Below are 71,367 nucleotides of genomic sequence, written 5' to 3' on the forward strand. Positions count from 1 at the left end.
GGAAGAAACTTGCAGAGAATCCCGCACTCTCAATACTGATCACCTTTGATATCTGATCCAATTTGTTATCTCCCACCACTCTCCAGATGATTTCTGATCAGCTTGGCCTGTCTTCAGTAAGAATCCTGTTAGGTCTATTTAACCTAAATCTCCTTTACCTCTAAAGTTTCCTCTTAGTATCCCTGATTGAACAAATTTTCAAACATTAAAAAAACTTGGACAAAATTAAGTTCAGATAGGTTCCAGAGTATTTAGGTTCAGCTCTTGGCTTTCTGAACATCTGACATATCCTCTTAAAATGGCCTCAAAACAAGAAAATACAAAATGAATAGAAGTAGACATTAGAAATGGGAAAAATGGAGAAATACAGGAATGAACAGAAGTTTCTATTTCAGGTAATTAGATAAATTTTAAGATGTTTATAGTTAATGTTTGTTAATTAGGTTTAGCCCCTTGAACCTTTGAGAACATGTTATTACTATAGTTATTGAACATTATATTTTGTATTTTAACATAGAATGGTATTTTCACTCAAATCTCTTGAAATGGATATTTATAGTTAATAGTTAAAATATATTTAATACTGATTGTTTCATTTTATTAGTATTTTCTTTTAAAAATAATTTTGGCCGGGTGTGGTGGTTCACTCCTGTAATCCCAGCATTTTGGGAGGCCAAGGTGGGTGGATCACCTGAGGTCGGGAGTTTGAGACCAGCCTGACCAACATGGAGAAGCCCCATCTCTCCTAAAAATGCAAAAATTAGCTGGGCATGGTGGTGCATGCCTGTAATCCCAGCTACATAAAACTAAAAATAAAATTATTATTTTAATTTTATTGCAATATATTTGTTCCATACCTTCATAATGGGTTACCTCAAATGAATTTATTATATAGCTAGAGCTCAAATCTAACTTTATTTATAAAATATGATTATAATTCAGCCTTATTGATTTGCAAAGATTATAAAAGAAAATCAGAGGAAAAAAATCCTATCCCTTCTATAAATACAATACTTTTCCGAGGTCATGTGCATACATCATGCCTAATGTCAATCATTGATATCCCCAGTCCAAGAACTATATGCCATATGGAATATGTGGACTGTATTATGTGGCTCCAGAGCAACATGAGACTTCTGTTTTATTTCATTTTTTCTGAATGCCTTTAAAATCATAAAGAAATATTTAATAAATTATAAAGAAATAACATTTTATACATTTCATACCTCATGAAATGAGTTAGATTGTGTTAGTTTACACACTGAATTTTTTATAATTTTATGTTAGACAAATATTGTTCATACTTATTCTCTTCCTTGGTTTGGAGTTAATTTTATGTTTTACCTGAAAGGACAAAGACTTGACCATATGGATTGTTTAAGCTAATGAAATATGAAGGAAAATTATGTGTGCCACTTTGGGGCATACAAACTTTAAGAGCTGAAATTTCTAATCCTTTCAGCTTGTGTCCCAGATAAAAGAATATATGGAGCAAATTAACATCTATATTAATACAGAGATATATAACATATCACTTACACGACAATAGAAGGTTATTTTTACTTACAAGTAGCTTTATAAGGGATCAAACAAAGGAATTGAAGCTCTCCAATCTGCTATTGGAGTGTATCGTCATAAACCTATCTAAGAATATACATATTTGATTTAGAAGTATAACAATGCTGACATGTTATTGGAATACAAACTCCATTGGGTTGGAATTTTTTTTTTTGATTGGAATTTGATTACTGTGCACTCTGTAGTGTCTCAACTCTTCCTAAATATGTAGTCCAATTGAATGCTTATTAAGTCACTGAGATTTTGGATTATTTTTGCTAGCAAAACCTAAACTACTGTCAATTACACTCCTGTTTATGTGCTCTGTCTTCTCAAATTTTCTCATGAGTTCAGCTTTTTTCTATTTCTTACTTAACTAATTTATCAACGAATATTAACTCTGAGATGTGCCCAGTCTCAATGAACCTAAGAAAAAACCTCTGCTGTTAAGGCTAAAGGAACTAATGGCGAGGGCACCCTGAGTCTCCATTGAAGAGCAGAAATATGCACCTCTGAGTCATAATAGTCACTGACTGATGATTTTATGTCCGCTCTCTAAATCTGATTCTCACATTTTAATGATTTATGTTTTACATTTAGAAAGGATTTTAAGTAGCTACCAAGTAAAAGATGTTAAAATATTCTACATTATATACAGTAGTTTTAAACATCCTAATACAGCCATATGAATTAGGTATACTGCATCTATTAAATGACCTCAGAAAAAAAAAAAAGGAAAAAATTTAACTGAAACAAGTTCATGATGGACAAAATAGTAACTCCTTAGTGAAAGCTAGTGCCTGCCCAGGCCCCTCTAGGGGTTGATGTTCCTCCTCACCCCTCTGGCTTCTCTCCTCCACAGGCCTCCACATTCCATAAAATCTCTCAACTCTTACCTGCCCCACCCACAGGCTCTCCATAAAATCTCTCAACCCTTACCTGCCCCACAGGCTCTCCAGGCTGGACCAACCCCTTCCCTCCCAGGCTTCCATCTCCAGCTAGGAGGAGCCAGGTGGGGCCTGTTTATGGGGGAGCCTTGCCTCATTGTACTTCTGCCAGTACCTGCACCCCAGCTGTGCCATGTGGAGACCCCCTACCCACAGACCAAGACATCCCTTCAAGACCCCTTGGTCAGAGCCTATGGCTTCCCATCACTTTAGGTGGGGGCACAGCTCTTGTCGGTGTGTGAGACACTGACATACACTCTAGGTCTTCTGTCTCAGAGTTGAACTCAGGCTCTTCTCAGGGGTTGGTATGACCAGGCGTGAGTCTCCAACTCGTTTGAAATATTTTGGGTGGGAAGGGGGATCTTTGTTGGCTCCCCTATTCTAGGCCAGTGGTAAGGAAGAGCTGAGGGTCTCCTGGTGGGTGTAGGCCCTGCAGCAGTGAGGTGCCGGATCTCCCGGGGATGGGTGCTGCCTCTCAGGACACTGTGCACTACTATGGCAGATACCCCCTGAGATGCCAGTGACAAAAGGCTGGCCCTTCCTGGGTCCTCTGTTCCTGCCCTCTCACTCAGCCCCTGACATGGCTGTCATCCACAGCCTCCTGCTGGCTTCTCGGGCCCCTGGCCAGGCAGCTTTGGGGGGTGATGGGTAATTTGCTGGTTCTCTTTTCAAACCAAGTTGCTCTGCAAAATCCTTCCTGAGCCCTGAGGCCAACCAGCATGGGAGGGGGTGTGGCCAGTCCACCCTCAGTGCCCTTTCCTGTCATGCAGGGGCTCACAGTGTCATCAGCAGGGGTCTGATGTGCTCATTGCTGTGGAAGCTGCAGAGGGACGAGCAGCTCCAGGAGCTCATCCAGGACCTGCTGTCCCCTGCCTGCAGGAAGATGCAGGAGAGGGTCTGGTGACTCCACCCCATGAGGAAGACGAGTAAAGGAAAAGCACTGGTGATGATCCTGACACCCAGCGGTCACTGAGTGCCTCCTGTGTGCCAGACATTGTCTCCAAACCTCACATTTAGAAAACTCTCCAGGGAGGTGATGTCTGCCTTCACAGGTGAGGAAACGGAGGCACAGTGTCTTTTCTCTCACCCCAGGTCACACAGGATCACAGTCAACATCCTGACCTCAAACCTGTGGGAGCACAAAGACTCAGAGCTTGTGGTGAAGGGGGGGTGTTCCCACACTGGGCCCCTCATTGTGAGGATGGGTCAGTCACCGACCCCCAGAGTCCCTGCCTTGGCTGTGGTCACATCCCCTTGCTGGGGGGGGGGCGCCCTCTTGCCTTCCCTAAGTCCTGGCTTCTCTTTCTTCTGAGAGTCTCTTTAGAGGCCTGGGTGAGTATTTCTCCAAGTGTGGCCCCTGAACCAGACCCCGGGTGGTCTGTAGAAAGGCATGTTCCCAGGCCCCATCCCAGCCCCATCATTCTTAGGTTTGGACCGAGGTCCCTTTCTGTGGGACCAGGAGAGTGGTTTTCCAGGTGAGAGCTTTCTCTCTGAAACTGCAGCCTCCCCAGCCTCCCCAGATCCTCCTGTGTCCACTGTGACCACCATCCTTGCCATCACTTTCTGTGTCATCCCCAAGGGGGGCTCCTGAGGACAAGGCTTTGCTCTGTTTGCTGCTCCAGACCCAAAGGTCACAGCAGGGGTTTTGGTCCCAAGTTGAGAATTACTTGGCCCAAAAGAGTGCTGAGGTGGGAAACCCAGCTCTTGCCTCAGCATCTCAGTGCGTGAATGAATCAGGGAATCCCTGCAGCAGGGGGACAGGGTGGCACCTCCCCTGAGACTGCAGGAATGAGGGTCAAAAGAGGGCTGGGGCGAGAGGGGGTGAGAAACGACCCCCACAGGGTGGTAGAAATTCCCTGTGTTGGTGGCCTGCCGAGAAGTATGTGGCCCTGGTCGCACAAGTCACCAGTCTGCTCCTGAAGCTGCTACACTCACCTATGGGCAGGGTGTACCTGAAGGCCACCAACGCCCTCGCCAGCTGCCAGAGGCCCCTGAGGGCTGCAAGGTTGTGCAGGCCCATGTGCATACCCTCCATGTCCCGGAGGAGGACAATGACAACAAGACTTATGAGTGTGAGACCTTACAGAAGGCGACCCAGATCACCATCAATGTCATTGAGTGGAAACCTTGAGCCCCTCATTGGGTCAGACCTGATCAGCCACCTCTGCACCTGAATCAATGCACTCAGTCTCTTCATTTCAAGTTGGAATAGCACTTTCTGTTTCTGGAGCACAGTCATGTCTCTTCTCACTCTCTGCCAAAGGCTAAATGCCAGGCCCAGAGGCACCAGGTCCCGGATGGAACAGGCCAAACCCAGTGCTGGGGGTGGGTGGGAGATGGCCTTGGAGTTTCACTCTCTCCTGGGGCCAAGAGTTTTCCTCGGAATGTAGAGAGGACTGGGACTTCCATGGGCAAAGCTGGGAGCAGGAACTTGGGCTGGGGGAAGGAAGGAACACAACTGCACCAGGCACCACCCAGGTTTCAGAAGCTCCAGTGATTGACCCATGGGGTGTGGCTGGGTGTGGTTCTGCTCAACCAGGTCTGCCCCCTCCCCACCCTGGCTGGCAGGAGGGAAGGCAAAAGGTGAAACCGGATACAGGTTCTTATGACTGAGGATGACTCTGTCCCAAGAGGCTCCCCCAAGGATGAGAGCTCAGGACAGGGAGAGGTTCTGGTTTCCTCCTTAAGATCTTCCCAGCAAAGAGCTGCATTCTCTAAAGTCACCCAAGCACACCCCCAGGGTGGTCTGAAGCCTAGCCACCTCCAAGGCACATTCCTGGTGCTGTCCAGGAGGGGAGCCTAGGAATCGCTTCTCTATGCCAAGCCATGGAAAATGCCTGACTGCGGAGCTTGAGCCTCCCTCAGATGTCCCTGTAGCACGTGCTGGCCTGCCCTTTAATTCAGCTCCCTGGTCAGCTCCTGGGAGGGCTTCACCCTGGGTGAAGAAGACAATCCCTTTTCAGTGAGAGCAGGCTCCCAGTTTTGTGCACCATGACATCATCCCACTAGGCAGCCTCCATGCCAGCATCTCCTGGGCTCCCGTCTCTGCAGTCCAGGCTAAGGAGATATTAGAGATGTGGGAACTTATCAGCCAGGGATGGAGGTGCCTCTGTTACAAGGGGAGGGCCAGGAACACAGCCTATATTGGGACCTAGAAGTCCTGAGCAACACACCCTTGCCTCCATTCTCCAAGGCCGGTTCACCACACCGTTATCAGCTTCTGGGATTTAAGAAGCGGCTGCCAGGAGAGGTATGGAAGCCAGCCTGGAAGAGGCAACTGGTCATTCAACTGTAGCCCAAAGGCACAAACTGCCACCCCAGAGAGCTGAGGCTGGACAAGGGTAGTGGGACAGCCAGTGGCTATAAGCCCACACTGTGAAGGGAGCCTGCTGTGTTGAGAGCCCAGGTCTATCTATGGAAGAACTGTTTATCTACGGAACCTGGGGCAAGTTCATTAACTGCTCAGTGCCTCAGTTTTTCCAGCTCTAAAGTGGGGATTGTAATTGCGCCTATCATAAATGGGTATCATTTTGGCAATGCCAGGTGCATCATGCTGACAATAAGTGCCTTGTACATTGTGGGTGCCCAAGAACACTGTTTACAGCCCTCAGAGGAGACAGATCAGCAGGCATCTGAGGGAGCCTGGAACCCTGCATCCTGCAGGTGCCTGGGGTCCTATACCCAGGAGAAGCTCTCCCTCACTCCACAGCAGTCTACACAGCACCCCCTGACCAGGGGTACACTGGTTTGGGCAAGCGTTAGGAGGGAGCCCTGGGCCTCTCTGGGCTCTGACCTTCCCTGGAAGGACTGTAGAGGGTCCCAGAACACTGCCTTCTCCCAGCCAGGCCCTTCCCTCCCTTTCCAAACCCACGGCCTCCTCATCACTCTCTGCCTCAGACTCAGGACTCATCTCATTATGCCCTTCATCCCTGTTTGCACCAACGGCTGCAAGAAGCTCAGCTCACCTCACCTTCATGGCCCTGAATACTCCTCTTCTGACCCCATCTGCTGAAATCTTTTTTCCAAGCCCTCTGAAGGTCCCAGGGCCTCAGCATCTCCCTGGAACATTCTTCCCTTTCTTGCCTGGACTGAAACCTAGCTCTTCTGAGACCTGCTTCCCCACCCTAGGCATCCTCCTATGTGGGGCTGCTTTCCTCCCTCCCTGCCCCTCATACCCTCACTGGAGAGGGACAGGTCCTTACAGACCATCTCCTGTGCCTGTTCTGAGGAGCCCTCTGGTTCTGAATCTCTGCACAGGCTCTGTGGCCCTGGCCTTCTCCCCTCCCCAGCACCACACCACCAGATTGCTCTTGTAGGGCACTATGTGGTCTCCATGTGGCTGACCCCAACTGCCAGTCCTCAGGCCTCATCTTTCTCTGGCCATGAGCATTTTCCCAGTGGAGGCTCACCACTTCCCCTCCCTGAAAAACTTCCAGGAAATGAGGCCACTTCTGTCATTTCGGTTGTTCAAAATAGCACATTTGCTATTGTGCTCTTTAAGAAACTGATACACATCGTGGTGTGTTTAAGCCTTTAGGGAAGTGGGAGGATACTGGAGGCTGCTCTGTGAGCACCTCTATGCTATACCAAGTCAGATCAGTGAGGGAAACTGGACCACTAAGCTGCAGGGCTACCTCCCCCTCCAGGAGGCCTTTCACATCTTCCACGATTCCCTCACTGGAGACTTTTCATGGCCCGGACTCATCTTAGGCCTCCCTGTTCTCTCCATGTGCTACTGGGGTGCCTATCGATCAGACAATGAGTGGTGCTGTCACTGAACTGACTGCCCGTGGGGACTCGTGGTCTTTGGTGCATTCCAGGCTCCACCACAGACTCTGCATCCACAGGTAACTGTGGTCCTGGCTGCTCTCTGCCATCAGGTTTCCCTTCCATTTTTACTTATTGCCTAAAGAACTTCATACAAATTTCTATTTAAAACCAGTTTATTCCACAGTCTCACATAGAACACATCAACTATTTTAATTTTTTTCTTCTTTCCTATCACTGTCTAAAAGCACATTTTTTTTTTTTACACAGTAAGACCCAGTGTGGTTCACTGTATCTAATCTTTCACTATTAGATGGGCATTTTTTTCTTTTTTTTTTTTTTGAGATGGAGTCTTGCTCTGGGTGATTCTCTTTGATTCTCTTTGTTCTCATTCCTTGAGAACAACCACATGCTCTATGGAAGCACAGTCCTTCAATTGCACTGGTACAACATGTCAGTAACTTTTCACTCCCTGAGCCAAGAGCTTCTGCATCCAAGTTTCAGCAAGACCAATTTCTGACCCCTGGAGCAATGAGTAACACCAGCCTCACTAAGCTCACATGCCCTGCTGTGGAAGCACATTTCATTTTATGGCAAGTCTACTTTGCCACCACAGGCTACTAGCATGTTAGTTTATAGACTAACCTTTGGTGTTAAAGAGATCCAGCTCTTCGTGTATCTCATGAGTAATTTATGTAGCTGAGACTCACATTCCTCATCTGTATAATGACTATAGCAAAACTAATTCTGTCTCAAAGTGATTGTGAAACTTCAAGGAGGCAACATAGAGAAGTGCCCATAGAGTATCTGATACTCAATTTATATCTGTTATTATTTTCATTCTTATACCTTAAGCACCTGCTTATTAACTACAGTCATATGGGGCAGAATGACATTTTGCTTAGTGACAGACCACATGTATGACAGTGCTCCCATAAGATTATAACAAAGCAGAAAATTTCCTTTTCCCTAGCGAAGTCGTAACTGTTGGAATGTCAGCACAATGCGTTACTTAGGTGTCTGTGGTGAGGCGGGTGTAAACAAACCTACTGCACTTCAGCATTAGAGTAAAACAACATTTCTTTTTGGTAACAATGTTAAGTAATATGCAAATGAAAGACTAACCACAGTGATGGAATTTTTAGAAAGAGATACAACGAAGAGTCCACGAGGATTTGGAGAAATGGCTACACACATATGCTGTTAGAGGAGCATGAATTGGTGTCATCATTTTGGAAAAAGTTTGGCAATATTTATGACAATGAAAGATATGCCCCTTCTAACAGTCTACTCCACAGAAGTGAGTGCTGGTATTATTCTAAAACCATTGACAAAAATACTCAAAGCATCATTGCTTGAGATAGACACAATTATATTAAAAATAACCCTGGCCAGGCATGGTTGCTCACGCCTATAATCTGATCACTTTGGGAGGCTGAGGCGGTCAGATCACCTGAGGTCAGGAGTTTGTGACCAGCCTGGCCAACGTGGTGAAACCCTGTCTCTGTCAAAAATATAAAAACTTAGCCAAGTATGTTGGCAGGTGCCTGTAGTCCCAGCAACTCGGGAGGCCAAGGCAGGAGAATGGCATGAACCTGGGATGCAGAACTTGCAGTGAGCCAATATCCTGCCACTGCACTGAAGCCTGGGTGACAGAGCAAGACTTCAGCCCCCAAGAAAAGAAAACAAAGAAAGAAAAAGAAAAAGTCTAGAACTCAAGTGATGAATATCAACTTGGAGAATAAAACCAAAGCCAAATTTCTGAAAACAGGAAATATTGTGATACTATCTTTTGTGGGAAGAAATTCTTGGCTTCCCCAAAAATTAGAGAACTGGGGAGAAAGAAGCCTCATCTCAGAATCTATGCTGGATTGGGAAGTGGAGGCTGGAAATGTGCTCAAGGTCAAACTTTCCTCCTCCCTTCAAAGGAGACTGGAGTTTTACCAGTGAGCCCAGAGTGAATATTCACTCCTCCATCCACTCCAGGAGATCCCTTTAAACCAGGAGTGCACAGTGAGGACAGAAACATGACTGTGCACTAACAAGTCCTGAAAGTTCACAGGGTGATTCTCAATTTCTCCTTGGCACACAGCAGAAGAACTGTGTCTCTAGGTTCCAGGAAATGCCTGTGAGAAAGCTGTGTCCCCCAGATTCCCTTCAACACGGATGACACCCAGTGTTTAAGCCTACACCCCTTGTGACTGATCCCAAGGAGTGTTGATTAATTGAAACCAAAGGCTCTGATGTTCCACAGGCAGAAAAGAGCAGGTGAACTGCATAGAGAATCTCTCATGAATGCAGCACCCTCATAGCCCATACAGACAGTTCTTATCATGATGCCAAGAAACTCTGAAAACAACAAGCCAGACCTCACACATATTTCCATTTTCCTTCTGATTTCAAACCCCCTCCTTCAGCCCCTCCTCAAAATCAGCAGGGATAACCTGGAGGCTACTGGGACTGGATGAGTCTTCCCATCACTTATACTCTCCAGCGTCAAGTCTTTAGAAATAAAACCAGCAGGATAAGTCATCAGAGTGACTCAGCCACTCCTCCTACTTTAGCTGAAGCTGAATGATGGGTTAGTCTCCCAACCCACGCTGCTTCATACATGAGCCCCAAACCTTTCTTCTGGGTTGACAAACCTTCCTATAGCTTCTTGGGCCAGAGTTCTATACTGGCAAAATCACTTTCACGAAAACCCCAAGCCTCTTTCCCAGCAGGAAGCCAGAATCAGGTTTCTCTACAATGAACCTAGCAAGTTTTCTCCTCGGGAAGTGAGTTATTTCATGGTACATACAGCTTTCTTTCCAAGCCCTTATCTGCAATTATATAAAAGAAAACATGAGAATCAGATTCTGCTGTGTGCTTCACACAGATCTGTTATTCTCTGGACGATGATAAAAAACCAGAAGGCAGTACAGTGATTGAGCCATAGATCAAAATACCCAAAGACTAGCACAGAGGATAGCTATAGAAAAACAAGACCTCTATTCACAGAATTAACCTTTAAATTTAATTTTATATGCAAATGCACAATGCTTCATCCAAGGAGGAAAACTGGTATTTTGGAAAATGCCTCAGTATTCCAGTTGATAATGGATGCTGTCATTTAGAAGCGGCATAATGTACCAAGTATCAGTTGGGAAGACACTCCTACTGAATTCCAGCCCCACAAAGACAATAGTGTACAGTGTACCTAATGTGCATTGCCAGGTTTTCAAATCAAAATTAATTGAGAAGAATCAGGAAAGCTACATTGCTGTGGAAGACAAAAAAAGTGGGTCTTACCTGGACATCACCATCATCATCATCATCATCACCATGTTCATCATCATCTTCATCTTTGCATTGTGGTGAACATCTTAAAAACAGGCCATCCTCAGGACGAGCTGGAAGGACACAGAGGAAAGATCAGTGCACCGGTGGTGGGTGACTGTGAGTCACTCAGGGAGCTTTGCTGGATGTGGTGTATGGAGGTGGTTGATTAACAAGCATGGACTGAGTTGATGCTGGGCTATTCCCCTGAGGGGAAGAGGGATGGCACAGGAGGGGAGCAGGAAACACATGAGACATGGAGGTCTTGGCCTTGTACTAGAGGCATCAGGCAGCAACACAAAACAGTCAACCCAAAATGGAAATAAATGCACGCTGAGGGATAATGGAAGAGTGCCTTCCTCCCTCTCAAATGTTTTGAAGGTCTACAAAACAAATAACATTTTCTTAATGTATTCAAGACCATGTCAGTACACTAGGATCTAATTATGCTAGTGCCACATTTAACATCTGTTTTAAAGGATTTATTACTTGATTAAAAGCCTATTTTATTGGTGAAATGGACTCAATTTTACCCAAATTACTCTACTGTATTAATCACAAATTCTTTTTCATAGAGATCATTTAAAAATTCAATATTAAAATGCTATAATTAAAAATAGTGAGGATTTTCCATTTGTAAGTCATCTTCTGAAATGACTTCTACACACTCTTTTGGGGCCCTGTGATCAGGGGATTCAGCAGCTTCTGTGTGACTCTTCCTGGGGAGATTCCCTAAAAATCAAGCTTCATTCAAACAGGCCAAGCTCACACAGCCTGCTCTAGCTACACCAGTGAAGCTGAGAGACATGACTTTGAACACTTTCTACCACGAATAAATGTTCAAGAGTATGGGGGTGATTTTTGGTTAACTAGTTTACATAAAAATTATTTTTTTTGGCCGAGCACTCTGGCTCACACCTGTAATCCCAGCACTTTGGGAGGCTGTGGCCCTCTGTGGCTCCCACATCCAACTTGCCAGGCTCTATGGTAGCGGATTCTGATGTTGCAGCAGCCACAGCCTCATAAATATCAGATTCATAACAGGGTGCCACATACCCCCTGCACCAGCTACAGGTGGAGTCGATACAACAGGTCAGTATACACCCCATGGGGCACCCGCATTCCTCTCCACTCCTGCCTGAGCCTTCGATGAACCTGAAATGGTGCTGTCCTAGCAGCCACACTACTGAGGCTGGCACAGTACTTGTAGAAGCAGCCTGTCCCCAGGCAGATCTGGGGCCTCAGCACTTACTCTGCAGCCACCTCCCAAACTGGCTGGCCTATCAGGTCAGGGACCTGCTATCTTCTCTGAAAAATAAACAAACATGACAAGCACCAAGAGGCACAAAAACCGCTGTGAGACAGCACAGTCGGAACTCCTCCTCCTTCCACTACCAGCTACCGACTGAGGGTTGCTGGCCCTGACTGACGCCTATAACCCACAAAGCTTCCTATGTCACCTGGTTACCAGGAAACAGCCAGGTCAGGCTAGTGACTCACCAATGTCCAGCCCCACAGCCCCACGCAATGCCTCACAATGCCCATCCCTGCTGCTGCCCACCTTGCGGCCACCCTGCCCCTCTGTGGTGACTGCACTATGCAGGCTTTTATTCACCCTGGGCTGCCTGAGCTTTCCAGTCCTGAGGAAAGTGCGGGAAAGTTATTACTGGAAGTCACTCTCGGCAAAAAACTCAATAGAAAACCCTGGTACAACCGGGAGTGGTGGCTCACGCCTGTAACCCTAGCACTTTGGGAGTCTGAGGGGGTGGATCACCTGAGGTCAGGAATTCGAGACCAGCCTGGCCAACATGGTGAAACCCTGTCTCTACTAAAAATACAAAACATTAGCTCAGTGTGGTGGTGGGCACCTGTAATCCCAGCTACTCGGGAGGCTGAGGCAGGAGAATTGCTTGAATCCAAGAGGCAGAGGTTGTGCAGTGAGCCAAGATCACACCATTGCACTCCAGCCTGGCTGACAAAGGTGAAAGAAAAAAAAAAAAAAAAAACAAGAAAACCCAGTTACTAAAGTCAGTTCCAGGAGCATTTCTGTTTTTCAGAGTCTGACGGCTTTCATTTGTTCACGAAATATAATTATACACAAGTTTTTGACTGCTTTTGTAACTAAATGCTTCTCTCCTGTCTTACAAGTGTTAGTTCTTATCTGCAACTCCACCATAGCTACCCCCAGTGCCCAGGTCCCACTCTCAATAGAGAGTCACGGCTGTGTATCCTGAATGAAAGCCTGGGACACATCACACTTTCCCCTCCTGGTCTACAAAATAGGGACTGAACACATCCTTCCCAGCTCTGTAAAGCTATTACTTACCAACTCCCTTTTCTCCCTCTGTTTCTTCTTTCCATGGCAGGGGTACTCAGATATTTCTTTTATTTACCTATTTATTTATTTTTGAGATGGAGTGTTGCTCTGTTGACCAGGCTGAAGTGCAGTGACACAATCTTGGCTCACTGCAACCTCCACCTCCCAGGTTCAAGCGATTCTCCAGCCTCAGTCTCCTGAGTAGCTGGGACTACAGGCACGTGCCACTGCATCTGGCTAATTTTTGTATTTTTAGTAGAGATGAGGGTTGTGCCACATTGGTCAGGTTTGTCTTGATCTCCTGACCTCAGGTGATCCACCCACCTCGGCCTCCCAAAGTGCTGGGATTACAGGCATGAGCCATCATGCCCAGCCTCAGATACTTCTTTTACTGACAAATCATAAAGCATTATCTTCTTATACAAAATTGAGAACCCCACAGTGGGGTACCTTTGGCCTCATAGGATAAAGATGAATAGTCAAAATCTGGCAAGCATTATGTGCCTGACAGTGTTGCAACTGTGGCATACTCATTTAACCCTCAGAAACAGTCCCATTGTACACATTTTACAGCATAAATCTAGACGGAAAAATCAAGTAACTTCCCCAAGGTCCCATGACTGCTCAGTGAGTTCAGGCAGGTGAGCAAACAAAGGCTTAGAGTTCAGTTGTCTGAGGCTACGCTGCTGGACAGTGGATGAACCTGGAATACAAAGGCTCATTCACTGTCCAGCACTAGAGTTTAAGTAGAGTTTAAATTTTATTCTGGAAACATGCGAGTCACTGAACCACACAGAGGTGAGGAGTCCCTATCAGACGTGCTTGCAGTGAGGTCTCTCTGCACAATAGAAGACTGATGGAAGCAATGGGACCAATTAAGAGACATTATGTTGGGAGGCCGAGGTATGTGGATCATTTGAGGTCAGGAGTTCGAGACCAGCCTGGCTAACATGGTGAAACCCCATCTCTACTAAAAATATAAAAATTAGCCTGGCATGGTAGCAGGCGCTTGTAGTCCCATCTACTCAAGAGCCTGAGGCAGGAGAATTGTTTGAACCTGGGAGTTAGAGGTTGCAGTGAGCCAAGATCATGCCATTGAACTCCAGCCTGGGTGAAAGAGAGATTCTGTCTCAAAAAACAAACAAACAAACAAACAAACAAACAAAAAACAGAGAGAGAGAGAGACATTATGTTCATCTGGAAGAACAGGTAAGTCTAAAGGCAGTGGAAATGACTGAAGTGGATGGAAAAGTTTTGTGATCATTTGGGAGAGAGAACAGGAAGTGCTACATGATTAGATGTGGAAGAACAGGGCAAGTAAAAGGAAAAACAGGCTGCTAAGGCTCTAGTTTGAAGGACTGGGTAAATAGCAGTGACTTTCTCCTACACAGAGAATGTAGGAAGAGGAGTAGGTATGGGGAATAAGATAGTTTTCAGTGGGTGCAATGACTCACGCCTGTAATCCCAGCACTTTGGGAGGCCGAGCTGGGCAGATTATGAGGTCAGCGGTTTGAGACCAGCCTGGCCAACATGGTGAAACCCAATCTCTACTAAAATTACAAAAATTAGCCAGGTGCAATGGTGGGTGCCTGTAGTCCCAGCTAATCAGGAGACTGAGGCAGAAGAATCACTTGGACTCAGGTGGCAGTGTTTGCAGTGAGCTGAGATTGTGCCACTGCATTCTAGCCTGAGTGACAGAGCTCAGGCTCTGTCAAAGTCTCAAAAAAAAAAAAAAAAAAAAGAGATAGTTTTAGACTATTAAGTATTGCATTGAAATGGAGCTCTCTGGTAAAAAATTAGATGGAAACCTCTGTAAGATAACTCCATTCTGTGACATCACAACTCATATTTTAAAAAGTACACACACAAAGTCAAACCATTATGGAAATTTCCTAAAATATACATACTAAAATATGACAACTTTTTAGTTATTACTTTCATAGAGCAAATTTGAATTTATGATCGCAGCAAATGAGGTGTCATGTAAAATAAAGCTGTTATATAAAAATGACATTTAAATTTTATTGCCATCAAAGTATATAAAAAGCAATTGAAGCCATGGGTATGGCAGGGATTGCTTTAAAAACGTGTGTCTAATGAAGGGAGTTGGAAAGAAGGGAGACTTGGGAGCAGGGTGCGGTGGCTCACACCTGCAATCCCAACACTTTGGGAGGCCTACACAGGTGGATCACCTGAGGTCAGGAGGAGTTCGAGACCAGCTTGGCCAACATGGTGAAGCCTGTCACTACTAAAAATACAAAAATTAGCCGGGCGTGGCAGTGGGCACCTATAATCCCACCTATTCAGGAGGCTCAGGCAGGACAATTGCTTGAACCCAGGAGACGGATGTTACAGTGAGCTGAGACGGTGCCACTGCACTCCAGCCTGGGTGACAGAGCAACACTCTATAAAAAAAACAAAATAGAAAAGAAAGAAGACTTGGGGAAAAGGGATGTTTAAGTGACATTAACTAAAGCCTACAAATGTAAGCAGTGAGAGTCAGGGTACCTGAGTGTTCATCAGAAATGGCCAAATGGGTGAGTATCATCACAATGGAGATGGAGTCTGCTTCTCATTTCTATAATTGCTGTACCTAGCACAGTACCTTGTCAACAGGGACTCAATACATAATACCCCAATGAACACAGTAAAATTCTGCCAGTTCAAAACTATGTCCATACCCACCAACTTCCCTCATGGGAGTTTTACTTCTTTCACTTACTGTAATGTTTTGAAGTCCTTGCCTCCTGTGGCCTGTATGCATAGTTTCTTTTCTAACTGAGCAGCTCTCCTCTGTATGCACAGACCACATGGGTCTATCCATACTCTAGCTAACGGGACCCTTGGGTTGTTTCCAGTTGTTGCCTGTAGTGAATAAGGCTGCTGAGAACATTTATGTATACGTCTTTTTGACACATGATTTCATTTCTTCTAGATAAATTCCTAGGGCTGAAATTGCTAGGTCAAATGGCTAGTTTATGCTTAACTTCTTTTTTTCACCTTTCTTATTCATAGAAAATATTATACTGATACATAATATTGAACATTTCTATGAGGTGCATGTGCTGTTTGGTTCCATGCATCCAACATGTCATCATCCAGACAGTGAATTTGGAGTATGGCCTTGAGTATTTACCATTTCTATGTGTTGAGTATATTTGAAGTTCTCTCTTGTAGCTATTTTGAAATATACAATACATTATTACTAACCATAGCCACCCTACTCTGCTATCCAACATTGGGACACAGTCCTTGCATCTAACTGTAGGTGTGTATTCATTGACCAACCTCTCTGCATTCCCTTTTTATACCCAGAGGAGAGGGGAAGGAGGGAAAGGAGCTGTGGGTGGCTGAATTAGGGCCCAGGGATGGCTGTGTCCCAGTCCCGGGACCTGTCCATGTGCTGTGTTGTGTGGCCACAGGGACTTTACAGATGTGAGGATGTGAAGGAGCCTGAGGTGGAAGATGATCCTGGGTTATCTGGGTGGGTCCAAGGTGGGGTCTTTATAAGGGAAAGAAGGAGGCAGGAGGGTCAGATTGAGAGCAAGTGTGGGGGTGGAGAGAAAGAAAGGGAGAGAAAGAGGAAAGGTGAGAGAAGACAGTGGGGAGAGAGAGAGAGAAGAGTGGGAGAGAGACTTGAAGATGCTGAGCTCTGGCTTTCAAGTTGGAGGAAGGGGCCAGGAGCCCAGGGCATCCTCTAGAAGCTGGAAAAATCCTGGAAATGGATTCTCCACAGAGCCCTCAGAAGGAGCCTGGCCCAGCTGGCACCCTGATTTTAGCACTCTAGGATTCATTTTGGACGTCTGACTCCAGAGCAGGAGAGAATCAATGTGTGATGTTTGAAGCCTCTGAATTAGGGGTCGTTTGTGACAGCAGCAGCCACAGCAAAGTAAAACAGGAGTCATGGGACAGACTCCCTAGGATGCCCCGAGTGCGCCTCCCTGGCCCCACCCACAGAAACACAGGCCTGACCACTGCTGGTGCCCCCACCCCTCTAACACCCTGCTCAGCAGGAACCATGCAGGAAGGGCTGGATGTGGCTGGGCCATGCTCTCTCCCCCGACACCTTCTCAGAGAGCAGCTGGAGCCCCAGACCCAGGGAGCCTCCCAGAGAAATTCCCAACACAGGACCTGGTTTTCCACCTGAGGCTCAGGATCCAGTGGAGAAGTGTTTCCCAAAAATGATGCTTCCTCCAAAGATGACCAGTGACTTTCTGTGCCAAAAATCTGAGAAAATCTCCATGTCCTAGGGCTGCCCGGCAGTCACCTGTGCACATGTCGGAGCCCAAATACCATCAATAGTGAGTCCGTGGGTAAAACACATCCCCACTTTTAATTGTGATGACATGCCTGGCCTCAGCATTGAAAACACCAATTTCTCTTGAGCAGACTTGTTCAATCTCTTAGAAATGATGGAGCACACCAGCCTGAACAACATGGTGAAACCCTGTCTCTAATAAAAATACAAAATTTAGCCAGGCATTGTGGCAAGTACCTGTAATCCCAGCTACTCAGGAGGCTGAGGCAGGAGAATTGGTTGAATCTGGGAGGCAGAGGTTACGGTGAGCTAAGATTGTGCCATTGCACTCCAGCCTGGGTGACACAGTGAGACTCCATCTAAAAAAAAAAAAAAAAAAAAAATGATGGAGAACCTACTAACCTTCTTGGACTGGTTCCTGGGAAGCTCAGAGCCTATCTTTTGCAAGTGTCCTGAGCCTCTTCAGGACTTTCATGTGTGTTTCCTTCCTAGCTTCCTCCTATTTTTCTCACACCTCTGAACCTGCTGTCAGGTGTAAAGTTAAGGTGGGCCCAAAATTTAAGAGCTCATGAATTTGATGGTGTGGGAGTGTCCTAGACAGTCCAGCCCTTGGGGGTGGGGAGTTGGGCAGAGAGGAAGAAGGGCATTCCAGGGACCAGAGTCAGAAGCAGAGGGACTCCAGGCTCAGAGTAGGATTTCCAGGCTGAGGAAAGAGAGGCCGTGGGTGGGGAGAAGGTCCAGATCAGGACAGGGACAGAGGGTGTATCTGGAGGCTCAGCCAGAAATAGCTCCCTCCAAAACGCAGGCAGCGAGTTGGAGGGGTAAGCTGCAAGGAGGAAGGGGAGGTGGGAGAGAATGGATGGACTGGTGTTCAGTGAGCTGACTCTTCCTAGCTTGGCCTATTTCCCCAGGCTGTGATCCTCTCCTCCAGGCTACTTTCCCACTGGTGCCAGGATTCCCCCAACGCCACTTTGAGAACCCAGGAGAAGCATCAAATTATATGAGAGATAAGAAATGAAGAGAGGGAGCAGGATTTCTGGTTGACAAAGGATGTTTATTGAGGGTTTTCTGGGTACAGGGAGAAGGGCTGGCTGGCTTGGGATGCAGAGAGACCCCTCCCCTGGGATCCTGCAGCTCCCGGCCCCTGTGGGTTGGGTGAGGGTTGGGAACCTACGAACACTCTGCAGGGACCACTGTGTTCTCCACGGTGCTCCCTTCATGCGCGACCTGGCAGCTGAAGATGTTGCGGGACTTCCACTGCTCGGGCATCAGGCTCAGATAGCTGCTGGCCACGTACTTGTTGCTCTGTTTGGAGGGCATGGCCATCTCCATGCCCTGGGTGATGGGGGTACCATCTGACTTCCAGGTCACCATCAAGATTCGTGGATAGAAGTCACTCATGAGACACACCAGTGTGGCCTTGTTGCCTTGGAGCTCCTCAGAGGATGGCGGGAACAGAGTGACCGAGGGGGTGGCCATGGGCTGACCTGTGTGCACAGAGGAGGGGGTGAGACATGGCAGAGGTAGCATGGGGTGTGTGGAGTGCCTCTCTCTGTCTAGAGTCTCTGGGAGGGTTTATGGTGTATCCGTCTGCTCCACCCAGGGCCTCTCCCTCCCTCTTAATTCCCTCCTTTCGATTGGAGCCCTCTGAAGAGCAAACAGTCCTGCATCTTCCTAGGGGCCTTCTCAAGTCCCCTTTCCCAAGTGTCCTGGCCCAGTCATTTCCTCTGCAACCTCGATTTCCCTGTGTGTACCCAGGGCAGGCTGTGCTCCCTCCTTCCTGGTTTCTGGAGTCTGAGTTTGGAATCCAGGAGTCTCTCCCACAGCACAAAAAGCTGTTCTGGCAGTGTGTGGGGAGGCCCAAGCCTGGCATGGCCTAGAGCCTCCCACCCCCTGGGGCACCAGGCTGTGCCCCAGCCTGGCCCACTCACCTCTCCTGGTAAAGCATGGGCTCCACGCAGACAAACCCTGGGGCTCTGCCATCGACCCCGTCCCACCAGTCGGACCACAGGACCCTTCACATCGGCTGGGTTCTTGGGGCTGCTTGCTGAGACTTCGGGTCACCACAGCCCCCATGCCCACCCCAGCAGCCTCTGATGCCCCTGGACTTCACCTGGTGGCCCTGGAGTTCTCTGCACCCCCATTTATTTCCTGCTAGTCACCTCCTGAGTCTAAGGTGCCCTTCCTCAAATGAAGGCAGGAGGTCGACCCGTGAACAGAGAGATACCGGACCCCAGAGGTGACGGGACTCCAGGGACAGACACATCTCTGCCCCAAGAGACCCTCTCCTTCCTTGTGACTGTCCTGGGAGAGCTAGGCTCTCAGACCTCACCCAGACTCATCTGTCCCTTGGTGTCCCCAGGTCCTCCCGACCCAGCACAAGCCACAGAGCTGGAGCCTAGACCCAGAGTCCTCTCTGTGCCTTCCATTGGTCTCCTCTTGGGGTGACCCCTATGTCCTCAGACCCCGTGTGGCCCACCCAGGCTGGATGAGCATCCAGCGCTCAGCCTAGACCCTGGGGTCCCAGGGACTGTCTCTAAGGCCACCGCAGGGCCCCTCATCAGAACTGGCCTCTATCCTTCACTAAGACATCTGCCCTGGGAGAGGGGAGGAGCCCTGACCCTGCCCAGTCACAACACAGGCCCCGGGCAAAGACTGTGTCCTGCTCTTGGAACCTGAAGGTGGCTGCTACCCCTGTGGGGGTCTTTCCTGCAGGATACCCTGAGACTAGCCTGCTTCCCCCAGACTCCATGGAGAAAGGAAGGGTTCCATGCTTAAGACTTGGAGGGCAGAGGGGAAGAAGCCCCAGAGAAAGAAAACAGACTTTTCCAGAGACAGGAGAGGGTGGGACAGGATGGGGAAAGTTGTGAGAGCCACCTACCTAAAATGGTGAGCTGGGTTCCGCTGCTAAACACATGCTTCCATGAATTATGCTTGGATTGAAACCCCCGGGGACAGCACCGGGGGCCAGTCCAGGAGCCATGCTGGAACAGGAACCTGCTGGGTGTGAGGGGCACAGGGCTGCAGTGTGTAGACTGTGACCCAAGCACAGGGCATGGGGGTGGCCAGTATCCCAGTATTATCTCTGTGCCTGTCCCTTCTCTGCAGCAGGTGCCACCCACAGCCTTGGAGTCACCCCAGCCTCTGTCCCTGTCTCTGAAGCTGTTGGTGCTGATGGCAATGCTAGCCCAGTGGGTCCCAGCAACTCCCTGAATGACACATCCTCTCAAGCAGCTCTGCGGTGTGGCTGAGGAGTGCTGAGCTGCCTCAGACCTGCCCAACCTCACTTGGCCCCATTTTAAGGGCCTCTGAAATTCACAAGTGTCCCCAGTCAAGCCAGCCTGCCAGGCTGACTTCCTCCCTGGACCAGGACACTGGGTCACTCCAGACTCAAGAGGAGATTCCTCTGCTTTTATATCTAACCAGGAAGATGCAGCTTAGTCTCACTTTCTTCATGAAGCCTTTTCTGATCATTCATTCCAACTGTCCATCCACCCATCTATGCATCTGTCCATCTACTCATGTGTCTTTGCATCTATCATCTCTCCATTCGTCCATCCATCCACCTATCTGCCCATCCATAAATCCATCCTGTCTACCAGGCACTGTTTTGTGTGCTGGGGACATGGTGTGGTCCCCCATGCTCTCACCCCCATCTCTCCCAGGTCATGGCCAACAAGGTCCTTCTGCTGTACCTGGTGTCTCTGCTGGATGTGACATGGGCCTGGCCCCTCTTTCCAGTGACTCTTTTCCCCTTGGGGTCTGAGACTCCCCTTTCCTCTTCCCCTGGCATCTGTTTCTCCATGGCCTATGCCTGGCTGATGACTCCCCCATACCCCCACTCAGTCCTCTTTCTTGGCCATCTTCACACTCTGTGACCCCCACTATTGCCCACATTGTGAGGCTGGAGTCTATCCCAGCTCCAAACCCTCTCAGCTCCTCAACTGACTACTTTCCATGCCCAGTGAGCTACCCAACAGGACTCTCAAACTAATCACATCCAGAGATGACCACCTTCCCCCAGCCTAGCTCATTTTCCATCTTCAATTCATCACAATGACCAGGGACATTCTCAGCCCCTCAGCCAGAAACCTGGAGTCCCTGGACTCAGTCACCTAGCCTCCCATACTGAAATGGCTTCTGCTTGCTTAGCTACTGCATCTAGATATAACTTTTCTTCTTTTTTTTTCTTTTTGCTTTGAGACAGAATCTCGCTCTGTCACCCAGGCTGGCGTGATCTTAGCTCACTACAACTCTGCCTCCCAGGTTCTAGGCAATTCTGTCTCAGCCTCCAGAGTAGCTGGGATTACAAGCATGTGCCACCACAGCTGGCTAATTTTATATTTTCAGTAGAGATGGGGTTTCACCAGGTTGGCCAGGCTGGTCTCGAACTCCTGACCTCAGCTGATCTGGTCGCCTTGGCCTCCCAAAGTGCTGGGATTACAGGCATGAGCCACTGTACCCGGTGACATTCCCTTTAAAGCTAAAAGAAGGCTCAGTATAATTAAGAAACAATAAAACCACCTTCTGAGACTCCAAAACCACAAGAAGAGTGAACTTTGCTTTTCTGGATTTTAATCTCAAACTCTCTTTGGTACAAGGATGTGGTGTTGAGCTGGGGCTTACTGGGTGCAAGCTCCCTGCCAGGGTTTCAGACTGGAGTGTTTCTACCTTAGAAGCTGGTGTAGTAATAGGTGATTGGTTTTGTGATGTTAACATAAGATCTTTATTTATTTATTTGCTTATTTATTTGTTGAAACAAGGTCTCACTTTGACACCCAAACTGGAGTGAAGTGGCACCATCATAGCTCACTGCAGCCTTGATCTTCTGGGCTAAAGCGACCCTCACACCTCAGCCTCCTGTGTAGCTGGGACCACAGGCATGTGCTACCATGCCCAGCTATTTTTCTTTTAATTTTTTTTGTAGAAATGGAGTCTTACCATGTTGCCCAGGCTGATCTTGAGCTCCAGGGCCACCCAAAGTGTTGGGATTATAGGCATGAGCTACCATGCCCAGCGACATTTTTTCTTTTCTTTTCCTTTCTCTCTTTTTTTTTTTTTTTTTTTTTTTTTTGAGATGGAGTCTTGCTCTGTCACCATGTTGGAGAGTAGTGATGCAACCTCAGCTGCCTGCAAACTCTGCCTCCCAGGTTCAACTGACAGTCCTGACTCAGCCTCCAACTAGCTGGGACTACAGGCGCACAACAAGCACAGCCAGCTAAGTTTTGTATTTTTAGTGGAGACAGGTTTTCACCATGTTGACCATTATGGTTTCAAACTCCTGACCTCGTGATCCACCCACCTCCATCTCCCAAAGTGCTTGGATTACAGGCCTAAGCTACTGTGCCTGGCCTTTATTTTTTGTTTTCAAGAAAAACTTTGTTTTTTGAGATGGAGTCTCGCTCAGTCACCCAGGCTGGAGTGCAGTGGCAGTATCTTAGCTCACTGCAACCTCTGCCTCCCAGGTTCAAGTGATTCTCCTGCTTCAGCCTCCAAGTTACTGGGACTACAGGCATGTGCCACTACGCCTGGTTAATTTTTCTTTTTGTTTTTGTTTCTGTTTTTTTGAGCCTCCTGAGTAGCTGGGATTACAGGAATGCACCACCACACCCGGCTAATTCTTTGTATTTTTAGTAGACATAGGGTTTCTCCATGTTGGCCAGGCTGGTTTTGAAATTCCAACCTCAGGTGATCCACCCTCCTCAGCCTCTCAACGTGATGGAATTACAGGTGTGAGCCACCATACTTGGCTCCATTTTTATAATTGTGGTCAAACATACATAACATCAATATTTCCACTTTAAGTAATTTTAAACATACAGCTCCATGGCACTAAGTACATTCACACTGTTGGGCAACCTCCACTACCATCCATCTCCAGAACTCTCATCTTCCCAAACAGAAACTCTAAGTCCCCCATTTTTCCTTTCCCCTCGCCCTGATAACCTCAAATCTACTTTTTGCCTATGTGAATTTGCCAATTCTAGGTACTTCATAAAGTGGATTCAAATGATATTTGTCTGTGTCTGGCCGATTTCACTAAGTGTAATGTCTTCAATTTTCATCCATGTTGTAGAAGATTTTTGAAATCAATTAAAAAAAATTGACAATTAAAACCTATTAAGACCTATTCAAAGTAGTCCAGCCAGGCGCAGAGGCTCACGTCTGTAATGTCAGCACTGTGGGAGGCTGAGGTGGGGGATCACCAGGCCAGGAGATCCAGACCATCCTGGCTAACACAGTGAAACCCCGCTTCTACATTCACACTGTTAGGCAACCTCCACCACCATCCATCTCCAGAACCCTCATCTTCCCAAACAGAAACTCTAAACCCATTAACTACAGTCCCCCATTCTTCCTTCCCACATGCCCTGATAACCTCAAATCTACCTTTTGTCTATGTGAATTTGCCAGTTCTAGGTATCTCATAAAAGTGGATTCAAATGACATTTGTCTATTTGTGTCTGGCCTATTTCACTAAGTCTAATATCTTCAAGTTTCATCTATGTTGTAGAAGATTTTTGAAATCAATTTAAAAATAATAAACAATTAAAACCTATTAAGACCTATTCAAAGTAGTCCAGCTGGGCACGGAGACTCACGCCTGTAATCCCAGCACTGTGGGAGGCCGAGGCGGGGGATCACCAGGCCAGGAGATCTAGACCTTCCTGGCTAACACAGTGAAACCCCGCTTCTACTAAAAATACAAAAAAAACAGCTGAGCGTGGTGGCATGCACCTGTAGTCCCAGCTACTTGGGAGGCTGAAGCAGGAGAATCGCTTGAACCCAGGAGGTGGAGGTTTCAGTGAGCCAAGATTGTGCCACTGCAGTCTAGCCTGGGTGACAGAGCAGGACTCCATCTTAAAAAAACTTTAAAAAAAAGGTTCAAATGTGGCCTTTGAAAAGTGTGTTGTCTGTCAGTATACAGTATATAAAATGTATGAAATGTAGCCTGTTCCAGAGTTAAGTTTGTAAAGCTGAGGACCATCTGCAAATACACGGCACGCCCTTTCCCTACACCACAGTATCCTCAAAAACTCTTCCCCACAATCTTTTTTTTTTTTTTTGAGACAGGGTCTCACTGTCACCCAGGCTGGAGTGCAGTGACATGATCACAGCTCACTGCAGCCTCGACCTTCTAAAGTGATCCTCCCATCTCAGCCTCCTGAGTAACTGGGATTATAGGCATGAGCCACTACACCCAGTTAATTTTTCTTATTTTTATTTTTAGAGATGGGTTCCCACAATGTTGTACAGCTCATCTAGAACTCCTGGGTACAAGCAATCCACCCATCTTGGCCTCCCAAAATGCTCAGATTACAGGCGTGAACCACTATACTTGGCCTCCAATCTCTTCAAATTTCAGAACCTTACCTTTCTATCACTATAACACTATTTCCCTCACAGGATGCATGGTTATCATAAAGAAAGGCAGAAAGGGTGAAGATTTCTAGCATTTCTCTCTCAGTCCCATTTGGTGCTTACATCTTATTTTGGGTTGCACTTGACATCTTGACATATGGAATACTTGTCAATTAGGCTTACAACAGCCTTAGAGTGATCATGTGGGTAATCTTGATGAGAGATATGATCATTAAATTCTAACCAAAATGTAGCATCCAAACATAAGACAAATACTTACATGTGATAAATCCTGCATGAAAGAGAGGATAATGGTGCCCACCTCTGATAATCTGTCCCAAATCAAGGCAGCAAAATTCCTGCAAAGAAAAAAAACTAAAGCATGTCTGCCAGTTGCAGGCCTGTGTTAGAGAAGGCTCTTTCTAGGGGCACCAGAGGGAATGGAGTGTAATTCAAACTGGAAGACTTTTAAAGCCAAAGCTAGCTCACCTATTGAGGCTATACCTTTTAACTCCACTCAACTGCAGTAGTCAGGACTCTTGTTCCAAGTGACAGAAACCCCACTCAAACTAGCTTAAGCCTAAAGACAGATTTATGGACTGTCTCATGGAATTCATAAACAAGATAGTTCTGACTATCTCTCAGAACTCATTGGCCTTAAGAACTATGTGGAGCCAGAGACACAAACTCCACTCTCTTCTCTTGTCATGTCTCTGTTTCTTTGAGATTTGTCCTTTTTTCTCAATAATTCCCCCAACCCTCTAGTTCACATAAGATGGAGTGGAGTCTCCCTCAGCTGCCCAGGCAGGAGGGCAGTGGCATAGTCTCGGCTCACTGCAACCTCTGTCTCCCGGGTTCAAGCGATTCTCGTGCCTGAGCTTCTGAGTGGTGGGATGACAGGCATCTGCCACCATGCCCAGCTAAGTTTTGTATTTTTAGTAGAGACAGGTTTTGGCCATGTTTGCCAGGCTGGTTTCGAACTCCTGATAGGTGATCCACCCACCTCGGCCGTGCAAAGTGCTGAGATTACATACGTGAGCCACCGTGCCCAGCTACTGATGCAATAATAATATTCTTAACTCTGGTTCAAAGACTTTTTGAAGAAGCAGATAATGAGCATGACAGAATTGAAACTGATTTGGGGAATCGATTAAAATCTCCCTCTAGGTAGGGTGCAATGGCTCACACCTATAATCTCAACACTTTGGGAGGCCAAGACAGGCAGATCACTTGTGGTCAGGAGTGTGAGACCAGCCCAGCAAACATGCTGAAACCCCATCTCTTCTAAAAATACAAAAAATTGCTTGGTGTTTTGGTGTGCACCTGTAATCCCAGCTACTCAGGAAGCTCAGCCATGAGGATCACTTGAACCCAGAAGGTGGAGGTTGCAGTGAGTCACAATCACGCCACTGCACTCCAGCCTGGGCAACAGAGTGAGACCCTGTCTCAAAAAAAAAAAAATCCCCATTTATACATAATGAAACCAAAAGATCAAAAGAAAGCAGAACGATTTTTTTGCAGCAAAACACACTGCTTGCTGTCAATAAAAATATTACAGTCCTAACCTTTCCCCCAAGAATTCTGTCAGATAATCTCAAAGTTACCAAAATGAAATGAGATTATTTAAAGATGAAGGAATTAAAAATATTTGGCTAGGCACGGTGACTAATGCTTGTAATCCCAGCACTTTGGAAGGCCGAGGCTGGTGGATCACCTGAAGTCAGGAGTTCAAGACCAGCCTGGCCAACATCATGAAACCCCGTCTCCACTAAACATATGAAAATTAGCCGGGCATGGTAGCCGGTGCCTCTAATCCCAGCTACTCGGGAGGCTGAGGCAAGAGAATCGCTTGAACCCAGGAGGCAGAGGGTGTGCGCCTGTAATCCCAGTTACTGGGGAGGCTGACGCACGAGAATTGCTTGAGTTCAGGAGATGGAGGTTGCAGTGAACTGAGATCTCACCACTGCACTCCAGCCTGGGTGACAGAATGAGACTGCCTCAAAAAACAAACAAACAAACAAACAAAAATCAGTGCTATCTTAAGTGTTTTATGATTAAACTTCTATAATTGTCTATTGTACTAAGTTCATTATTTTTATTGTATTAAACTTTAGATTCATGGGGCACATGTGCAGGTGTGTTCCATTAGTACACGGCAAAATGCTAAAGCTTAGGCTTCTATTGAACCCATCACCCAAACACTGACCATAGTACCCAATGACTAGTTTTTCAACCCTTTCCCCTCCTTCCCTCCCAACATGTGGAGTTCCCAGTGTCTGTTATTTCCATCTTTATGTCCATTTGAACCAACTGTTTAGCTATTTATTTATTTATTTTTGAGAAAGAGTCTCACTCCTTCACCCTGGCTGGAGTGCAGTGCCTCCACCTCAGCTCACTGCAATGTTCGCCTCCCGGGTTCAAGCGATTCTCCTGCCTCAGCCTTCTGAGTAGCTGGGATTACAGGCAGGTGCCACCACACAGGGCAAACTTTTGCAATTTTAGTAGAAATCGGGTTCCGCCATGTTGGCCAGGCTGGTATCAAACTCCTGACCTCAAGTGATCCATCTGCTTTGCCCTCCCAGAGTGCTGGGATTATAGGCATGAGCCACTGCACCTTGCCTATTTTAAAATAATACTTAATTTTCTTTCATTTTGCTAATGATTTAGAGTACAGTTATATAACGATGTTAACTTTTTTTGGGGGGTGGGACAGGGTCTGACTCTGTCACCCAGGATGGAGTGCAATGGCTCAGTCATGCTTCCCTGCAGCATCAAATTCCTGGGCTCAAGTGATCCTCCCACCTCAGCCTCCCAAATAGCTGGGACCACAGGCATGCAGCACGATGCCCAGCTCATTTTTCTATTTTTGTGGAGACAGGGTCTTGCTATGTTGCCCAGAGGGGTGTCAAATTCCTGAGATCAAGCAATCTGCCCACCTTGGCTTCCCCAAGTGCTGGGATTAGAGGCCTAAACCATCATCCCTGGCCTAATAATGTAGAATCTTACTTAATGCTTCATAGTATGATTTTTAAAGTTTGTATTTCAAATGTATTTAAATATGTAGTTTGATCTTTTGAAAAACATTTGAATTCCTAATAGATTATAAAATACTAGTTGTGTCCAGGAGTCAGAGGTTGCAATGAACAGAGATCAAACCGCTACACTTCAGCCTGGGTGACAGAGCAAGACGCCAGCTCAAAAAAAAAAAAAAAAAAAAGTTGTGTTAGGGTTCAAACCAGAGAATCAGAACCAGTAGGAAAGATATACAGATTCAGATATACATAAACATATAGTGACATACATCTGCATAGATATAGAAACGGATGGCTTCTAGCCAGGCACAGTGGCTCACGCCTGTAATCCCAGCACTCTGGGAGGCCGACGCAGGCAGATCACCTCAGGCCTGGAGTTTTAGACCAGTCTGACCAACATGATGAAACTCTGTCTCTAATAAAAATACAAAAATTCACCAGGCGCATTGGTGAATGCCTGTAGTTCCAACAAATAGGGAAGCTGAGGCAGGAGAATTGCTTGAACCAGGAAGGCAGAGGTTGCAGTGAGCCGAGATCATGCCACTTCACTCCAGCCTGGGTGACAAAGCTAGACTCTGTCTCTAACAAACAAACAAACAAACAAACAAACCAAAAAGCTATATACAGACATACATCTAGATAGATAGATATATTGGTAAAAGTTTGGCTTCTGCATTTGTGGGGTTGGCTAAGCAAGCCCAGAGTCCACAGGACTGGCCATCAGGAAACGACAATCACCGATGGGCTGGAGCCGCACAGGCAGGGCCAAAGCTTGGTTTTTACAGGCACTCAGGAAGAAAGATCCAGAGGGAAGGGACCACAACTGTGGACACAACTGCTATTTGAAGTCTGTGCTCCAGGAAGTCCTAAGCCCTCTCTTTTTTAAAAAAAGAAACATAAACTTTTTGGCTTGTGATGTCACAATCTGTAGTCTCAGCTGCTCAGGAGGTTGAGGCAGGAGAATTGCTTGAGCACAGGAGTTAGAATCTAGCCTGAGCAACATAACAAGACTTTGATTCTAAAAAGCATTTAAAAAATAGTCTGGCCACAGTGGCTCACGATCATAGTCCCAGCACTTTGGGAGGCTAAGATGGGTGAACTGCTTGAAGCCAGGAGTTCAAGACCAGCCTATCCAACATGGTGAAACTCCATCTCTACTAAAAATACAAAAATCAGCTGGGTATGGTGACGTATGCCTGTAATCCCTGCTACTTGGGAGGCTGAGGTGGAAGAATTGCTTGAACCTGGGAGGCAGAGGTTGCAGTGAGCTGAGATCTCTCCATTGCACTCCAGCCTGGCAACAAGAGCGAAACCTCATCTCAAAAAAAAAATTTTTTTTTAATGAAAAACTTTTTGGAGATAAGGGGTTTTTCCCTGTTGACTAGGCTGGAGCACAGTGGCACAGTCACACCTCACTGCAGCCTCAAACTCCTGGGCTCAAGCAATACACCCTACTCAGTCTCCCTAGCAGCTGGGACTGTAAGTGCATACCACCGTGCTGACTAATTAAAAGAAAAAAAAAATTTAGAGAGATGCGGTCTCACTATGTTGCCCAGGCTAGTCTAACGCTCCTGACCTCAAGATCTTCCCACCTTAGCCTCCCAAAGTGCTAGGATGTGAGCCACCATCCCCGGCCCCAGTAAACCAATACTGATACATTATTATTAACTAAGCTTCATCTTGATTCAGATTTCTTTACTATTTCCCCTAATGTCCTTTTCCTGTCCCAAGATCTCATCCAGGAGACCGTATTATGTTTAGTTCTTAAGTCTCCTCAGGATTGCTGGAGTGCAGTGACTCCATCTCAGCTCACTGCAACCTCCGACCACTGAATTCAAGCTATTCTCCTGCCTCAGCCTCCCCAGTTGCTGGGATTACAAGCACCTACTACCATGTCCAGCTAATTTTTTTTTTTTTTTTTGAGAGGGAGCCTCCCTCTGCCCCCCAGGCTGGCGTGCAGTGGGGTGATCTTGGCTCACTGCAACCTCTGCCTCCTGGGTTCAAATGATTCTCCTGCCTCAGTCTCCCAAGTAGCTGGGATTACAGGTGTGTACTGCCACTCACTGCCTTTTTTTTTTTTTTTTTTTTTGAGAGAGAGTTTGAGATGGGGTGTTACCACATTGGCCAGGCTGGTCTAGAACTTCTGGCCTCAGGTCATCCACCAACCTCAGCCTCCCAAAGTGCTGGGATTACAGGTATGAGCAACTGTGCCCAGGCTATTCTGCACTTCACCTGCAAAATGTTTTTCCCTTTACAATAAATTGCTGTATGCTGCATCACCTTTGCTGTGTGATTCTTATTTAAATTCTTTATTTATTTTCATTATTTATTCTTTTTGAAACAGGGTCTCAGTATGTTGCCCAGGCTGGTCTCAAACCTTTGAGCTCAAGCAATCTGCCCACCATGGCCTTCCAAAGTGCTGAGATGACGGGCAATAGCCACCACACCCAACCTAAATTCTTTGAAACTGACACATGCAGCTCCATAACAGCTGTCAATCATTGTACCACTACAATCCAGCCTGGTTGACAGTGTAAGGCCTCATCTAACAAAAGGAAAAAGATGTATTAAAAATAAACACACACACACACACACACACACACACACACACACATATATATATATATATATATATTTTTTTTTTTTTTTTTTTTCTTAAAAATAGGGTATCCCAGTCATGCACGGTAGCTCACACTTACAATACTTGCACTTTGGGAGGCCAAGGCAGGTGAGTCATCTGAGGTCAGGAGTTCAAGACCAACCAGGCATACATGGTGAAACCCCATCTCTACTAAAAAAAAAAAAAAAAACACAAAAAATTAGCTGGACACGGTGGAAGGCACCTGTAATCCCTGCTACTCGGGAGGCCAAGGCAGGAGAATCACTTGAACTTGGGAGGCGGAGGTTGCAGTGAGCCCAAGAGTGCACCAGTGCCCTCCAGTCTGGGCTCCTACAGAGTGAGACTCCAGCTCAAAAACAAATACAAATAAAAAGGACAGGGTCTCCCTCTGTTGCCCAGACCAGAGTGCAGTGACGTGGTCACAGCTCACTGCACCCTTGACCTCCTAGGCTCAACTGATTCTCCTAGCTCAGTAGCTGGGAATACCAGCACGCATCACCATGTCTGGTGAATTTTTTAATTTTTTGTGCTGATGGTCTCGCTATGTTGCCCAGGCTGATCTTGAACTCTTGGCCTGAAGTGATCCTCCTACCAAATCCTCCTTACAAAGAGCTGGGATGACAGGCGTGAGCCACCGCACCAGGCCCCTTGAAGCTGCCTGTTCCTTGAGCACGATGTGTAGCAATGGGAGCTAGAGTGAGAGCAGCACTGTGGGGAAGGGACAGGACTGCCACCCTGAGCTATGTGACCTTAGGCCAGACCCCTCTTCTCCAAGCGAGACCAACCACATGAGTGATCTCGGGAGCCCATGCCTGCTCAGAGAGCCTGGATTTTAGCTTCGTAGGTGGATGGGAACCTGTGAAGGTTTAGAGATGCTGGAAGAATCTTTTTCCTGGGAGAGCTTTCCAAATAGGGAACAAACAGCCATCCCGGGCCCCACTGAGGGAGGATCCTACCAGAAGCCCTCACCACTGACTCGCTCCACACCGGTGGTGATGGTGATGTCATCAATGTAGGTAGTTGGTGTCATGTACAGAAGCACAGACTGCTGCAGTCCCACGGAGTTGAAGAAGTCAAAGTCTGTGTTCTGGACAAAGTAACCCTTGGGATACCTAGGGCGGGAGGACTGCGGTTCGCTGGGCCCTTGCCATGGGTCTTTTGCCCTCAGCTCACTTGCCTCCCCAGATGCAGGGCCTCCTCTCCGCGAAGGCTTTTTTTAAATAATACTTAATTTTCTTTCATTTTGCTAATAATTTAGAGTACAATTATATAATGATGTCAACTTTTTTTGGGGGGTGGAACGGGGTCTTACTCTGTCACCCACGCTGGAGTGCAATGGCTCAATCTTGCTTCCCTGGAGCCTCAAATTCCTGAGCTCAAGTGATCCTCCCACCTCAGCCTCCCAAACAGCTGGGACTACAGCCACACACCACCATGCTGAGTTCATTTTTCTATTTTTGTGGAGACATGGTCTTCCTATGTTGCCCAGGGGGGTGTCAAAGTCCTGAGCTCAAGCAATCTGCCCGTCTTGGCTTCCCCAAGTGCTGGGATTATAGGCATAAACCACCGTCCCTGGCCTAATAATGTAGAATATTACTTAATATTTCATAATATGATTTTAAAAGTTTGTATTTGAAATGTATTTAAATAAGTAGTTTGATCTTTTGAAAAACATTTGAATTCCTAACAGATTATAAAATACTAGTTGTGCCCAGGAGGCAGAGGTTGCAATCAACAGAGATCACACTACTGCACTCCAGCCTAGGTGACAGAGTAAGACTCCAACTCCAACGGTGGCTCACGCCTATAATCACAACACTTTGGGAGGCCAAGGCAGGCGGATCACCTGAGGTTGGGAGTTCAAGACCAGCCTGACCAACATGGAGAAACGCTGTCTCTACTAAAAATACAAAATTAGCCAGACGTGGTGGGGCATGCTTGTAATCCCAACTACTCGGGAGACTGATACAGAAGAATCACTTGAAACCAGGAGGCGGAGATTGCAGTGAGCCGAGATCTCACCATTGCACACCAGCCTGGGCAATAAGAGCGAAATCGCATCTGAAAAAAAAAAATTTTTTTTGTATTGAAAAATTGGACCAGGCTGGAGCACAGTGGCACAGTCACACCTGACTGCAACCTCAAACTCCTGGGCTCAAGCAATTCTCCCTCCTCAGCCTCCCTAGCAGCTGGGACTGTAAGTGCATACCACCATGCTGACTAATTAAAAGAAAAAAAAATTTAGAGAGATGTGGTCTCACTATGTTGCCCATGCTAGTCTCACACTCCTGACCTCAAGATCTTCCCATCTTAGCCTCCCAAAGTGCTGGATGAGAGCCACCATTCTCAGTCTGAGTAAACCAATACTGATACATTATGATTAACTAAGGTTCATCTTGATTTAGATTTCTTTACTATTTCCCATAATGTCCTTTTCCTGTCCCAAGATCTCATCCAGGAGACCATACTATGTTCAGTTCTTAAGTCTCCTCAGGATTGCTGGAGTGCAGTGACTCCATCTTGGCTCACTGCAACCTCCGACCACTGAGTTCAAGCTATTCTCCTGCCTCAGCCTCCCAAGTTGCTGGGATTACAGGCAACTGCCACCATGCCCAGCAGTGCAGTGGGGGTGATCTTGGCTCACTGCAACCTCTGCCTCCCGGGTTCAAATGATTCTCCTGCCTCAGTCTCCCAAGTAGCTGGGATTACAGGTGTTTGCCGCCACTCACTGTCGTGTCTTGTCTTTTTTTTTTTTTGGAGACAGAGTTTGAGATGGGGTTTCACCACATTGGCCAGGCTGGTCTAGAACTCCTGGCCTCAGGTCATCCACCCACCTCAGCCTCCCAAAGTGCTGGGATTACAGGTGTCAGTCACTGTGCCCAGGCTATTCTGCACTTCACTTGCAAAATATTTTTTCCCTTTACAATAAATTGCTCTATGCTGCATCACCTTTGCTGTGTGATTCTTATTTAAATTCTTTATTTATTTTCATTATTTATTCTTTTTGAAACATGGTCTCACTATGTTGCCCAGGCTGATCTCAAACCTTTGAGCTCAAGCAATCCGCCCACCGTGGCCTCCCAAAGTGCTGGGATGACAGGCATTAGCCACCACACCCACCCTAAATTCTTTGAAACTAACAACTGCGGCCCCACAACAGCTGTCAATCATTGTACCACTGCCATCCAGCCTGGTTGACAGTGTAAGCCCTCATCTCACAAAAGGAAAAAGATATATTAAAAATAAATAAATAAATAAATAATTTTTTTTGTCCTTAAAACCAGGGTATCCCAGTCATGCACGGTAGCTCACACCTGTAATCCTTGCACTTTGGGAGGCCGAGGCAGGTGAGTCAACTGAGGTCAGGAGTTCAAGACCAACCAGGCATACATGGTGAAACCCCGTCTCTACTTAAAAAAAAAACACAAAAATTATCTGGACACGGTGGAAGGTGCCTGTAATCCCTGCTACTCGGGAGGCCGAGGCAGGAGAATCACTTGAACTTGGGAGGCGGAGGTTGCAGTGAGCCCAAGAGTGCACCAGTGCCCTCCAGTCTGGGCTCCCACAGAGACTCCAGCTCAAAAACAAACAAAAAAGACAGGGTCTCCCTCTGCTGTCCAGATCAGAGTGCAGTGACGTGGTCACAGCTCACTGCACCCTTCACCTCCCATGCTCAACTGATTCTCCTGCCTCAGCAGCTGGGACTACTGGCACACATCACCATGCCTGGTGAATTTTTTAATTTTTTGTGCTGATGGTCTCACTATGTTACCCAGGCTGGTCTTGAACTCTTGGCCTGAAGTGATCCTCCTACCAAGTCCTCCTTACAAAGAGCTGGGATGACAGGTGTGAGCCACCACACCAGGCCCCTCGAAGCTGCCTGTTCCTTAAGCACGATGTGTAGCAACAGGAGCTAGAGTGAGAGCAGCACCATGGGGAAGGGACAGGACTGCCACCCTGAGCTATGTGACGTTAGGCCAGACCCCTCTCCTCCAAGCGAGATCAACCACATGAGTGATCTCGGGAGCCTGTGCCTGCTCAGACAGCCTGGATTTTAGCTTTGTAGGTGGATGGGAACCTGTGAAGGTTTAGAGATGCTGGGAGAACCTTTTTCCTGGGAGAGCTTTCCAAATAGGGAACAAACAGAGCCACCCTGGGCCCCGCTGTTGGAGGATGCTACCAGAAACTCTCACCTCTGTCTCACTCCACACCGGTGGTGACGGTGATGTCATTGATGTAGGTAGTTGGTGTCATGTACAGAAGCAAAGGCTCTGCAGTCCCGCATAGTTGAAGAAGTCAAAGTCTGTGTTCTGGACAAAGTAACCCTTGGGATACCTAGGGCGGGAGGACTGTGGTTCGCTGGGCCCTTGCCATGGGTCTTTTGCCCTCAGCTCACTTGCCTCCCCAGATCCAGGGCCTCCTCTCTGTGAAGGCCACCCTGTCCCTGGCAGGAAGACCACAGGGTGAGGCAGGAAAGCGGGTGCGCACAGTGGAGGCAGGATGGTACTCACCTGGAGTTGAAGGTCATGTACAGATGGTCACTGGTGGCAGGGTGGGGGGCAAGCATGTTGTTGATGGTGACAGTGATGCAGAGTTGGGAGGGCAGGGTCCCCACCTGGAACAGGCTGCTGCTGTTGGTCTCAAAGGGGAGGTAGCCCCTTCATGCTCTAGCGTGTCAACCCCATTCACCCACTGCAGACATATGAGATACGGGGAGTGGGTGGCAGGTCGGGGCATGAGGAGGGGCTCTGCTATCGGGCACTCCCTCACATAATCTGCAGCGTGGGGCTCAGGGACCTGCCAGCCAGACAAAAGAATGACATGTCGGCCAGGCTGGTATCAAACTCCTGACCTCAAGTGATCCACCTGCTTTACCGTCCCAGAGTGCTGGAATTGTAGGCATGAGCCACCGCACCTTGCCTATTTTTAAATAATACTTAATTTTCTTTCATTTTGCTAATAATTTAGAGTACAATTATATAATGATGTTAACTTTTTTTGGTGGGTGGGACAGGGTCTCACTCTGTCACCCAGGCTGGAGTGCAATGGCTCAGTCATGCTTCCCTGCAGCCTCAAATTCCTGGGCTCATGTGATCATCCCACCTCAGCCTCCCAAACAGCTGGGACTACAGCCACGCACCACCGTGCCCAGCTCATTTTTCTATACTTGTGGAGACAAGGTCTTGCTATGTTGCCCAGGGGGGTCTCAAACTCCTGAGCTCAAGCAATCTGCCCGCCTTGGCTTCCCCAAGTGCTGGGATTATAGGCATAAACCACCATCCCTGGCCTAATAATGTAGAATCTTACTTAATGCTTCATATCATTTTAAAAGTTTGTATTTGAAATGTATTTAAATATGTAGTTTGATCTTTTGAAAAACATTTGAATTCCTAACAGATTATAAAATACCAGTTGTGTCCAGGAGGCAGAGGTTGCAATGCACAGAGATCAAACTGCTGCACTCCAGCCTGGGTGACAGAGCAAGATCCCAGCTCAAAAAAAAAAAAAAAAATAGTTGTGTTAGGGTTCAAACCAGAGAAGCAGAACCAGTAGGAGAGATACACAGATTCAGATGTAGAAAAACATATAGTGACACACATCTGCATAGATATGTAAAAGGTTGGCTTCTGACCAGGCACAGTGGCTCACGCCTATACTCCTAGCACTTTGGGAGGCCGAGGCAGGCGGACCACCTAATGGTCAGGAGTTCAAGACCAGTCTAACCAACATGGAGAAACCCTGTCTCTACTAACAATACAAAATTAGCCAGATGTGGTGGTACATGCCTGTAATCCTAGCTACTCAGGAGGTTGACACAGAAGAATCACTTGAAACCAGGAGGTGTAGGTTGCAGTGAGCCGAGATCTCGCCATTGCACTCCAGCCTGGGCAACAAGAGCGAAACCTCATCTCAAAAAAAAAATTTTTTTTAATGAAAAACTTTTTGGAGATAAGGGGTCTTGCCCTACTAACTAGGCTGGAGCACAGTGGCACAGTCACACCTGACTGCAGCCTCAAACTCCTGGGCTCAAGCAATACTCCCTACTCAGTCTCCCTAGCAGCTGGGACTGTAAGTGCATACCACCATGCTGACTAATTAAAAGAAAAAAAAAAGTTTAGAGAGATGCGGTCTCACTATGTTGCCCATGCTAGTCTCACACTCGTGACCTCAGGATCTTCCCACCTTAGCCTCCCAAAATGCTAGGATGTGAGCCACCATCCCCGGCCCCAATAAACCAATACTGATACATTATTATTAACTAAGCTTCATCTTGATTCAGATTTCTTTACTATTTCCCCTAAAGTCCTTTCCCTGTCCCAAGATCTCATCCAGGAGATCATACTACGTTTAGTTCTTAAGTCTCCTCAGGATTGCTGGAGTGCAGTGACTCCATCTCGGCTCACTGCAACCTCTGATCACTGAGTTCAAGCTATTCTCCTGCCTCAGCCTCCCAAGTTGCTGGGATTTCAGGAACCTGCCACCATGCCCTGCTAATTTTTTTTTTTTTTTTTTAAGAGGGAGACGCCCTCTGTCACCAGGCTGGAGTGCAGTGAGGTGATCTTGGCTCACTGCAACCTCTGCCTCCTGGGTTCAAATGATTCTCCTGCCTCTACCTCCCAAGTAGCTGGGATTATAGGTGTGTGCCACCACTCACTGCTTTTTTTTTTTCTCCAAGACAGAGTTTGAGATGGGGTTTCACCACGTTGGCCAGGCTGGTCTAGAACTCCTGGCCTCAGGTCATCCCCCACCTCAGCCCCGCAAAGTGCTGGGATTACAGGTGTGAGCCACCCACCCAGCTTGGCTAGTTTATTTTTATTGTTTTTTCTTTTTAATGCGGTAGCTGGGGTCTTGCTCTGTTGTCCAAGCCTCCCAAAGTGCTAGGATTATAGGCGTGAGCTGAACGCTGAGTTAGAAATGCATGATTGTAAGGAAGAAAAGGGGGGTGGGCATGGTGGCTCGCACCTGTAATCCCAGCACTTTGGGAGGCTGAGGCAGGCAGATCACTGAAGGCCAGGAGTTCGAGGCCAGCCTAGCAAACATGGTGAAACCCTGTCTGTACTAAAAACACAAAAATTAACCGGGCACAGTTGGTCACCCCATATTCCCAGCACTCTGGGAGGCCAAGGCAGGCACCTGAGGTCAGGACACTAAAACCAGCCTGGCCAACATGATGAAACCCTGTCTCTACTAAAAAATGCAAGTTGGCCAGGCATGGTAGCTCACGCCTGTAATCCCAGCACTTTGGAAGATCAAGGCGGGCGGATCACAAGGTCAAGAGATGGAGACCATCCTGGCCAACATGGTGAAACTCCATCTCTATTAGAAATACAAAAATTAGCCAGGTGTGGTGGCACGCACCTGTAGTCCCAGCTACTTGGGAGGCTGAGGCAGGAGAATCGCTTGAACCTGCAAGGTTAAGGTCGCAATGAGGTGAGATCACACCACTGCACTCCAGCCTGGACAACAGAGCAAGACTTTGTCAAAAAAAAAAAAAAAAAAAAAAGTAAAAGTCAGCTGGGCATGGTGACACACATCTATAATCCCAGCTATTTGGGAGGCTGAGGCAGAAAGGTCACCTGAGCCAGGGAAGTCGAGGCTGTAGTGAACCGAGATCGTGCCACTGTACTCCAGCCTGGGCAACTGGAGTGAGACCCTGTTTCAAAAACAAAACCAGCTGAGTGGATGCAATCCCAGCTACTCAGGAGGCTGAGGCAGAAGAATGACTTGAACCCAGGAGGCCGAGGTTGTAGTCAGCCAAGATCTCACCACTGTCTTCCAGCCTGGGTGACACAGCAAAACTCCATCTCAAAAATAGAAAAAGAAAACCACAATTTGGGTAGGTAGATATGTGGTTCCCTGAACTATCCAGGTATGGACAGCCCTCCCATTGGGCTGGGACTGGACACTGATCTCGCATAGCACACGTCCACCCATCTGCCACCTGCCAGGGTCTCCTTCCCAATCCAGCCCAGGGCAGCCAGGGGGCACTCACTTGATGTAATAGCAGGCAGATTCCAGGTAGAATGCAGGCTCCCTTGGGCAGACCACATCACCATGGCGGGGTGAATCTGGTCTGTGCGCAGCAGTTCTTCCATCACCCACATGTAGTGATGTATAGACACGTTGTTGAAGAGCTGCCAGGGTCCAGGAGGGAAGGGAAAGAGGGTCATGGTGTGGCCCACAGGCTGGCCAGGCAGAGCAGCTGTGCGGTGGGGACTCATAGCAGCACCAGGCCCATAGCGGGACACTCATCAATGACCACAATCCCATACCAGTCACACATCTGCAGCATCTCTTCCCCGTAGGGATAGTGCTGTTGCGGAAGGTGTTGGTGTCAAGGCAGCTAAGCAGGTTGAAGTCCTTCACCAGCAGCAGACAGACGAAGTCCTTCCCTCGAATCCAGGGGACAGCAGAGCCCAGTGACCTGTCCCTGTCGAAGCTGCACTTTCTCCAAGAGCCAGGACCCTGGAGAGCCACGTCATGAGCCCCCTCTCCAGTCCAACCACTGGCTCCACTGCGAGGTGGTTTGGAGCCATTTGCCTTATCACCCTGAGCTGCCACAGGAAAGCTCATTTTCCTCATCGGCCTGAACTGTGGGACACAGGGAAGGCAAAAGTGGAAGGTGACCAGAAGCAGCCCCCACGAAGACCCAGGAGCCCCAGTGCACGTCTACATTCTCATGCTTCTGGACTCCGTGGAAATAGAAAGGTTTCCCATTGATGAGGAACGGGCTCTCGGTGACAGCCACAGTGCGGATCCCCTACAGAGAGTGTGTAGAAGTTAGAAAAAGGCTCCAGTGATGTCTGTGCAGTCAGCCGCACCTACGACACGAAAGCGCCAGGTGCGACCACCCCAACAGCCTGAGCCCCACCTGGCCTGGTCTGTCCTGCAGCAGGAAGACCCCCAGTGTACCCCAGCAGCCACCTCTGGGCCTGCAAGCAGAGAAGCAGCAATCAGAGGCTCTGCCCTTTCCTGGCTGACCTTGGGACCTGCCCTTCAATATCGGGCCTTCTCCTTGATCAGATGAGGTGGCTCATGCCTGGAATCGCCAGTCTTTGGGAGGCTAAGGCAGCAGGATCACTTGAATCCAGTTCAAGACCAGCCTGGGCAACAGAGTGAGACCCCAACTCTACAAAAAACATTTTGTTTTGAGACAGTCTCACTCTGTCACCCAGGATGAAGTGATCTCAACTCACCACAGCCTCTGCCTCCCAGGTTCAAGCAATTCTCCTGCCTCGGCCTCCCAAGTGGCTGGGATTACAGATGCCCAGCAAATTTTCATATTTCAGTAGGGATGGTGTGTCACCATGTTGGCCAGGCTGGTCTCGAACTCCTGATCTCAGGTGATCCACCTGCCTCAGCCTCCCAAGATGCTGGGATTGGAGGCATGAGCCACTGCTCCTGGTGTGTTTTTCTGAATTTAAAAAAAAACATTTTTTGGGGCCAGGTGCAGTAGCTCATGCCTGTAATCCCAGCACTTTGGGGGGCTGAGAGGGGTGGAACACCTGAGGTCAGGAGTTCAAGACCAGCCTAGTCAACATGGCAAAACCCCATCTCTACTAAAAATACAAAAATTAGCCGGGTGTGGTAGAACACGTCTGTAATCCCAGCTACTTGGGAGGCTGAGGCAGGAGAACTGTTTGAACCTCAGAGGCAGAGGTTGCAGTGAGCCAAGATCATGCCACTGCATCACTCCATCCTGGGTGACAGCGCAAGACTCTGTCTCAAAAAACAAAACAAAACAAAAACACGCTTTTGACCAGGCACAGTAGTCATACCTGTAATCCCAACACACCAACACAGGGAGGCTCAAGTGGGAGGATGGCTTGAGCCCAGCAGTTCAAGATCAGCCTGGGTAACATAGGGAAACCACATCTTCCCTAAAAATAACAAAAATTAGCTGGGCATGGTGGTGCTTGCCTGTAGTCCCAGCAACCCCAGGTACTTGGGAGGCTGAAGAGGGAGGATTGCTCGAGCCAGGAGTTTGGAGCTGCAACAAGCTATGATCTTCAGGCAGAGCAGGTAGTCAAGGAAGTGACCGTTTCCTTCAGAAGTGCCAACCACGGCACTGAGACGTGTGATGTGTGAACAAGCATGTACAGCTACAACCCATGTGCAGCCAGAAGACGACCCAGAATGTGCTTAGAGTAACACCTCTCCCAGCTCCTTAGGAATTCATCATGGAAGACTCCCAGAAAGGGAGTTTCTCCACTGATAATCAGGAGTTCGAGACCAGCCTGGCCAACATGGTGAAACACCATCTCTACTGAAATATGAAAATTTGCTGGGCATCTGTAATCCCAGCCACTTGGGAGGCCGAGGCAGGAGAATTGCTTGAACCTGGGAGGCAGAGGCTGTGGTGAGTTGAGATCACTTCATCCTGGGTGACAGAGTGAGACTGTCTCAAAACAAAATGTTTTTTGTAGAGTTGGGGTCTCACTCTGTTGCCCAGGCTGGTCTTGAACTGGATTCAAGTGATCCTACTGCCTTAGCCTCCCAAAGACTGGGGATTCCAGGCATGAGCCACCTCGTCTGGTCAAGGAGAAGGCCCGATATTGAAGGGCAGGTCCCAAGGTCAGCCAGGAAAGGGCAGAGCCTCTGATTGCTGCTTCTCTGCTTGCAGGCCCAGAGGCGGCTGCTGAGGTGCACTGGGGGTCTTCCTGCTGCAGGGCAGGCCAGGCCAGGTGGGGCTCAGGCTGTTGGGGTGGTCGCACCTGGCGCTTTGGTGTTGTAGGTGCGGCTGACTGCACAGATATCACTGGAGCCTTTTTCTAACTTCTGCACACTCTCTGTAGGGGATCCGCACTGTGGCTGTCACCGAGAGCCCGTTCCTCATCAATGGGAAACCTTTCTATTTCCACGGAGTCAAGAAGCATGAGAATGTAGACACGCACTGGGGCTCCTGGGTCCTCGTGGGGGCTGCTTCTGGTCACCTTCTACTTTTGCCTTCCCTGTGTCCCGCAGTTCAGGCCGATGAGGCAAATGAGCTTCCCTGTGGCAGCTCAGGGTGATAAGGCAAATGGCTCCAAACGACCCTGCAGTGGAGCTGGTGGTTGGACTGGAGAGGGGGCTCATGGCGTGGCTCTCCAGGGTCCTGGCTCTTGGAGAAAGTGCAGCTTTGACAGGGACAGGTCACTGGGCTCTGCTGTCCCCTAGATCCGAGGGAAGGACTTCGACTGCTGCTGGTGAAGGACTTCAACCTGCTTCGCTGCCTTGACACCAACGCCTTCCACACCAGCCACTATCCCTACGGGGAAGAGATGCTGCAGATGTGTGACCGGTATGGGAGTGTGGTCATTGATGAGTGTCCCGCTGTGGGCCTGGTGCTGCTATGAGTCCCCACCGCACAGCTGCTCTGCCTGGCCAGCCTGTGGGCCACACCATGACCCTCTGTCCCTTCCCTCCTGGCCCCCTGGCAGCTCTTCAACAACGTGTCTGCATCACTACATGTGGGTGATGGAAGAACTGCTGCGCACAGACCAGATTCACCCCGCCATGGTGATGTGGTCTGCCCAAGGGAGCCTGCGTCCTACCTGGAATCTGCCTGCTACTACATCAAGTGAGTGCCCCCTGGTTGCCCTGGGCTGGATTGGGAAGGAGACCCTGGCAGGTGGCAGATGGGTGGGCATGTGCTATGCGAGATCAGTGCCCAGTCCCAGCCCAATGGGAGGGCTGTCCATACCTGGATAGTTCAGGGAACCACATATCTACCTACCCAAATTGTGGTTTTCTTTTTCTGTTTTAGAGACGGAGTTTTCTTGTGTCACCCAGGCTGGAGGACAGTGGTGAGATCTTGGCTCACTACAACCTCGGCCTCCTGGGTTCAAGTCATTCTTCTGCCTCAGCCTCCTGAGTAGCAGGGATTACAGGCATGCATGAGTGCATGGACTTGGCTTGTTTTGTTTTTGAAACGGTCTCACTCCGATTGCCCAGGCTGGAGTACAGTGGCACGATCTCGGTTCACTACAGCCTCGACTTCCCAGGCTCAGGTGACGTTTCTGCCTCAGCTTCCCAAATAGCTGGGATTATAGATGTGTGCCACCATGCCCAGCTAACTTTTGCTTTTTTTTTTTTTTTTTTTTTGACAAAGTATTGCTCTGTTGCCCAGGCTGGAGTGCAGGGGTGTGATTTCAGCTCATTGCAACCTTAACCTTGCAGGTTCAAGCGATTCTCCTGCCTCAGCCTCCCAAGTAGCTGGGACTACAGGTGCGTGCCACCACACCTGGCTAATTTTTGTATTTCTAGTAGAGATGGAGTTTCACCATGTTGGCCAGGATGGTCTCCATCTCTTGACCTTGTGATCCGCCCGCCTTGATCTTCCAAAGTGCTGGGATTACAGGCGTGAGCTACCATGCCTGGCCAACTTGCATTTTTTAGTAGAGACAGGGTTTCATCATGTTGGCCAGGCTGGTTTTAGTGTCCTGACCTCAGGTGCCTGCCTTGGCTTCCCAGAGTGCTGGGAATATGGGGTGACCAACTGTGCCCGGTTAATTTTTGTGTTTTTAGTACAGACGGGGTTTCACCATGTTTGCTAGGCTGGCCTCGAACTCCTGGCCTTCAGTGATCTGCCTGCCTCAGCCTCCCAAAGTGCTGGGATTACAGGTGCGAGCCACCATGCCCACCCCCCTTTTCTTCCTTACAATCATGCATTTCTAACTCAGCATTCAGCTCACGCCTATAATACTAGCACTTCAGGAGGCTTGGGCAACAGAGCAAGACCCCACCTACCGCATTAAAAAGAAAAAACAATAAAAATAAACTAGCCAAGCTGGGCGGGTGGCTCAGACCTGTAATCCCAGCACTTTGGGCGGCTAAGGTGGGGGATGACCTGAGGCTAGGAGTTCTAGACCAGCCTGGCCAACGTGGTGAAACCCCATCTCAAACTCTGTCTCGGAAAAAAAAAAAAAGCAGTGAGTGGTGGCACACACCTATAATCCCAGCTACTTGGGAAGCTGAGGCAGGAGAATCATTTGAACTCAGGAAGCAGAGGTTGCAGTGAGCCAAGATCGCCTCACTGCACTCCAGCCTGGTGACAGAGAGAGTCTCCCTCTTAAAAAAAAAAAAAAAAAAAAAAAAAAAAAATTAGCAGGGCATGGTGGCAGGTTCCTGAAATCCCAGCAACTTGGGAGGCTGAGGCAGGAGAATAGCTTGAACTCAGTGGTCTGAGGTTGCAGTGAGCCGAGATGGAGTCACTGCACTCCAGCAATCCTGAGGAGACTTAAGAACTAAACGTAGTATGATCTCCTGGATGAGATCTTGGGACAGGAAAAGGACATTATGGGAAATAGTAAAGAAATCTGAATCAAGATGAAGCTTAGTTAATAATAATGTATCAGTATTGGTTTATTGGGGCCGGGGATGGTGGCTCACATCCTAGCATTTTGGGAGGCTAAGGTAGGAAGATCCTGAGGTCAGGAGTGTGAGACTAGCCAGGGCAACATAGTGAGACCGCATCTCTATACATTTTTTTTCTTTTAATTGGTCAGCATGGTGGTATGCACTTACAGTCCCAGCTGCTAGGGAGACTGAGTAGGGAGTATTGCTTGAGCCCAGGAGTTTGAGGATGCAGTCAGGTGTGACTGTGCCACTGTGCTCCAGCCTGGTGAGTAGGGCAAGACCCCTTATCTCCAAAAAGTTTTTCATTAAAAAAAATTAATTTTTGAGATGAGGTTTAGCTCTTGTTGCCCAGGCTGGAGTGCAATGGTGAGATCTCGGCTCACTGCAACCTCCGCCTCCTGGATTCAAGTGATTCTTCTGCGTCAGCCTCCTGAGTAGCTGGGATTACAGACATTTGCCACCACGTCTGGCTAATTTTGTATTGTTAGTATAGACAGGGTTTCTCCATGTTGGTTAGACTGGTCTTGAACTCCCGACCATTAGCTGATCCACCTGCCTTGGCCTCCCAAAATGCTAGGATTATAGGCGTGAGCCACTGTGCCTGGTCAGAAGCCAACCTTTTACATATCTATGCAGATGTGTGTCACTATATGTTTTTCTATATCTGAATCTGTGTATCTCTCCTACTGGTTCTGTTTCTCTGGTTTGAACCCTAACACAACTATCTTTTTTTTTTTTTTTTTTTTTGAGCTGGCATCTTGCTCTGTCACCTAGGCTGGAGTGCAGCAGTTTGATCTCTGTGCATTGCAACCTCTGCCTCCTGGGCACAACTAGTATTTTATAATCTGTTAGGAATTCAAATGTTTTTCAAAAGATCAAACTACATATTTAAATACATTTCAAATACAAACTTTTAAAATGATATGAAGCATTAAGTAAAATTCTACATTACTAGGCCAGGGACAGTGGTTTATGCCTATAATCCCAGCACTTTGGGAAGCCAAGGCGGGCAGATTGCTTGAGCTCAGGAGTTTGAGACCCCCCTGGGCAACATAGCAAGACCTTGTCTCCACAAGTATAGAAAAATGAGCTGGGCATGGTGGTGCGTGGCTGTAGTCCCAGCTGTTTGGGAGGCTGAGGTGGGAAGATCACATGAGCCCCGGAATTTGAGGCTGCAGGGAAGCATGACTGAGCCATTGCACTCCAGCCTGGGTGACAGAGTGAGACCCTGTCCCACCCACCAAAAAAAGTTGACATCATTATATAATTGTACTCTGAATTATTAGCAACATGAAAGAAAATTAAGTATTATTTAAAAATAGGCAAGGTGCAGTGGCTCATGCCTACTATTCCAGCACTCTGGGAGGGTAAAGCAGGTGGATCACTTGAGGTCAGGAGTTCGATACCAGCCTGGCCAACATGTCATTCTTCCCGTCTGGCTGGCAGGTCCCTGAGCCCCATGCTGCAGGTTATGTGAGGGAGTGCCCGATAGCAGAGCCCCTCCTCATGCCCTGACCTGCCACCGACTCCCCATATCTCCTATGTCTGCAGTGGGTGAATGGGGTTGACACGCTAGAGCATGAAGGGGCTACCTCCCCTTTGAGACTGACAGCAGCAGCCTGTTCCAGGTGGGGCCCCTGCCCTCCCGCCTCTGCATCACTGTTGCCATCAACAATACGCTCGCCCCCCACCGTGCCACCAGCCACCATCGGTACATGACCTTCAACTCCAAGTGAGTACCATCCTGCCTCCACTGTGTGCACACACCTTCCTGCCTCACCCTGTGGTCTTCCTGCGAGGGACAGGGTGGCCTTCGCAGAGAGGAGGCCCTGGATCTGGGGAGGCAAGTGAGCTGAGGGCAAAAGACCCATGGCAAGGGCCCAGCGAACCACAGTCCTCCCACCCTAGGTATCCCAAGGGGTACTTTGTCCAGAACACAGACTTTGACTTCTTCAACTATGCGGGACTACAGCAGCCTTTGTTTCTGCACACGACACCAACTACCTACATTGATGACATCACCGTCACCACCGGTGTGGTGTGAGACAGAGGTGAGAGTTTCTGGTAGGATCCGCCATCAGCGGGGCCCAGGGTGGCTCTGTTTGTTCCCTATTTGGAAAGCTCTCCCAGGAAAAAGGTTCTCCCAGCATCTCTAAACCTTCACAGGTTCCCATCAACCTACGAAGCTAAAATCCAGGCTGTCTGAGTGGGCACGGGCTCCCGAGATCACTCATGTGGTTGATCTCGCTTGGAGAAGAGGGGTCTGGCCTAACGTCACATAGCTCAGGGTGGCAGTCCTGTCCCTTCCCCATGGTGCTGCTCTCACTCTAGCTCCCGTTGCTACACATCATGCTCAAGGAACAGGCAGCTTCGGGGGGCCTGGTGCGGTGGCTCATGCCGGTCATTCCAGCTCTTTGTAAGGAGGACTTGGTAGGAGGATCACTTCAGGCCAAGAGTTCAAGACCAGCCTGGGCAACATAGCGAGACCATCAGCACAAAAAATTTAAAAATTCACCAGTCATGGTGATGTGTGCCGGTAGTCCCAGCTGCTGAGACAGGAGAATCAGTTGAGCATGGGAGGTGAAGGGTGCGGTGAGCTGTGACCGCGTCACTGCACTCTGGTCTGGGCAACAGAGGGAGACCCTGTCTTCTTTGTTTGTATTTGTTTTTGAGCTGGAGTCTCACTCTCTAGGAGCCCAGACTGGAGGGCACTGGTGCACTCTTGGGCACACTGCAACCTCCACCTACCAAGTTCAAGTGATTCTCCTGCCTCAGCCTCCGAGTAGCAGGGATTACAGGCACCTTCCACCATGCCCAGCTAATTTTCGTGGGTTTTCTTTAGTAGAGATGGGGTTTCACCATGTAGGCCTGGTTGGTCTTGAACTCCTGACCTCAGATGACTCACCTGCCTCGGCCTCCCAAAGTGAAAGGATTACAGGTGTGAGCTACCGTGCATAACTGGGATACCCTGGTTTTAAGGAAAAAAAAAAATTATTTATTTATTTATTTATTTTTAATATATCTTTTTCCTTTTGTGAGATGAGGGCTTACACTGTCAACCAGGCTGGATGGCAGTGGTACAATGATTGACAGCTGTTGTGGGGCCGCAGTTGTTAGTTTCAAAGAATTTAGGGTGGGTGTGGTGGCTAATGCCTGTCATCCCAGCACTTTGGGAGGCCACGGTGGGCGGATTGCTTGAGCTCAAAGGTTTGAGATCAGCCTAGGCAACATAGTGAGACCATGTTTCAAAAAGAATAAATAATGAAAATAAATAAAGAATTTAAATAAGAATCACACAGCAAAGGTGATGCAGCATAGAGCAATTTATTGTAAAGGGAAAAATATTTTGCAAGTGAAGTGCAGAATAGCCTGGGCACAGTGGCTGACACCTGTAATCCCAGCACTTTGGGAGGCTGAGGTGGGTGGATGACCTGAGGCCAGAAGTTCTAGACCAGCCTGGCCAATGTGGTGAAACCCCATCTCAAACTCTGTCTCCAAAAGAAAAAAAAAGACAAGACAAGACAATGAGTGGCAGCACACACCTGTAATCCCAGCTACTTGGGAGACTGAGGCAGGAGAATCATTTGAACCCGGGAGGCAGAGGTTGCAGTGAGCCAAGATCGCCCCACTGCACTGCTGGCATGGTGGCAGGTGCCTGTAATCCCAGCAACTGGGGAGGCTGAGGCAGGAGAATAGCTTGAACTCAGTGGTCAGAGGTTGCAGTGAGCCAAGATGGAGTCACTGCACTCCAGCAATCCTGAGGAGACTTAAGAACTAAAGATAGCATGGTCTCCTGGATGAGATCTTGGGACAGGAAAAGGACATTATGGGAAATAGTAAAGAAATCTAAATCAATATGAACCTTAGTTAATCATAATGTATCAGTATTGGTTTACTGGGATTGGGGATGGTGGCTCTCATCCAGCACTTTGGGAGGCTAAGATGGGAAGATCTTGAGGTCAGGAGTATGAGACCTAGGCAACATAGCGAGACTACATCTCTCTAACTTTTTTTTTTTTCTTTTAGTTAGTCAGCATGGTGGTATGCACTTACAGTCCTAGCTGCTAGGGAGGCTGAGGAGGGAGAATTGCTTGAGCCCAGGAGTTTGCCGCTGCAGTGAGATGTGACTGTGCCACTGTGCTCCAGCCTGGTCCAATTTTTCAATACAAAAAAAATTTGTTTTATTTTCAAATGGGGTTTCACTCTTGTTGCCCAGGCTGGAGTGCAATGGCGAGATGTCGGCTCACTGCAACCTCCACCTCCTGGTTTCAAGTGATTCTTCTGCATCAGCCTCCCAAGTAGTTGGGATTACAAGCTGCCCCACCACATCTGGCTAATTTAGTATTTTTAGTAGAGATAGCATTTCTCCATGTTGGTCAGGCTGGTCTTGAACTCCCGACTTTAGGTGATCCACCTGCCTCAGCCTCCCAAAGTGGTGTGATTATAGGTGTGAGCCACCGTTGGAGTTGGAGTCTTGCTCCGTCACCCCGGCTGGAGTGCAGTAGTGTGATCTGTTCATTGCAACCTCTGCCTCCTGGGCACAACTAGTATTTTATAATCTGTTAGGAATTCAAATGTTTTTCAAAAGATCAAACTACGTATTTAAATATATTTCAAATACAAACTTTAACAATCATATTATGAAACATTAAGTAATATTCTACATTATTAGGCCAGGGACGGTGGTTTATGCCTGTAATCCCAGCACTTTGGAAAGCCAAGGCGGGCAGATTGCTTGAGATCAGGAATTTGACACCCCCCAGGGCAACCTAGCAAGACCCTGTCTTCAAAAAAATAGAAAAATGAGCTGGGCATGGTGGTGCGTGGCTGTAGTCCCAGCTGTTTGGGAGGCTGAGGTGGGAGGATCACTTGAGCCCAGGAATTTGAGGCTGCAGGGAAGCATGATTGAGCCATTACACTCCAGCCTGGGTGACAGAGTAAGACCCCGTTCCACCCCCCAAAAAATGTTAACATCATTATATAATTATACTCTAAATTATTAGCAAAATGAAAGAAAATTAAGAATTATTTAAAAATAAGCCTTCACAGAGAGGAGGCCCTGCATCTGGGGAGGCAAATGAGCTGAGGGCAAAAGACCCACGGCAAGGGCCCAGCGAACCACAGTCCTCCCACCCTAGGTATCCCAAGGGTTACTTTGTCCAGAACACAGACTTTGACTTCTTCAACTACATGAGACTGCAGCAGTCTGTGCTTCTGTACATGACACAAACTACCTAGATCGATGACATCACCATCACCACAGGTGTGGAGTGAGGCAGTGGTAAGGGCTTCTGGTAGGATCCTCCCTCAGCGGGGCCTGGGATGGCTGTTTGTTCCCTATTTGGAAAGCTTTCCCAGGAAAAAGGTTCTTCCAGCATCTCTAAACCTTCACAGGTACCCATCCACCTACAAAGTTAAATCCAGCCGGTCTGAGCAGGCACGGGCTCCCGAGATCACTCATGTGGTTGGTCTCACTTGGAGAAGAGGGGTCTGGCCTAAGGTCACATAGCTCAGGATGGCAGTCCTGTCCCTTCCCCACAGTGCTGCTCTCACTCTAGCTCCTGTTGCTACACATCGTACTCAAGGAACAGGCAGCTTCGGGGGGCCTGGTGCAGTGTCTCACGCCTGTCATCCCAGCTCTTTGTAAGGAGGACTTGGTAGGAGGATCACTTCAGGTCAAGAGTTCAAGACCAGCCTGGGCAACATAGTGAGACCATCAGCACAAAAAACTAAAAAATTCACCAGGCATGGTGATACATGCTGGTATTCCCAGCTACTGAGGCAGGAGAATCAGTTGAGCCTAGGAGGTCAAGGGTACAGTGAGCTATGATTGCGTCGCTGCACTCTGGTCTGGGCAACAGAGGGAGACCCTGCCTTTTTTGTTTGTATTTGTTTTTGAGCTGGAGTCTCACTCTGTAGGAGCCCAGACTGGAGGGCACTGGTGCACTCTTGGGCTCACTGCAACCTCCGCCTCCCAAGTTCAAGAGATTCTCCTGCCTCAGCCTCCCGAGTAGCAGGGATTACAGGCACCTTCCACCATGTCCAGCTAATTTTTTGTGTTTTTTTTTTTTAGTAGAGATGGGGTTTCACCATGTAGGCCTCATTGGTCTTGAACTCCTGACCTCAGATAAATCACCTGCCTTGGCCTCCCAAAGTGCAAGGATTATAGATGTGAGCTACCGTGCATGACTGGGATACCCTATTTTTAAGAAAAATATATATATATATATATTTATTTTTAATATATCTTTTTCCTTTTGTTAGATGAGGCCTTACACTGTCAACCAGGCTGGATTGTAGTGGTACAATGATTGACAGCTGTTGTAGGACTGCATGTGTCAGTTTCAAAGAATTTAGGCTGGGTGTGGTGACTAATACATGTCATCTCAGCCCTTTGGGAGGCCACGGTGGGCATATTGCTTGAGCTCAAAGATTTGAGACCAGCCTGGGCAACATAGTGAGACCCTGTTTCAAAAAGAATGAATAATGAAAATAAATAAAGAATTTAAATAAGAATCACACAGCAAAGGTGATGCAGCATAGAACAATTTATTGTAAAGGGAACAATATTTTGCAAGTGAACTGCAGAATAGCCCAGGTACAGTTGCTCACATCTGTAATCCCAGCATTTTGGGAGGCTGAGGTGGGTGGATGACCTGAGGCCAGAAGTTCTAGACCAGCCTGGCCAATGTGATGAAACCCCATCTTAAACTCTCTCTCAAAAAAAAAAAAAAAAAAGGCAGCGAGTCGCAGTACACACCTGTAATCCCAGCTACTTCGGAGGCTGAGGCAGGAGAATCATTTGAACCCGGGAGGCAGAGGTTGCAGTGAGCCAAAATCGCCCCACTGTACACCAGCCTGGGGGGCAGAGGGAGACTCCCTCTCAAAAAATTAAAAAAAAAAAAAAATTAGCTGGGCATGGTGGCAGATGCCTGTAATCCCAGCAACTGGGGAGGCTGAGGCAGGAGAATAGCTTGAACTCAGTGGTCGGAGGTTGCAGTGAGCCAAGATGGAGTCACTGCACTCCAGCAATCCTGAGGAGACTTAAGAAGTAAACACAATACGGTCTCCTGGATGAGATCTTGGGATAGGAAAAGGACATTATGGGAAATACTAAAGAAATCTGAATCAAGATGAAGCTTAGTTAATAATAATGTATCAGTATAGGTACTGGGGCCAGGGATGCTGGCTCACATCCTAGCACTTTGGGAGGCTAAGGTGGGAAGATCTTGAGGTCAGGAGTGTGAGACTAGCCTGGGCAACATAGTGAGACCGCATCTCTAAATTTTTTTTTTCTTTTAATTAGTCAGCATGGTTGTATGCACTTACAGTCCCAGCTGCTAGGAAGACTGAGGAGGGAGAAAACAGCTGTCAGTCATTGCACCACTGCCATCCAGCCTGGGCAAGTCCTCATCTCTCAAAGGAAAAAGATATGTTAAAAAAAATTAATTTTTTTTTAAAGACAGGGTATCCCAGTCATGCATGGTGGGTCACACCTGTAATCCTTGCACATTGGGAGGCCGAGGCAGCTGAGTAATCAGAGGTGAAGAGTTCAAGACCAATCAGGCCTACATGGAGAAACCCTGTCTCTACTTAAAAAAATACAAAAATTAGCTGGATTAAGTGGAAGGTACCTGTAATCCCAGCTACTCGGGAGGCTGAGGGAGGAGAATCACTTGAACTTGGGAGGCGGAGGTTGCAGTGAACCCAAGAGTACAGCAGTGCCCTCCAGTCTGAGCTCCTACAGAGACTCCAGCTCAAAAACAAATACAAATAAAAAAGACAAGGTCTCCCTCTGTTGCCCAGACCAGAGTGCAGTGACGCGATCACAGCTCACTGCACCCTTGACCTACAAGGCTCAACTGATTCTCCTGCCTCAGCAGCTGGGACTACTGGCACACATCACCATGCCTGGTGAATTTTTTAATTTTTTGTGCTGATGGTCTCACTATGTTGCCCAGGCTGGCCTTGAACTCTTGGCCTGAAGTGATCCTCCTACCAAGTCCTCCTTACAAAGAGCTGGGATGACAGGCGTGAGCCACCGCACCAGGCCCCCTGAAGCTGCCTGTTCCTTAAGCCTGATGTGTAGCAACGGGAGCTAGAGTGAGAGCAGCACCATGGGGAAGGGACAGGACTGCCACCCTGAGCTATGTAATGTTAGGCCAGACCTTCTTCTCCAAGCCAGATCAACCACACGAGATCACTCGGGAGCCCGTGCCCGCTCAGACAGCCTGGATTTTAGCTTCGTAGGTGGATGGGAACCTGTGAAAGTTTAGAGATGCTGGGAGAACCTTTTTCCTGGGAGAGCTTTCCAAATAGGGAACAAACAGAGCCACCCTGGGCCCCGCTGAGGGAGGATCCTACCAGAAGCCGTTACCACTGTCTCGCTCCACGCTGGTGGTGACGGTGATGTCATTGATGCAGGTAGTTGGTGTCATGTACAGAAGCACAGACCCCTGCAGTCCCGCGTAGTTGAAGAAGTCAAAGTCTGTGCTCTGGACAAAGTAACCCTTGGGATACCTAAGGCGGGAGGACTGTGGTTCGCTGGGCCCTTGCCATGGGTCTTTTGCCCTCTGCTCACTTGCCTCCCCAGATCAGGGCCTCCTCTCTGTGAAGGCCACCCTGTCCCTGGCAGGAAGACCACAGGGTGGGGCGGAAAGGTGGGTGTGTGCAGTGGAGGCAGGATGGTACTCACTTGGACGTGTTGGTCATGTACGGACGGTCCCTGGTGGCAGGGTTGGGGGGGGGTGAGCGTGCTATTGATGGCGACAGTGATGCAGAGGTGGGAGGGCAGAGGCCCACCGGGAACAGCCTGCTGCTGTCAGCCTCAAAGGGGAGGTAGCTCTCTCATGCTCTAGCGTGTGGACACCATTCACCCACTGCAGAAATAGGAGACATGGGGAGGGGGTGGCAGGTTGGGGCATAAGGAGGGGCTCTGCTATTGGGCACGCCCTCACATAAACCGCAGCATGGGGCTCAGGGGCCTGCCAGCTAGACGGGAAGAACGACATCCCAGTGGGGTAGATCAGGCCACCTATCCTCCTACACGGGGCACAGCCCCCAGGGCAGGGTAAGGCCCCCCACAGTCCCACCCCAGGAGACAGGCTGTGGGTGGAATCTGAGGGTCCCATGCTGTTCAGCAGCTGCGCCCACTCACCTGCCCCACCTGCTCCTGGCCACCCTGACCACAATGGCATAGAAGTGGGCACTGCCAATCCTCAGCACCACTCTTGTGTACAGGTCCTGGATCCATCGCTTCACCAGGGTCATCTCCCGTTCACTACCACACCGAGCTGACAAAATGCCCAGTCCTGGCTGATGTCATTGAAGATGGAGAGAACCGGTATGTCCAAGGTGGGGCCCGACTGTAAAGACAAGGGCTGGGTTCAGCTCCTAGGCCCCCAAAGGGATCCGGGACCAGTGTGCTGCACAGCTGTGCCCCCAGGCCTAGCACAAGGCCTGACACATGGCGGGGACTCCTGGCGGAAAAGACAGAGAACTTGCTGATGACAGGTCAACTGCCAGGGCAGGTTGTACACCTGGGCCAGTGGGGCCAGGAGATCCTTGTTGGAGCGGATGGGACCCAGTATCTCCTGAGACAGGGGTGAACCCATGGGCACATCCCAGCCGGAGGCAAGAAGGTTCAGACTTGTGACTAAGATGCAAATGACCCACAGCCTGTCACAGGGAGGAAGGCTGCTTAGGGGGATGGGGCAGCTCTGCTTAGGGGGATGGGGCAGCTCTGCTTAGGACACTGTGAGTGAGGCCCACGCTGGCAGCCAGCCCTCTCCTCTCTCTTGTACTGAATACCACAAAGTCAGAAACAGAGGATGTAGGTTGGGCACGGTGGTTCACACCTGTAATCCCAGCACTTCGGGAGGCAGAGGCAGGCGGATCACAAGGTCAGGAGTTCCAGACCAGCCTGGCCAATATAGTGAAACCCCATCTCTACTAAACATACAAAAATTAACTGGGAGTGGTGGCGGGCGCCTGTAGTCCCAGCTACTCAGGAGGCTGAGGCAGGAGAATCACTTGAACCCAGGAGCAGAGGCTGCAGTGAGCCAAGATTGTGCCATCGCACTGCAGCCTGGGTGACACAGAGAGACTCTGTCTCAAAAAAGAAAAAGGAAAAGAGGATGTAGCACAGGCAAACGCGGCCCAGACCTCACTGGATCCCACTTCTCTGCTGACCACATCCAAGTCAGGAGGGCAACGGGGTCGTGTCCTTGGCCTGATGTCACTGTCTGTCCTCTATCTGAACCCTGAAAACCAAGCTACCTTCCTCCCTCAGCGGAGCCGACCTCAGAATGTCTAAACTGTCCCCTCCTCCCGATCCCCGGGTCCAGCTCTGTGCAGGGCCTGCTCCTCAGGCCTGACGAGTGTCTGGTGGCTCATGCTTGTGATGAGCGCTTTGGGAAGTCAACGTGGGAGGATGGCTTGAGGTCAGGAGTTCGAGATCAGCCTGGAGAACGTACTGAGACCCTGTATCTTAAAAAACAAAACAAAACCAAAAACTTGGTTTTTGTTTTGAGATGGAGTCTCAGTCTGTCACACAGGCTGGAGTGCAATGGCGTGATCTCGGCTCACTGCAACCTCCCCCTTCCTGGTTCAAGCAATTCCCCTGCCTCTGCCTCCTAAGTAGCTGGGATTACAGGTGCTCATCACCACGCCCTGCTAATTTTTGTATTTTTAGTAGAGACGGGTTTCACCACGTTGCCCGGGCTGGTCTTGAACTCCTGGCCTCAAGTGATCCGCCCGCCTAGGCCTCCCAAGGTGCTGGGATTACAGGCGTGAGCCACCAAGCCCTACCAAGTTACTTTTCTTTCTTTCTTTTTTTTTTTAATTAGGCATGGCAGTCCCAGCTAACTTGCAAGGCTGGGGCGGGAGAATCGCTTGAGCTCACAAGTTAGGATTGCCCCATTCCGCTCCAACCTGGGCGGCAGAGTCAAACCCAGTCTCAAACACATTTCAAAAGTTAAAAATAAATATTAGAAAGGACACTGCCCGAGCTCAGCCTTCGCCTCCGGACGGGGCTGGACAGGAGCACTTCCTCCTCCCCGCGTCTCCTCCGCCCTGGCTCTCCGGGTCCCTGTATTTCCCCCGGTACCCCAGTCCTCCAACCCCGCGCCCCCAAGGCCATTGACCTTTAACCTCCTCCGGGCCCCCAGCTCCGTGGCACTCAGGTGAAGGAAGGTGCAGGGCGCCGGGACTTACGCCATTCCCACCGCCGGGCTTCCGGGCGCCTCTCGCAACGGTCGCCGGTACCTCTGCTTCTGGAAGCCCAGGCGTCGGTTGTCGGAGAAGTGGGCTTGGAAGCTTCAGAGGCCGTGGAGCTCCTTGTGCTCCCGCGACGCGCTCTCCCTGGTGTACAGCATCCCGCCCAGCAGCGCCTGTGGGCAGCCACACAACAGCGGCCCCAGAGCCGCCCAGGACACCGCCACCAGCCAGATCATACTTCCCGCTCCCTGTCTTGGCAGCCAGTCTGAGGGAATGAGAGTGGCGCGCGGAAAGCCCTGCGGGCCTGTCGCGTGACGCGCCTGGCCCGTGAGGCGCGTGACGCCGTCGGCGCCATATTTGTTGAGGGCGAGTGCCAGGCCTGGAGGGGCGGGGTAGCGCCAGGCGCTGCACATTAGGACCCATGGCTGGAATCCAGGGCTAGACCTTTGGGGAAGCGGGACCCCCCACCCTCAGCTCCAGCCAAGAAGGGCGTCGTCTGCTCCCCATCCCAGCAGAGGCTGGATGATCCAGGGCAGCAGGCCAGGACAGAACCCCTGAGATTGGTGGTGTCACCGTTTCTTCAAGGGGCACCTCCACTTGCTTTCCCCAGCATGAATTGGAGCAGGACCGAGGGGAGCCTCTTCCATGACTGCTGGATGCAGCCTCTTGCAGGGATGCACCTCCTTGGGAGGCGTTCATAGCCTTGACCCTGGACCTCTGGGATCCCGACCCTAACCAAGGGGACAGGAGCTCATTCTTGCTTTGAAGATACATGAAGATACAGGGAGAGAGGCGAAGTGCAGTTGGTCACGCCTGTAATCCCAGCACTTTGGGACGCTGAGGTGGGCGGATCACTTGAGGCTAGGAGTTCAAGACCAGCCTGGGCAACATGGCGAAACCCCCTGTCTACTGAAAATGCTAAAAAAAAAAAAAAAGGAGCCAGGCATGATAGCAGGTGCCTGTAATCCCAGCTACTCAGGAAGCTGAGGCTGAAGAATCACTTGAACCCAGGAGGCAAAGGTTACACTGAGCCAAGGTCACACCACTGCAGTTCAACCTGGGTGACAGGGCAAGAATCTATCTCAAAAAAAAAAAAAATTTTTTTCAGGGAGAAGGTGCCCTGTGGGATCCCACTTTACTCCAGTAGCGAAGGCACCGTGTGGAAGGGTAGAGGAAGATCTGGAGACAGTAAAAAAGACATAGGTTTATTAAGGGGACTTTCACACAGGTGCAGTGGCTGTGGCTGGACATGAGAACCACTACACTTGTAAAAAGCATGCAGCTTCCATAACATTTTCACTTAGCATCCTTGACCTGTTACTGGTGGAAGGTATCCTAGTTCCCATTGGTGAATCCATACACAGCTGAAACAACCTCAATTCTTACCTCCTCAGAAGAAAGAATTTGACTGAGGGTCATAAGGTAGAAACCAGATAGAGACAAGTTGCAGAGCAGGAGTAAAATTTTATTAAAGAGCAGGACAGGAATGGGCATGGTGGCTCATGCCTGTAATCCCAGTACTTTGGGAGGCTGAGTCAGGTGGATCAACTGAGATCAGGAGTTGGAGACCAGCCTGGCCAACATGGTGAAACCATGTCTCTATTAAAAATACAAAACTTAGCTGGGCGTGATGGTGAGTGCCTGTAATCCCAGCTACTTGGGAGGCTGAGGCAGGAGAATCTCTTGAATCTGGGAGGTGGGGGTTGCAGTGAGCTGAGATTGAGCCACTGAACTCCAGCCTGGGCTATAGAGTGATATAGTATAAAAAAAATGGTTATTAAAAACTTTAGAACAGGAAGTAAAGGAAAGAAGGAAAGTACAGCTTGGAAGAAGGCCAAGGGGTCGACCTGAGAAACCAAGTGCCCATCTTGACCTCTTGACTCAGAGTTTCACACGTTGGCATCCTTCCAGGATCTTGCCACTCCTGATTCCTTAGCTTGGGCCTCCGAACACACTTTTGTTTGGACAAACGGAGGCAAGATGGCGCAGTTCCCGGTTCTTCACTGTCAACTTTCCTGCGCCCGGGAAAGACAGGGGTGGACTGCCAGGCGCAACCCGACCTCCGACGGAGAGAAACCGGAACCCGCCTAGCCACGCCTATCAACCCGCCCCCGACCCGCCTATGTCCCGCCCACTGCCCGCCCACTCCCGGGCCCAGGATATAAAAGCCGCTCCCCGCGAGAGCGCCAGAGCGAACTTCCTCGGCCCCTCCTCCTGCGGGGGACTCAGGAACCTCGCCAGAGAATGCCAGAGCGAACTTCCTTGGCCCCTCCTGGTACATGGGACCCAGGAATCTCGTCCGAGAACGCCGGAGCGAACTTCCTCAGCCCCTCCTCGTGCGCGGGACCCAGGAACCTCACCCGAGAACGCCGGAGCAACTTCGTCGGCCTCCACCGCCGGAGACCAGTGAACCTCACCCCTCCCTCACATTGGCTTGTAAATAAAGGTTTTTTTTGCCTTGCCTACTTGCCTTTTCTCTGGCATTTGCTCTGGGGGGCGCATTGAAGCAAATCAACTTTCTTCTTTGACCATAAAGTCATTCTGAGGGTACACATCAGTTACAGCTGTCGGGTGCCTCTGCCATACAGAGGGGTTCCTCTGGTCCTAGGAACCTGGACTGGACACAATTGCTTGTATGATTACTCCCCCACCCCTTTCCTCATGCTCGCCAAATCCACCTTCTGAGAATGGACCTTAATACTGGAAATGGAGTCCCCAGCATAGTGAAAATCAATACATTCTAGAAACTGACAAGGCCTACAGGCTTTTTCCCAAATGTTCATGCTTTTTTTCTTATTTTCTTTCTTTAAAATTTTACTTGTATATTCCTTTAGTGAAATGCTTACATGCTTACATTAGGTTATAGTTCACTGTTTATGAGGCAGCTTTAGGCCACATTTAACAAAAGAAAGAAAAAGTAGGATGCAAAAGCTTATACAGTATGTAAAAATCAGTAATTCAGGACGGGCTTAGTGGCTCACACCTGGAATCCCAGCACGTTGGGAGGTGGAGGCAGGAGGATGACTTGAGCCCAGGCGTTTGTGACCAGCCTGGACAACATAATGAGACCACTGTCTCTACAAAAATTACAAAAAAACCCAAAAAAAATTAGCCAGGCGGGGTGGCACACACCTATAATCCCAGGTACATTAGAGGCTGAGGCAGGAGCACTGATGAAGCCTGGGAAGCAGAGGTTGCAGTGAGCCAAGATTGTGCCACTGTACTCCAGCCCAGGTGACAGAGCGAGACCCCATCTCAAAAAAAGAAAGGAAAAGAAAAGAAAAAAAATAAGACTATAGGGTGCCAGAGAAGATGCCTTCCTTTCTCTTTTTTTTTTTTTTTTTTTTTTTTGAATCTCACCCTGTCACCCAGGCTGGAGTGCAATGGCCCTATCTCGGCTCACTACAACCTCCACCTACCTGGTTCAAGTGATTCCCCTGCCTCAGCCTCCTGAGTAGCTGGGATTACAGGTGCTCACCACCACACCCAGCTAATTTTTGTATTTTTTTCAAAGACAGGGTTTCACTATGTTAACCAGGCTGGCCTCGAACTCCTCACCTGAGGTGATTTGCCGACCTCGGCCTCCCGAAGTCCTGGGATTACAGGCTTGAGCCACCATGCCTGGCCAATTCAAACATTTCTTCCCTTTATAGTTGGTAAGAAAGCAAAGCTGTATCTAAAACCTTGGGGTCAGCAGAAGGGGTGTTAAGTTTTTGCCTGTGAGTGTGATTCCCTCCAGGCCCCTCAGGAAGAAATATGGAACAAAGAACGCCAGTGAGAGTTCAGTCCTCGGTTCACCCTTATCTGAGGTCGAAGGGAAAGCTGTCACCATTTTTCATCCAGTGGAGATCTGTGCTTCTGAAAAACAACTTAGGGACATTTGCCAAGATGTTATCTTTACTTTCTATAGGGGATCAAATATTTTGTGGCTCTAACCGACTTGGGTGGCTATTGTTCTGAGCTATTACTACCTTTTTCTATTTTTTCTTTTTTCTTTTTTTTTTTTTTTGAGACGGAGTCTCGCTCTGTCTCCCGGGCTGGAGAGCAGTGGCCCAATCTAAGCCCACTGCACTGTCCACCTCCCGGGTTCAAGCAATCCTCCTGTCTCAGCCTCCTCAGTAGCTGGGATAACAGGCATCCATTATCACATCCAGCTAATTTTTGTATTTTCAGTACACATGGGAGTTCACCATGTTAGCCAGGCTGATCTTGAACTCCTGACCTCAGTTTATCTATCTGTCTTGACCTCCCAAAGCGCTGGGATTACAGGTGTGAGCCACTGCACCCAGCCAATTACTACCTTCTTCTTATCAAGTTGCTAATTTACTTCTCAGGAATAGCCAGGTGCCTGGAATTTCCCTTGAAGGCTAATGTGGTTTGGATATGTACCCTCCAGATCTCATGATGAGATGTGATTTCCAGCCAGGTGCAGTGGCTCACACCTGTAATCCCACCACCTCCTCCTCCTCCTCCAATTCTTCCTCCTCCAACTCCTCCTCCTCCTCCTCCAACTCCTCCTCCTCCACCTCCTCCTCCTCCAACTCCTCCTTCTCCTCCAACTCCTCCTCCTCCTCCAACTCCTCCTCCTCCTCCAACTCCTCCTCCTCCTCTGTTTCTTTATCCTCCTCCTCCCCCTCCTCCATTTCTTTTTCCTCCTCCATTTCTTTTTCCTCCTCCTTTTCTTTCTCTTCCTCCATTTCTTTTTCCTCCTTCTCCTCCATTTCTTTTTCCTCCTCCTCCTCACAGGCATGAGCCACTACACAAGGCCTGGCTGTTTGTTTCTTTCTCCTCCTCCTCCATTTCTTTTTCCTCCTCCTCCATTTCTTTTTCCTCCTCCTCCTCCTCCTCTTCCTCCTCCTCCTCCTCACAGTCACCAGCCACCAGGACTGGCCTGGCTGTTTCCTTTTCCTCCTTCCCTCCTCTTGCTTCTCCTCCCCCTCCCAAATTGCTGGGATTATATGCCTGAGCCACCACACCTAGCTATTTCTTCTTTTTCTTCCACTTCCTCCTACTCCTTCTTCACTTAATCTTTTTTTTTTTTTGATGTGGAGTCTCCCTCTGTTGCCCAGGCTGGAGTGCAGTGGTGCGATCTCGGCTCACTGCAACCTCCACCTCCTGGGTTCAAGCCTCCCAAGTATCTGGGATTACCAGCATCCGCCACCATGCCCAGTCAATTTTTGTACTTTTAGTAGAGACGGGGTTTCATCATGTTGGCTAGGCTGGTCTCAAACTCCGGACCTCGTGATCTGTCCACCTCCGCCTCCCATAGTGCTGGGATTAGAGGCATGAGCCACTGCGCCCAGACCCTCTGTTTTTTTGTTGTTTTTTTTCCCTTGAAACGGAGTTTCACTCTTGTTGCCAAGGCTGGAGTGCAATGGCATGATCTTCCCTCACTGCAATCTCCACCTCCCGGGTTCAAGCGATTCTCATGCCTTAGCCCCCCGAGTAGCTGGGATTACAGGCACTTGCCACCAGGCCTGGCTAGTTTTTATATTTTTAGAAGAGACAAGGTTTCTCCATGCTGGCCATGCTGGTCTTGAACTCCTGATCTCAGGTGATCCGCCCTCCTTGGCCTCCCAAAGTGCTGGGATTACAGCTGTCAGACACTGCACTGGGCCTACAGCTCATTTCTTACCACTTAAATCTTTGCGCCTCTCCACAAAACTGCCATCATGGATGTCCCCACAAACCATTCATCCCGGGTGCCATGCAGAGAAGAGCTTCTTGTTCTCCTTTTCCCTTTACCTCTTCCCTCTCACCTCATCTTGTTCATTCATTCATCCCTTTTCCATTCTCACTTTTAAGCATTAACCTTTCAAAAACCTCTCTTCCCCTATAAGTAACGTATTGTAACTCCCGCCATCACCATATCCTTCTCCATCCCACCAAACTGAATTTATGGTAAGTCCATAAACTAACAAGAAAAGGGAAACATTCATTGCAAACTTTGCAGCCCCTGTGACCCAACGTGACAGCACAGATCTTCTGATCTTTGAAGACCCTTTTTTTTTTTTAAGACAGGTGTCACTCTGTCACTCAGGTTCAGGTGCAGTGGTGCAATCACAGCTCACTGCAGCCCCCAACTCCTGTGCTCAGGCGATCTGCCTGCCTCAGCCTCCCAAGCAGCTGGAACTACAGGAACACACCACCACGCCTAGCTAATGTGCTTATTTTTTGTAGAGATGGGGTTTTGCTCTGCTTAACAGGCTGATCTCAAACTCCTGGCCTCAAGGGATCCTCCCACCTTGGCCTCCCAAAGTGCTATGATTACAGGCATGAGTCACCATGCCCCCTCTGAAGACTTTTAAATGCTACCATATTCAGATGCATTGAAACTCACCTGTGTCTGATGAGCCTGCTGTTTGCAAGTGAGTAATATAAAACACACTGAAATACCTTAAGCTTCTCAGACTTTGTACCTTCCTCTGGAATAATCAGTGTATCCCAAAAGTAAATCCATAATGAGGTCCAGTTTTCCTTCCTCCTTGGTTATGAAATAGACAAGAAAAAGGCAAGCTAGCCATTTCCATCTCACTGTAGGAGACTCTCCTGTTTGCTTTTTGACTGTATTTGGGAAGCGGGGGCCTGACTGCTTTCCTACGTCCTAAGCACAACTTCCTTTACCTAGGAAATCCTCAGCGCAACTACATGGATTAAAGCAGCTTCCTCACTTTGTTTCCAATTCCAATATTCTTACAACCAAAATATCCAGAAAGGGCAAGGCAACCTGAAAAACTGAGGACAGGTACATTATCCCATGAGCCAAACTGCCACTTACACTGGTTAGTCATGAAATCGGCAAAATTCCAGATGAGTTCTCCAACCACGTATTTTCTGCATGTTTGATCCAGACCCAGATGGTACTGCTCCAGCAGACTGTTCTAGTAGTCTTCACTGAACATCCGAGATGGATCCTGGAATTCAAAGCAAAGAATATTTAAGAGTCAGAATTGGCAGAATTGTAAATATTAGATAAAAAATAAAGATCCACTTGATGGTGATGAAAATATCTGACCCCATAGGGGGCTGTAGTGACTGCAGGACTCACTAATGCTAGGGTAAAGACAGCCAGGGAATGATCTAACCCAGAATAAAAAAGGAGGTTTAAATAAAAACAACATGGCCAGGCATGGTGGCTCACACCTGTAATCCCAGCACTGTGGGAGGTTGAGGCCAGGCAGATCACGAGGTCAGGAGATTGAGACCATCTGGCTAACACAGTGAAAGCCCATTTCTACAAAAAATACAAGAAATGAGCTGGGCATGGTAGCGGGCGCCTGTAGTCCCAGCTACTCAGGAGGCTGAGGCAGGAGAATGGTGTGAACCTGGGAGGTGGAGCTTGCAGTGAGCAGAGATCATGCCACTGCACTCCAGCATGGACAACAGCGAGACTCTGGGGAAGGGAAGGGAAGGGAAAGGGAAGGGAAAGGGAAGGGAAAGGGAAAGGAGGAAGGAAGGAAGGAAGGAAGGAAGGAAAGAAGGAAGGAAGGAAGGAAGGAAGGAAGGAAGGAAGGAAGGAAGGAAGGAAGGAAGGAAGAAAGAAAGTCATTAATTAGTAACTGCTTTATTTATCAATGTTATTTGATACTCAATTCATCTCACTTTTCCATCTCTATATGCTAGTACAGTCTTAAGGCTGAACTACACTAGAAGTAAATATATGCCTTGGGACCAGGCATGAAGGCTCATGCCTGTCATCTCAGCAGTTTGGGAGGCCGAAGTGGGAGGACTGTTTGAGCCTAGGAGTTCAAGACCAGCCTGGGAAATATAGCAAGATCCCATCTCTACAAAAACTACAAAAATTAACCAAGCATGGTGGCACACACCTGGGGTCCCAGCTACTTGGGAGGCTGAGGTGGGAGGACTGCTTGAGCCCCGGAGGTCAAAGCTTCAGTGAGCTGTGTTTGCATCACTGCACTCCAGTCTGGGTGACAGAGCGAAACCCTATCTTAAATAAGTAAATAAATGTATGAATGTATGTATGTAAAACGAAATTAAACCAAGCTGGGCATGGCAGCTCAGGTCTGTAATCCCAGCATTTTGGGAGGTCAAGGCAGGAGGATCACTTGAGCCCAGGAGTTCAATACCAGCCTAGGCAACACAGTGAGACCCAGTCTCTACAAAAAGTTTAAATATTAGCCAGGTGTGGTGATGCATGCCTGTGGTTCCAGCCACTTAGGGGGCTGAGGAGGGAGGATCATTTGAGCCCAGGAGGTTGAGCAGTGAGCTGTGATTATGCCACTGCACTCCAGCCTGGGCGACAGAGTGAGGCTGTCTCAAAAAAAAAATTATTTTTAATTAAACTAAATAAATTCAGCTATTCCAGTCACATATCAAGACCTCAATAGCCACATGTAGCTAGTGGCCACCATTTCACACAGTGCATATATGGGGCATTTCCATCATTGCAAGGGTTCTTTTTTGAAACAAGGTCTCACTCTGTCCCCCAGGTGGGAGCGTACTGGTGCAATCATGGCAGACGGCAGCCTTGACCTACTGGGCTCAAACAATCCTCCCACCTCAGCGTCCCAAATAGCTGGGACTACAGGCAAGCACAACCATAAACCAACTAATTTTATTTTCTATTTTTCTAATTTTTTTGAGTCAGAGTCTCTCTCTGTCACCCAGACTGGAGTGCGGTGGCACGATTTTGATTCACTACAACTTCTGCCTCCCTGGTTCAAGCATTTCTCCTGCTTCAGCCTCCTGAGTAGCTGGGATTACAGACACACTCCACCACATCCAGCTAATTTTTGTATTTTCTTAGTAGAGACGAGGTTTCACCATGTTTGTCAGGTTGGACTCGAACTCCTGACCTCGTGATCCACCCACCTCAGCCTCCCAAAATGCTGGGATTACAGGTGTCAGCCACCTTGCCTGGCCACAACCAATCTTAAATTTTTTGTAGAGATGGGGTCTATGTTGTGCAGACTGGTCTCAAACTCTTGGGCTCAAGAGAGCCTCTGATCTCGGTCTCCCAAAGTGCTAGCATTCCAGGTGTGAGCCACCACACCCAGCACCTGCAGCACCCAGGTCTATCAGTGCTGACCTAGAACCTCTCAAGAGTTTCTTAAGAATTCAGAACTGGGGCCAGGCATGGTGGCCCATGCCTGTAATTCCAGCATTTAGGGAGGCCAAGGCAGGTGGATCACTTGAGGTCAAAAGTTCAAGACCAGCCTGACCAACATGGTGAAACCTCCTCTCCACTAAAAAAAAAAAAATATTGGGAGAGCATGGTGGTGCACACCTGTAATCCAAGTTACATGGGAGGCCGAGGCAGGAGAATCACTTGAACCAGGAGGTGGAGGTAGCAGTGAGTCAAGATTGTGCCACTGAACTCCAGCCTGGGTGACAACAATGAACTTCTGTCTCAAAGAAAAAAGAAATCAGAGCTAGTTACCTTTTCAAAGAGGATGAGCAAGGGTGCATATCCACGAGCCACTTCCCCCTACTTGACTAGTTTGCAGAAGTGGCATTCTGTAAGCATGATAAATTTAAGGGTGCAAACAGAACAGAGCAGTCCACTGTGGGTGGCTGTTCTTTATGTGTCAACAGGAGTCCCAGGAGCTGTGACAAACGAGTGTGAGCTGGCTGGGGAGGGAACGAGGGGCTGGATGGGGTTCAGGAATCCACATAAAAAAAAAAACCCACAAGATAAAGCAACCTATCTTTGGTAAAGAAGACAAAAAAAATGAGAGGGATAAAAACATGAGGACAGGCCGGGCATGGTGGCTCCCATCTATAATCCCAGGATTTGGGTAGGCTGAACAGGCATATCACTTGAGGTCAGGAGTTAGAAAGACCACTTGGGCACGGGTGATAGGAGGCTGTCTGGAAACAAGGCCGGTAAGGAGGCCACTTTTGAGGACCAAGCGAGTGGGGCAGAGGCCTGGCTGCTGGCAAGAAGGGAACGTGGACGGGGTAGCGGGAGGTGAGCCCGAAGGTGAAGGAAGGGGAGCACTATAGTGGGCACAGGGCAGGCCACAGGAGGCGAGTGACACCTCTGCCCAGAGAGGACACACAATCACAAAGTTCAACACCGCTTACGTGGTGAAACCCTACAATTCTGTCGCTCTGTACTTGCTCTGCATAATGGGTTTGCGATAAGTCTTACACCAATTCTCAAACTGGGTGGCCAGCTGCAGCTGAATCAACTCCAGGTGCCCGTAGTCGTGATACCAAGTGTAGTATCTGTTCACACAGATCACGTCCACATACAGAGCCCAGGACCAGAGCGGCAAAGCCCGTTCAGCACCCAGAAGATGGCATGACTCAGCACTCACACACTACGGGGGCTCTTCTGGCAGAGAAGGTAAGAAGGGGATGTAATCCCAGCATTCTAGAAGGCTGAGGCAGGAGGGTGACTTGCGGCCAGGAGTTCCAGACCAGCCTGGGCAACACAGCGAGACCCTAGCTATACAAAAACTAGTAGTAAGAAAATTAGCATGGCACAGTGGCTCATGCCTGTAATCCCAGCACACTGGGAGGCCAAGGTGTGAGGATCACCTGATCCCAGGAGTTTGAGACCAGGCTGGTCAACATCGCAAGACCCCATTTCTACAAAACAAAACAAAATAAAACAAAACAAAAGGCTAGAATAAGAAGAGCTGCCTCTTGGGGCCAAGAACATCCAAGTGCATCAAGTTAAATCCTGAAATTACCCTGCCCCATAGGCAAAAATCATGGCCACAGAGTGGCCCAAAGGAGGCAGGCCTGGGACTGCACACAGACACTCACAACGTGTGCAGCTGGGAAGGGCTATGAGAGGCAGAGCAGCTGCCAATGCACAGTTCTCAGCCAAAGCCCAGGGCCCCCGCCACTGGAACTGACTCCTCTCTGGGCAGCACTCCCATCACTGGGCTTCCCCTCACCTTGCCCTGGAGAAGCGCTCCCTCCTGAGGGGCCGATGCAGTCATCATCACAGAGAATCTCTGTTTTGTTCTGGAGAGTCTCCCTCTGTTGCCCAGGCTAGAATGGAGTGGCACAATCTTGGCTCAGTGCAACCTCTGCCTCCCAGGTCAAGCACTATGAGCAATAGTTGGCAGTTCCTCCTCAAATTAAAAATACAACTATTATGTCATCTAGCAATCTCACCACTGGAAAATACAAAGTACATGGATGTATCATGCTCCCTGATTACAAATGACATAGAAGAGCTATAGTGATCCAGACAACGTGGTATTGGCATTCACACAAAAATACAGAACCACAAGACCCAACAAGGGAACCAAACCCAAATTCATGTATGGTGGACACATTTATTAAAAGAACACCTAGGGGATGGGAGACTCCGGGCTGCCTTCGGTGGGGCCGCAGAAGTGTCCTGGGACGACCTGTAGCCACCTCTCACCTGGGCTCCAGATGGTTTCTACTCCATGTGGATTTCCAGAGTTTCCCCTCAGCCACCCTCAGGGTCAGGAGGGCTTCTCTGGGGCTGTGACCATCTGTCCCACCCTTTCCTGTCTCCATGACACACCGTGTGACCTATGTATACTGCAATATGTAGGTGCGTGTACTGAAAGCGTACAGTTAAGATGACCTGCAATCTATGCTACTCTACGTCTTCCAGAGATTTTTCAGATATCCCCAGACCAAAACAAACTAGTGACATTCCATGGTTTTGCAAACTGGCACCAGCAACTGCACAGAAACAGCTCCCTATGCACCATCAGACACTCTCCAGACCCCCACTCTCAAATGTAACAAACGAGCATGAACCCAGGCAGTCTTCACTCCTAAGGGCCACTTAACAACCTCTGTCCATTAGGAAGCCTTTGATCTGGGCCAGGCTGCTGACCCACAGGGGTGAATTGTACCTCTAATGCTGAGTGTTGCTTCCCCTCACTGGGCTAACACCCACCCTTGCATATAGAAGGGCCCCCAGGGAAACTGCTGTCTGACATCCAGGAGCTCATGTAAAGTGCTCCAGCAACCTGGATGGCCTTGGCTACCTCTAGTACTAGCCTTTCCCTCTGTGGGGCTCACTCCCTGACTCTTGCTTGTGCAGGGCAATCTACAGCGGCTGAGATCTCCTGCTCCCTCAGCCTCCCAGGTCACCCTGATGGTGTCACACTGGCTAGAGGCAGGTGTCTGCAATCAAGAATGAGGTACCCACAGGCTGACTTCCCTGGTGTGGGGAACAATGCCTGGGGTATCCAGACAGCCCACCCGAGAAAAAGAATCCAGCTCTGACACAGCTCAAAGACTATGTTATGGACATGGAGAGACTTTCCAGGCCTGTCTCCTCTTCTGGCTTACTGGATTCTTAGGAAAATTATTGAGACACTGGGCTTAAAGCTCTCAGCCTAGGGCCCAAAATGCCACAGGGAATCAAATCAGGGTGACCAACGACCAAAGACTTCTCCTTGGCTGGGAATGGGGGATCAGGGTTGCAGAGACCAGGGGCACAAAGTGATACCTGTGCCGTAAGAGAAGAAATTGGGGATCTGGTCCACCCCGGGCTCCTCAACCTGAGTGTGAGGCCTTGCTGGGCTCTGAGCTCACCTGCCCTTGGGGAGTCCATTGTGACTGCAGTCCAGAGGGATCAATGTCCTCACTGATGTTGGAAAGAAGTTCTGGGAGATGCGGAGGACATCCTGTAGCGGCAGGCAGTCTGGGTGGTCCACAGGTGTGCACTTTGGCAGCTCCTGGGAAGGGGTGAGGTGGTGAATTTGGGGCCATGCTTCTGGAACTCAGTGAGAAGCCCCTGGGGAGTGCTCAGTCCTCACCAAAAGAATTCAAAGGGCAGGCACTCAGGGACCCACACTCATGCCTGCAAAATCTGAACTGAAAATTAGAATCAGAGCAGCAGGGTTGACTCTAAAAGGGCCCCAGCTGGCTTTTCTCCCTGCTGAAGTCTTGACTCTTTTCCCCTGGCAGAGGCAGCCAGGTGGAGGCTCATCTCACCAAGCAGCTGGGAGAGACACCCCTCTACCCACCCTGCAGCTGCTCCAAGGATACTGGAGACCAAAAGACAGGGGTTGGGGAAGCAGGATGTTCCTGCCTCCACTGACAGCAATTGGCCAAATGTCAAGCTCAGTAGCTAAGCTCTATTGAGGCCCTGGCCCTGTTGGCATGGTTACCACAGGCCAGGGAGGCATACTCAGGGCCCAGGATCCCTCTGCCTGACTTTTCAAATGGTCTGTTCTCAGTGACTCTGGTGCCCTCCCATACCCGGCTCAGTCTTCTCAGAAACTCCTAAGCTCTCTCTGGCTCTTCAGGGGCCTTAACACTGGTGCATAGGACCAGGATGCTCTCAGTGACGTATTTGGTCAATGGGCTGGTACAGCAGAGCTGTTGGGGACAGCAGAGAGAAAAAGGACAAAGACATACAAAGAACCACTCAAAACCACAGAGACCAGCTTTGTCCCCCACCTGCCTTGTGCCCCACATGAACACCTGCTTGTGGGAAGCCAAAGTGGGTCCACAGCAGCCTCCACCTCTGTTCTCACTCCCAGGGCAGACCAAGCAGCAAGAACAGGTGACACACAATCCTGGTGACCCTGTCCCCTCCCTATCCATGCCTACTCTCCCATCAGACCTGGCTTCTTTGAGGGCTGCCCCAGTCCTGGCCGGGCCTTACCTGGCTCAGAGCAGATGATCCCACGCACCTCCCAGCCTGAATCACACAGCTACACCCAGTACATCCTACAGAGGCCCAGCACACTCTGGGTCACATTCAGAAACTCCACAATAGGGGAGGAGACATGCTGTTTCCCAGGATGGGCAGCCCCCCGGGCCTGGTCATTCTCAGACTCCTCCAGTCAAAGGCCGGGCACAGCCAGCTGGGATCGCCATGCTTCACTCTGACCCACACGACTGGCCTTGCCTCCTCTATGGGAAGAGACCCCTCCACACAGCCTCAAACCCAGACGTGACAGGACAGGCTGGGTGCTAGAAAGACCAGCCAGATCTCCACACAAAGCCTCTGCTCTTAAGAAGGAGGTAGCCTCAGGGGCAAAGGTTTCCTGAAGCAACTCAGGTCAGGCCTCACATACAAGAGCCCAAAAGAGGCTGCAAAAATACCAGCTCAGCCATCCAAGAACCCAGGACCACACCCTTCTGAGACCCAGACTCCAAGTGAGGATCACGAGGATTCAGCAGAACAGGAGGACGTGACAGCTGGTGGACCAATACTTCCCAACACACTTCCAGCAAGCAGCTGTGCCTCGCCCCTCCCCACATGACTCAGCCAACATCAGTCTTGCACCTGGATGCCTCTGTCCACGGGGTCATGATCTTTGGCCTCCTGCCATAGGAGTGGTGAGAGAGGCAGGATGGTGGTCTGGGAAGAAGGATCCTATGGGACTGGGTGTCCCATAGGACCAGGTTGTGACAGATCCCACAGCCAACATTCATGCCCCAGCCAACCCCCAAACACAACAGCTCCCCAAAGCCCTTGATGTAAATAGCCTGTGCACTGCTAAGCAGACACCTCAGGGAACAATCTGACGGCTGTGAAGAAGATGCAGCCTCAACAGGGTTCCACAAGCCTTCTGTAAGAAAAGCATTCTTTGCTTGGGTGCCTATTCAAAGCACTACGGAAGATCCTAAAAGATAAACTCAGCATTGTGGGAGGCAGAGGCAGGAGTACAGCTTGAGGTTAGAACTTTTTAAGACCAGCCTGAGTGCAATGGTGAGACCCTGTCTCAACAAAACACGAAAATTAGCATGGGATGGTGGTATATGCCCATAGTCCCACCCACTTGGGAGGCTGAGAAGGGAGGATTCCTTGAACCTGGGGGGTCAAGGTTGCAGTGCTCATGATCATACCACTGCGCTACAACCTGGGCCACAGCACAAGATCCTGTTACAATCAAACAAACAAACAAAAAACCAAAGATGCCTGTTTTCTGCCCCATCAAATAAATCCAAATCTCCGCAAGGTGATACAGGGTATTCACATTTTAAATATCTCCTTTGCTGAAGTAAATGTAATGGCTGAAAATGACTGAGTTATGTAAATACACTTCATATGACTTACTTGTAGCCCTTTCGTATCTAGCAATTTCTACAGACCCTCTCTGTGGGCTTCGGAAGCTGGAATGGGCAGGGCCAGGTGTGAGGTGTCCTGGGACACTGAGGGTAGAGCACAGCTCCCAGCTCAGGGGGACCCATTTCTGAGGCGACGGCACCCACCAGGGACTCAGCCTGTCTTCAGTGGGAAAATCACACCTCAGAACCCCAGAGACCCAAAAGAAAGCTTGAATTCAGCAGATACCTGCCAGTGGGCCCTGGAGCGGCACCCCAGGGAAAACTGCCATTGCACTGTCAGCTCCCTCCAACCCTCTCTCAGGTCCCAGCAGGAGGAGGTCTCTGACTAAGCTCACAGGTCTCAACAAACAGCGGGTTGAACCTCAGAGGAGTTATTAATAGGCCTATAGTTACCTCAAGACTCCTCCTGACCAGGGACAAAAATGAGTCCTGGGAGGGCAGCCAGGAAGAAAGCAGGGCAGAGAGGAAACACAGGGAGAGGGGTCCCTGGGACCACGTCAGATACGGAGGGAACCAGGGGAACGAGAGCAGCCCTGATGATTGTGCTCCCCACAGCTCCTGCATGTCTGTGTCCCCTGAGAATTCAGGAAGAGGAGCCCACTCTTGCCCCTCACCTGTTCCTGGGCTCTGGCAGGCTGGCCTGCTTCCTGCCCCAGCCTCACCCACTCTCCACACTCCTCACCACTGCTGTGGGCAAGCTGATCTCTCTGGTTTGCTAGGCTCTCACTCTCTGCCCAATGGCACCGAGTTAACTTCTTCCATGCTTTATTTTCTGTGATTAAAAAGGGAAGCAATTCTCACTAACGCCATTTCTCAGAGGAGAAAACAGGCACAGGGATGTCCTATGACTTCCTCACGATCACAAAGCTATAAGTGGGAGCTGGGCTTTGAATGGAGGTCCGCCCATGCTCCTAAATTTGAGCCTGTCCTCCAAGGAAAGGACAGCACTGTAAAAGCTCAGTGAATGGGATGGGAGGGTCCTCACTAAGGCCTGACCAGGCTGGTACCCTGATATCTAACTTCCAGCCTCCAGAACTGGGAGAAACATAATTCTGTTTTTGATGAGCTCCCCAGGCTATGGCTCTTTGCTGTAACATCCTGAACTACCCCAGAAGTGCTATTCCATCACCTATGTCCTATTCCATCATTCAGAAGGGAGTCACTAACCCCTCAGTGCTGTCTTTGTGGATACTGCCCACCCTAGGCTGAGATGAGGCACAGGGTCCTGGGTCTAAATAAAATGGGAAGGCACTGGAAGGTGCAATGTCAGAGGAGGAGGATGTCTGAATTGCATTTAATCTCAACCTCTACTGGTGCAGCATGAAAGAGGAGGCCCAGAGCAAAAGTGTCTTCTCCTGAGATCACACTGTGGACCCCAGGCCCACTGGAGGTATATTCCATGCTACTTCTCACTCCTTTTGTATTTCTTCCATCTGTAAGTGTGTGCAATAATCTACAGGGAACACCACACCATGAGTTTTTTAAGATCTATCTCAAACACACCTCATGAGTTCCCTAGGAAGGAGATGCTAGCATAACCCCCATTGTGCATGCTGGGAAGCTCCCAAAACACCAAAGGAGTTCTCTAGGGTCTCACAACTGCTAAGATAAAGGTTGTTTGACCCAGAACTGTCTCCTCA

At 49.0% G+C, this 71,367-nt stretch overlaps 1 protein-coding gene and 1 pseudogene across 5 annotated transcripts; both read right to left on the reverse strand.

Annotated features, from left to right (window-relative positions):
• Positions 1-18,201: 18,201 nt before the first annotated feature.
• LOC104678111 (immunoglobulin lambda-like polypeptide 1) lies at positions 18,202-51,029 on the reverse strand. Of its 5 annotated transcripts, XM_030914747.1 has the most exons (6): positions 38,172-38,281; positions 34,690-34,870; positions 34,372-34,513; positions 24,807-24,885; positions 20,046-20,161; positions 18,202-18,651 (listed from the first exon to the last, which is right to left on the reverse strand). In XM_030914747.1, coding segments are annotated over exons 4-6 (435 nt in total). In that variant the 5' UTR covers positions 24,809-24,885; positions 34,372-34,513; positions 34,690-34,870; positions 38,172-38,281; the 3' UTR covers positions 18,202-18,334. The 5 variants fall into 5 exon arrangements, with proteins under 5 accessions (XP_030770607.1, XP_030770606.1, XP_030770609.1 ...); XM_030914746.1 differs by lacking the exons at positions 34,372-34,513; positions 34,690-34,870; positions 38,172-38,281 and adding an exon at positions 50,846-51,029; XM_030914749.1 differs by lacking the exons at positions 34,372-34,513; positions 38,172-38,281 and having other exon boundaries at positions 34,690-34,713.
• On the reverse strand, positions 38,168-55,619 carry LOC104653683 (annotated as a pseudogene).
• Between the last annotated feature and the right edge of the window lie 15,748 nt (positions 55,620-71,367).

This window comes from Rhinopithecus roxellana, chromosome 13 (assembly GCF_007565055.1).
Source record: "Rhinopithecus roxellana isolate Shanxi Qingling chromosome 13, ASM756505v1, whole genome shotgun sequence".
Lineage (NCBI taxonomy): Eukaryota > Metazoa > Chordata > Mammalia > Primates > Cercopithecidae > Rhinopithecus > Rhinopithecus roxellana.

Excerpts from the sequence above, each read along its gene's own strand:
- LOC104678111 (XM_030914746.1), bottom strand. Across the intron at positions 18,652-20,045 it reads AACCCAGCTCACCATTTTAG|GTCAGCCCATGGCCACCCCC; the intron begins GTAGGTGGCTCT and ends CTGTGCACACAG.